The following is a 72,089-nucleotide window of genomic DNA, read 5'->3' on the forward strand; positions in this document are numbered from 1 at the left end:
TAGTTGCAATTTTATATATTTTTACAATATTTTAATTAATCAAGAACTAGTATGAAATAAACAAAAACTGACAAATGACATAACAATTTTATCAGTAAAAAAAACAGTACCAAAATCCTTACAATTTTTTAAAACACCATAGAAACTCTCTTACAAATATTGTCAAATTAGTCACATGCAAATTAATTTAACCAAAATAACTTATACTATTTTATAACTTCCTTATAAATCAATTTTACCTTAATAAGCTAAGTTTATTAAAGAAAATATGGTTTATGTAGAAGCTGTTAACCAACTTATTTAGTTCTCCCTTAGAATTCTACATTCTCCCAAAAAATGTTAACTTGAATTTAAAACTAAAAGTAAAAAATTTGGTCAACCTAAGTAAGTAAATTGGAACTAACAACCCAACTTATTTATTCTAACAAATATTTTTTTATATACATAAACTTATATCAAATCACTAACCACATGTTCAAGAAAACAATATATGTCACACCATATTGGTTTTGAAATCCATATTTGACCCTATCAAGAGAGACTCATCTTTCTCTGCACCTGTCTCACTTGTAAAGTTAGATTGCTTCTATTCAAATTTAAAATGTTTTACACATGTATAACCTATTATATATATATATATATATATATATATATATTAAAATTATACACTGTTCGTATAATTTGAAATACAATAAGAAAACTCAATTCATAACATAAGTATTGCTTTACAAATTTATATATTATATGTATATACAAGTATTATTCACACAACTTTTTTATAAATCTTTCTCTGAATTAAACGATGATAAATCTCTAATAATAGTGTGTTTGAATACCTCTTCTGACTCCAAAAATTATGGTGATAAATTAAAAATGTTAAAGCAAATATTTATTAATTGGGCCTCAACATAGTTTTGGAATCAATTTTAATAAAATTTAAAACTAATCTAAAGACACACTAAATTAGTCATATTTACAACCAAATATAAAACAAGAATGTTTTTTTAGGCTGGGGTCCTCAATTAAAAGAATTATTTGTAAAAGATTTGATCGTCAATTTGAGTGATCCTCGATCAATCTTCCTAAGTAAAATCTTAAATTTAAATTTTTGAATGAAATTTTTTTTGGAAAAGATCTTGATCCCTGACTCTATTCCTCTCTGCGGTACACTTCAGAGCAAACAATATTTCTACATGTTGCATCTCATCATTAACCACTTCCCTATATCCCTGTTCACACACCCTCAAAAAAAGAAATCCTTGTTCACACTTTCTATTTCTTACTCTCTCTTTTTTTTTTTCTTTTTCTATTTAACATATTAGAGATGTTGCTTAACGCGTAACATATATAAGAGTATGCACTTATTTTTTTATTCCACTCTATTCACACAGAAGAATCTCATTTTCTTTTTTTATGAGAAGAGAACTTATTTCATTTCAGACGTAATTGTAGCAAAAATACAAGAATACAATTAAATATTTGATTGCTAGCAAAAACTCGTAACGCCCTCACTCGATTGTGAGCGACATGATTAGTTCATTTTAACTTAAAGAGTTATTAATATTTCTTTTAATAGTAAACAGCTTTAGTTAGTTGTAATTTTTTATATAAATAATTTATATAAGAATTTATTTATTTCAATACATTTTTAAATTGCTTGATTTTAAAAATCATGCTACAGAAGAATATAAAATAGTAGTAATAGTCAAGAGTGAAGGTCGTGCATGAACCTGAAAAATGAAGGGCGTTACATAGTCAAAGGCTAACGGAAATGCCCTCTTTGTAAGAAGAAGATTGCGAAAATTAAGGGCATGATCACATTCACATACACATTCATGTTTTCTTCTTCATTTTCATCATCTCTTTCTCTCCCTTCCTAACCACAAACCCTCCCATTTTGTCGCCCATCTTTTCTTTCACTCAAATAACAACATTCTATTTTCCACTTCTGTTCACAGTTGGCATAAACACTTAATCACAGACAAACACACAAAAAAAAAAAAAAGACACTCTTGTCGTCAATTCTCATCAATGGCTCCCTCCGACCAATCTCATCATTCTCTTGTCCCTGGATTCCTGTACTCATCAAAAACACTGTCCCATTTGAATAATAACACCAATCATGGGTTGCCACCATCATCCTCCATTGCATCATCATCATTGCCACAAGGTCGGACAAAGAGTCCTATGATCCTTTCACCCAAAGAGGGAATCCGCATGTTTTCTCCTGCTTACTATGCTGCATGCAGTGCCGGTGGCATCTTCAGCTGTGGCCTTACCCACATGGCTGTCACTCCTCTCGATCTTGTCAAGTGCAACATGCAGGTTCTTTGAATAATATATATGTACAATAAGTTGTCCTCAAAACTTAAGTGTAGTAAGAAAAGTTTATACATAATATGAGTATTGCCACCATAAATTTATATAAAAAGTATTGTTCCACAACTTTAAAAAAAAAATGAATCCGTCAGGTAGCCAACTTCATCTGGTGGGATAAGGCTTTGTTGGTATAATGTCACTTATTTGAGTCTTAGGAATTATAATAATAAAAGAAATAGACTAGAAGAGTTTTACCTTCCTTGAAATGAGTTCTTCTAGCTCGATAGTGTCAATAAGGGTTAAGTCTAACTGAAATGATTAGTCTCTCTACAAAGGTTGAATCATGTGGAGAATACAAGTGAAACCAAAACCAAAATGCTCTGATTTCTAAACTGTTCTCTCAACATTATGTTATCCCAATTCTCCACTATTTACACCTTTAAAGATCTGCAATATGTTGCTTGAATTTTATTCAAAAGATTTTGCCCTTTCAAAGTAATGCAAAAGAAAATATAAATTCCAATAATCCAGTGTCATACCTTATCAATTAATACATTATACATGATCAATGTGATTGTGTTGTGCCAACTTTTACTAGTTACGAAGTTCTTAACTGCAATCACAATATTCAATTTGGTTATTAATTTTTTCAAATCATACCATATGCTTAAGCACGAGTTGAATACAAAATAATGTTTAATGCTATTTCAGATTGATCCTGTAAAGTACAAGAACATCACATCAGGATTTGGAGTGTTACTGAAGGAGCAGGGCGCTAAAGGTTTCTTCAAGGGATGGGTTCCTACTCTGCTAGGCTACAGTGCTCAAGGAGCATGCAAGTTTGGGTTTTATGAGTTCTTCAAGAAGTACTACTCAGACCTTGCAGGACCCGAGAATGCAATCAAGTACAAAACGATCATATATCTAGCTGGTTCTGCTTCGGCAGAAGTTATTGCTGATGTTGCCCTTTGCCCCATGGAGGCTGTCAAAGTTCGTGTACAAACTCAGCCTGGCTTTGCTCGAGGTTTGTCAGATGGATTACCCAAGTTTATCAAGGCTGATGGTGTTTCTGGGTATGCTTTTTGGTCTTTAATAATTGTCTCTATTGTTTTGTTTCTGCTGATATGCTGTGAAGCACTAATACTTTTATTTGATTCACATATCCATATCATATGTGAGACATATTTGATTCTGATATTCTTGGATACTTGCAAATTATCTAGGCCTTTTAAAAAGTTATGAAAATCTAATACCGTTACACGTGAGACATAGAAGCATGTATAATATAGAAATATAGAAGCAGTGTCTCTTGTTTAACCAAAAATGAAAATCTTCCTCTTTATAGATAATCTCAAGAGAAGAATGGGATTGATATTATTCATATTTGTAGACAATAAGTAGTAATTTGAATGACAATGGTTTATAATTTTTATTTTGTTTTTAGTATTATCTAAGCTCTTGTCTTGCACATATCATATGTTAAATATTTTTTGAATAACCGAATCGTTATATTGAATACTTATTGTGTCTGATAGATGTATAGAATGTGTCCATCATAGCTGATTTGTATAAGTAGTTTTAGATTTTGGAATCTCCAAATTTGACATGAGTTTGATTTGATATCCAGGTTGTATAAAGGGCTTGTCCCTCTTTGGGGCCGTCAAATTCCATGTAAGTTTGAACAACTCCATATTTATGTCCAATTCTCTGATTGGAGTTAGATATCACATGATCAGTCTATAATCTTAGTGTTAATTTGGTTTTTTCATTGAACTCCTTTGCTTGATTGTTAGAGTAATAAATAACTATTAATTAATATTGATCTTGATCATGCTTGTATTTTTTGTGTCTTGTCTACATACACATTACACTTATGTGGGGTGCAAAATTCCATGTTTGCATTGTGCAATTTTAAGGTGCATTCTGCTTCTGTTATTTTATTTTATTCTCCTTTACACTTTTGTGTGGAGTCAGACACGATGATGAAATTTGCTTCCTTTGAGACTATTGTGGAGAAGATTTACAAATATGCGATCCCAACCCCCAAGGAGCAGTGCAGCAAAACTAAGCAGCTTGGAGTGAGTTTTGCAGCTGGATACATAGCAGGCGTACTGTGTGCAATTGTCTCACACCCTGCTGACAACCTCGTTTCTTTTCTCAACAATGCAAAGGGAGCCACTGTTGGTGATGTGAGTAATAGTCATAGCACACACATAGATAGTAACATAGATAGCACACATTCTGTGTTGTTAATGCTTAATTTTCTTTTTAACTCTTTTTGGATTTTACAGGCTGTGAAGAAGATTGGAGTAGTAGGTCTTTTTACTCGTGGCCTTCCACTTCGTATAGTTATGATTGGAACACTAACAGGAGCCCAATGGGGACTCTATGATTCATTTAAAGTATTTGTAGGGCTGTAAGTAACTCCTATTATCTCATGGTTTCATTACACAGTTGCTCCATGCTGCATGTACTATGTCATATCATGTCTTTGGTTTCTATCAAATTTTTTCTCTTTCATGTTAAATATCATTTTGTTTTTTGATCTTTCAGGCCTACTACTGGAGGAAGTGCTCCTGCTCCTGTTAGGTAGAAACCACACACGCATGCTTGGATATGCAGAACAGAGATTTTTTTTTTTTTACACAAATAATGTTAGCTTGGTAATGACTGTTTTACCAGAGTGCCACCATACTTAGTTATTAATATGGATGTTCAGATTTTGTCCTTCAATGAACTTTCTTCGATTTGTATTTGATTATGTTAGCTCGGTTATCAAAAGGCAAGACACAGTTTTCCTTTTGAGTTTTGATTTTCTTATAGCATGTTTGGATATCCTTTAAAATCATGGTAGCTCTGGTTACCTCAAAACCATGGCATCACCATGATTTCTCCATTCACCGTGATTTCATAATTGATTTTGTCTCACCTCATCATCACCTCAAACATGTTATTAGTCATTTCCCACTATTTTCAAAACAAGCAATACTATATATACAATCTTGTACCCACTGACGGAACAAAATAGTGCTTTGTGGAATGTAACAATTTTTTATCCTAATTTGAATTGTTATCTTAGTCCAATACAAAAGCTCTACTCAAATATCTCAACAAATGAAAGAAACATTTGAGTTTCCATTTTATAAAAGGAAAAAAAAAAACTGGTCTTAATGTATTCTAGAGGCTATGATCCTGTTGGTTTCTATAGGACAATGCTGTTTACACCCCTTCTCATCGCACCTTCCTTTTTATAAGAAAAAAAATTAGAAATACAAAATATTATCCCCAGTTCACCCTCACTCACCTCCCTTCATTAAATTACAAAAACTAATTTCAGTAATGTATTTTTTTACACATTACAAAAATTAGTTTCCGTAATGTAAATTCTTATATTACAAAACCTAACTTTCATAATATAAAACTTACATTTCAGAAACTAATTTTCATGATATTTTTTTAATACATTACAAAAATTAGTTTCCATATGTATTAGAACATAACTATATTATGAAAATGACTTGAAAAAGACTATATTAACAAGACTAGTCTCTGCAAATATCTTACACGTAGTAGTTTAAGAATTATCATCTTAATCCAATATGTACCAAAAAAATCCAATATGTCTAAAACTTCCATAATAAATCACGGCAAAAAGCAGTAAACCCCATTTTTCTTGGTCTTGGCATGCATTGTTTAGCAAAAACGGATGACAGCAATTCTTTTTCATGAAAAGATACGGATGACAATTTAATGAATAGATTGTTTTTCATTTGTGAATAAATTTAACATTTCTGAATTTTTGGCAATTTAATGATTTGGCTCCTAAAACTGCCATGTAAATAATGACACCATGAGAACAATAAGTAAGATTGATTGATAAATTAAAAGAATTATTAAAGTAAAAAATAAAAAACACTGATAACAAAAAGAAAATGGCAAAAATATTTTTTGCGGGTGGAAACAGTTTATCCCTTTTTTATCCGCTGCCTATTTAGCCTGTCACGGGCTGATGACAAAGTTAATGATAATTCCTGCAAGTACCCCTCAAATGTCAAATGCTGGCACCAGACCTTCACCACACATTATTCCAATTTTCAACGACTATTACCCTTGATAGAATGCCTACTCCAGCATCAATTTTCTCACAACTTCTAATAAAACTTCAAACTAGCCTCTTGAAAATCCAGTGCTCTTTTTTAACTGATCTTTGCCTGGGTGTAGTGGATATACGGTATCAAATACAATCCTTGCAAACACGTGCCGTACTTCTAGCAAGTCTCCACGAGCTAAGGACTCATAATCAATTTGTCTACCTTGCTTTGACAAAAAATTCTTACTAGCACTTACTCTCACACAGTCAAAAAAGTTGAGAGCTCTTAGGTACATTGGTATTGGGATGAGCACCTGTCAAATTGTGAATAAACAGTACAGACTAATGATGTTAGTCAGGATCCATTAACCAAAATATCAATAGAGAAAGCCCTAGATTCCTGAACAATAATCAAATATCATACTTCAAATATCTGGTTAATGTGTTTAAATTGACTTGTGTACCATAATCAATCGCCAAACAAGGAATTACAAACAAAATAGTTTAATTTTCCAGGTATATAGTTCAATTTCTCACTAATTAATTTAACAGCTACATTGATGTCAATTATACTACTAGGATTACACTCTCTATCCTTTGTTCATATGCATGTGTGTGTGCTATTTGTGGGAAAACAATGTAAGTTTCTTTTTTATGGGATGGTGAATGATTGGGTTCTATACTGGTCCAGTCCATCGGCTGGGTAGCATTGTCCAGAAGCATGTATAAAATTTATATTAAAAAAAATATGCTTACAAGATCTGAATGAGGAGCTTGAGGATAGTCAGCCATAGCCCCAGATACGAAATGCCTATCTTTCATCTGCAATAATGACCCTTTAACAGACTCTGCAAGATCCAGAATCTCAGCTTCCAAATCCTCTTCATCCAGACCTGAAGGATCTAATAATTCAGGAAATCTGGCATCATGTGTTTTGTTGATCCTCCTAGCTATGCTTATTGCTTCTGACAAATTTCCACCATTATGGAGTGCAAGGCTAAATGCAGCAACCACCGAGGAATCCCTAGGTTTATCGCTCAATGCTTTATGTAATGCAAGGATAACAACCCTGAAAGCATAGATTCCTTATGAGCCTTGCTTTGATGACCGAAGTAGTTATCAGCCTGTAAAAGATTAATATATAGAGGATTCTGCGGCAACCATGGGAACTGGAAATGTTTAACACAGCAATGGCAACAGGATAGTTACATAACTTGAACTGCTTCAAAAAAACAAGAAAACTGAAGCAGATTAAGGGATTGACTTCAGTAAAAGATTCAGGAAATTAACATTCTTTCTGAGACATTTCCCCTGAAATAGGAAGGGAGAAAGGACTTTTAAATTTGATACTCATGTCTTCAAGCCTATGCCATCCTAGGACAAGATCTTAAAAGAAAACTCATTTACAGGTTTTATGCTGTCATTCTCTTGTCTTTCCAGCATTAAAAATTAGGTTTGTTACATATGGTAACAAAGTAAAGCAAGAAACAGCCCTTGCTGTTGCACAGATCTTACCATAAGCTGCTATGACATGGACGATTCGGTGCCAAAAGTTTATCCACATTGGAGAAGAAAGACTGCAGACGAAATTCCAAAAGATCGAATAAAAAATATGCAAATGCAGTGCTAAGATTCTATTCATTCAAATAAAAACTCTAGTAACACATGGAACTATCATGAGATAATCTAATAAGCTATATTCAAATTGAAAAAAGAAAAAAAAGAAATCCCACCCCTTCCATTAGCTTTTCAGAACTTGAAGGTCTTTTGTCTCTTTAATGGGAGGGATGTCTTTAATGGTTCATAACCTAAAAATATTCAAATAAGAATGAGCACATAGTTATGAGAATAACTACTCTAGCCATTCCACATGAGTTTGACACAAATAAACATTTTTCAGGAAGTGGAACCAAGGAACTCAACAATCAGCATGTTGCAGTTCGGGTTTAATAGTTATTTATATTACTTTCCAAACATATACATGTTTTAATGCACAATTTGATAAATATGATAACCAACAAGTTGTGAGTTAGTGTAGGAAAGATGTCTTCTGTATGCTATTCCCACTAGCCTAATGCCAGTAAAACAGAGTATAAATTGCTGCAAGTTTTAAAGTCTAAACTTCATAAAGAAGGATGGGGTTACCAAAAGCAAATTGGTTCTTTTGTCCCGTCTTCGAAATCCACCACGAACAAAATAAGCAGCCTGTAATGTCAAATCTGAATTAAGCTAGCATTCCAGGACTGTGTTTTCAAAAATAAAAAATGGAGAATCATCATGTACCTGAAATGGGAGAAGTATATCTAGAAGTCCAAATCTCCATAGTAGCCTCAGAGAAGCTTCACCAGATCCATAAGCTAGCATATAATTTATTTCCATCAGAAGCCTACTCTGAAACATAAAAAGGGCAACTAAGCCAGGATATACTCATGTGTGTATATAATGAAGCAGAGATGAAGATCACTTTAAATACCCTATCTAGTCTTAACACTGAATATGAAAGATTTTTAACAGATTGAGCTGTTTCCCTTGAAATACTAAACCCCAAGCGAGCAGCAATTCTAATTGCACGTAGAATCCGAGCTGAAAGAAAAAAAAAAAGGAATCATACAGTCATGCATATGAAAAATGGGAGTGCAGTAGTATTCTTTTAACATCATTAATCCCTCAACAAAAACTGACCACAATCCTCACGAAAAGAAGTGGCCGCAGGAACCACCGTTCGCACCTATTCACAGAAAATTAAGTTACATAAATTCAAATTTTGGATTAGAAATAGCAATATAAGAAACAATAGCTTCAAAGAGACACATGCACACTTTAGCTTTTACGATATCTTCCATTCCTCCCATGTAATCATACACAATTCTTGCATATGGATCAAACATCAACCTGGAACAGCAAGGATTTGGTTAACAGCATAAATAGCTGCATTGTATATAAAGTGGAGATGTCATGTCATAGAAAACACATCTACATCCAGATGAAGAGGAAAAAAAAAGGAATAGAATTCTATTTTGAAAGTGACAAGAACTGGTGCAAAACCCATTAATTGTAAAGTCTCGTCTCAAACAATTCCTCCAACGAAGATAGTCCTCTTTATCACAGTCATGAGGTGCCTCAATATCATCATAAATGAAGTGCATACTTGACTTGCATCTAGCAGTATTAAAACTTGAAACCTAATTAAAAGGGAGAATAAAATTATCATGAAAAGTGGAGATAAAAGGAAGACAGCCCTTAATAAGGGGAAATTATAGCAATCACCCCACTGGAGATAGTTCTAATGAAATGTAAAACGTTTCAAGCAAAACAGAAATATACTAACCTCAACAATGGTACCATCCATATGAACATGACATATTGGGAACCTTTTACCAACTATCTCACACAATGAAAATGTTTTCCTCACCTATAAATTGAGTCAAGGTTCACCATGCAAGGTTAAGGTCTGAAGACACCAAACCCAAAATAGAAATTTAAATTTTCAAAATGACTGAAATGAGATTGTATAAATTAGTTTTTATGGATAATCCACATGTTAAGAACACCAAATGCCAATATAAAAACACATGTTTCCCTTTTAACTACTAATAACTTATCTTTCGATCCAAAAATTTGTCCAGTAAACTGCCATATACACACACCAACAATTTGAAAATCAAAATAGAAATAAAATAGGAAATAAAGGTAACCTCTTTAAGATCTGCAGAAGTTATAATATCAAAGTCTTTTGGTGTTTGCTTTAGTATAAGATCCCGAACACAACCTCCTACAAGGTATACATCATGCCCTACAAGAGTCAAATGGGGTCATCAGTCATACACTTTCCTCCCTAACTTTGCAGATACAAACATAGAAACTATGGAATCTTATTCTTAAATGATACACACAAAAACACCAAGAACATACCACAATGTAAAGATTAATATTTCCAGACCCATAATTAGTTACTTAAAAAACAATGGATAGTTGGAAAAGAAAAGAAAAAAAATCAAGCAAACATGGTTGACAAAAAAATGCCCAGTTCTTGTTAAAAAAAGTTGGCTTTTATTTGAAAAATTTAAGCAAAATAGTCTTTGCATAGTCACAATTAAGTGGCTTCTAGTTATATCACATATTACGCACAGTGTCAGGGTAGATGTTCAGGAAGAACAAATTATAGCCTGGTTCTTTTTCTCACTTTGAATCATTCGATATCACGAGTCATGACCGAAAAATTAAGAACTCTTTCAAATACAAGTGAAAGGCAAGATGTTCAGAGAGTAAATAATACATCCAACAAACAGCTCAGCCCAAATTCCAAAATGCAGTGCACCAAACACGCATAAATCAGTTACATTTTCCTCCCTCCTTGAAGAATCAAGTCAAGGAAATGATCTTTCTGATTTCCACACAAAACCCAGGTTGAGGAAAATATAAAAGGAGTGAGATTAGCACGTACCCTTTTTCTTTAGCACGTTCAGAACCTTTTTGGTTGGAATTGCTATCATGGAATTTCGAAGTCCAATCTCTTTGGAATTCAGTTTCTTCCACGCCCGGACCTTGCTATTATTATTTTCTTCACCAATTCAACACACACAAGAAAGAAGATATTCAGAATCACCAATAAAAAAAATCTAATTAACCATTTTCAAAAACAAGAGGAAAAAGAAAAACCTGATATGAGTTCTTCGCTAGTCCCCTTGTCTTGTTCACGATGAGAGCCCCTACGTTCCTCTACCTCAACCCTAGGGAGAGATTTAGGCACAACCTAGTAATATAAAAAATAAAAAAATAAAAAGACAAAATAGAAAGAGGGAAAGAAGCTAATGGTGTGTGAGGTTAGAATTTGAAGATACCTTGCGGAGGCATTGGAAGGGAGCGGGGCGAAGAAGGAGATTGGGTTTGCAAGCAAATTTTAAGGTAGCGATGGCCATGGAATGGAAATTGGGTGAAGTGAAGCAGGTTAAGGTTTGGTCAATTACGGTCCATCGTTGTCGATAGGGCTTAGTTTAGGGGTTTAAGGAAGGATAGGGTGTAACCAACAAACAGGTCGTTACTTTTCAGATTTTTTTTTCATGAACCATAGGCGGCTCCTATCAAAATAACATGCTGGTAAGTGGTAACCAGTAAGTTACTTTGGGTTTGGGGTGGTTTTTAGTCAGTATCTTTAATCTTTAATTTTTTTCAAAAATTACAAACATCTTTCAGTTTTAAAAAATCAGTTTTAGTTTTTTTTATTATTAAGTTCAAATTAAATATACTTTTTGAAAGTTGTATATCATGGTAGAATTACTTTAAGAATATATTGATAACACTAATATTTGATGACGCGATGATGACAAAATAATTTGATAATAATTCGACAAGAGATGATTAGATAGTAATTTGGTAATAACTGACAAGTGATAATTAGATAAACCAATAACAACTAGGATAATTCAAGTATTAATTATATATATATATATAGAGAGAGAGATAGATAGAGGATCATGTAAAAACTTGTAAAAAGTGAGGGACATTACTACTTACACCCCCTCACATTTTTGGAAATGAGTTTTTTTGTTATAAAAATATGATTTGGATACCTTGTAATACAACAAAAATATGTTTCGCTATTTATGATAACAAGATAGACAATAAAACCTTGTTTTCATTGTGTATCTAGTCAACATATATAGCGGAAACTTGTTTTCATTTTGAATCTAGTCAACACACAATGAAAACTTATTTTTGTTAGGTATATGATCGAAATACATTACGAAAATAAGATTTTGTTGTGTTATGGGAGATATAATAATTATGTGATTTACTATTTATTTTATCTCTAAAAGTACTTAATTAAAATAACTTCTTAAACTCCTTTAAGAAATATTTTGATAAATATAAATGGAGGCAAGAATATAGATGAAATCAAACTATGATAATCATAGATACAGAACATGAGGTTTAATAACAAAATACAACAAGGAAATGCAAAATGTCAAAGAGAAAATATATAAGAGAATACAAAACATAAATCATCAACCAATCTCTTCCTTCTTCAATACCACTCTACATGGTCTAAAGATCCAATAAGTCTTAATGCAAGGGTTACTTTTCAAAAATCCAATATGATTTCAAGATTACAAACAATGCTCTCAAACATCGTCTATGAAAAATAATGTAAGTAAGTACAATGAAGAGGAAGGGGTACAAGGTGCTTGCACTGGGGTGGGGGTGTTTAATTGAGAGGAAGGGTAAGGGGTGGAGAATGCATATTGTATTGGACTATTGATACGATACAATGATTAATTATAAGTTATTATAATTAAAATTCAAGTTATAGATAGGTTTAAATTAAAGTTGTAGATGTATTTAAATTCAAGTCATAGATAATTTAGAGTTTGTCATTTCTTTGTTCTCTATATATATCTCTCCTATACACTCATAATAATATTAAATAAAAACTCTACTTATCTTTCTTTAATATGCTTCCAATCTATCCATTGAATTTAGACTCCATCAATTATCAAATGAATCATCTCATTGAAGTCAGAACTTGTTGATTATGTAACGAGAATCACATCATGTCACTCATCCAAAATCAATTATAATGGCTAAGTTCTCTTGCTTTTGTCTTTTTAGGTGGTCAAGTTATTTTGTTTTTGCCTTTTAGGTGGTTAAGTCATTTTTTGCTTCTACATTTTAGGTGGTTAAGTAGTTTTTTGTTTCTGTCTTTTTAGGTGGTTGAGTCGTTTTTTGCTTCTATCTTTTATGCGGTTAAACTATTTTTTGCTTGTCTTTTTTAGGTGGTTAAGTCATTTTGTTTTTGTCTTTTTAGGTTATTAAATCCTTTTATTTCTATCTTTTTAGGTGGTTAAGCGTGTTTTCTTTTGTTAAGAGGTGAAGCTTTGTACTATGATTTCTACTTGATGGTTAAGCTTGTGTTTGTTGGCTTTAATCAACGTTCATACCTTCTCATCGAAACTCTTACATTTCCATGCCACAATTTTTTTATCAACAAGATTGGTGTTGTCTCCGCCACCATCATCTTGTGGGGACATATTGGATTATTGATATGATAGAACAATTAGTTGCAAGTTATTATAATTTAAATTAAAGTTGTAGCTATATTTAAATTTAAGTTGTAGATAATTTATTGTGTTGGGGATCAAATAGTAATAAGCAGGGTGCTAATAGTTGGCCCTTGGTACATCTTTGGATTTACTAGGCCGACTACATGGGTTGGTCGTCGAGTACACTTTCCGACTTTCGTGACTAAAAAAATGTTCACGCTTCTAATATTTTTTCACAAAATAACATGAATCATATTCCATTCTATTTTATCTATCTTCTTCAATCCGCCCATTGGATGCTAAAAATAGTGTGGTAATATTGTATAGTATCCATGACAGAGTTTGAAATGGAAAACGTCTTATTTTTCTGTCGATGATCTACACAATGGGCATTTCCAAAAAAAATAAAAAGAGAGATATTTCCCACGAAACATGACTTATTTTAACACGGCTCCTTCCAGCGTGACAATTTTTTTTATATATATAAAAACATGCCTATAAAGTGTTAAACCAAAAAGAGTTTATTACAGGATTTTTTCTTTCAATTGATTTGATTTATAGTTATTTGAGAAGTTAGAAAATGGCGTGACAATATTAAAAAACATGCCTGTAAAATGTTCGCTTGCTGACTCAAATCTCATAATGCGTGTTAAACCAAAGAGAGTTTATATCAAAAGATGTGTCTTTTGATTGATTAGATTCATAATTATTTGAGAAGTTACAAAACAGGAATCGGTTTAATTTTAAAGTCCTTTTAATTGAAGTCATATATACAAATCATTGTTATTTTTTGAATGGTATCATGTATATACAAATTCAAAAGCATTTTAATAATTTTTTTCTTCTCATTTACATTTTTTAATTGATAAATTTATTTTTGTCAATTTAATCATTTTACATATTTGAGTTGGAATTAACAAGTTTAAATAATTCATATAATCGCATTATATGCATTAAAAGAACTTTAAATATTTACTGTATCTTAAAAAATAATTCAAATATTTTTTAATGTATTAATTGGAATTTACATATGTGAATTAACTCTTAAATAAAATTTACATTTCGGTAATTTAATCGAAAAGCTTTACTGATCCATTAAAATGGGAAATAGATATTTTTTGGCGAAAAGAAAAAAGTTGACATAATCAAATGTTATAATCTTTCCAATTATTCTTAATTAAACCACCACTTTATAGAAGAAATATACCATATCAATAAAATTTATCATAAGATTAAGATTTCATATGCTGATAAAGCCAATATAGTTATAAAGAAAATCCAATCCATTAAAATGGATCCACAAACTTTTGACCAAAAATATAAAACCAAATGAGCTAGCCAACTAATTTCACCAAATTGACGATCTTGTCTCTAAGAAGGCGTTGATCATATGTTACATGCTGCACATCTCTTCAAGTGATAGAATGGTTTTATTTAGTAGTGTGTCATGCTGTTCGTCTTTGACCATCAGCCAGCTGATCTCCTCTAGGTGATATGGAATAGTTTTATTTCATTTTCAAGTAGTGTAGCATATTTTATAGAAGCATTTTAAGAATTTGGAAAAAAAAAGTATATCTATTGAATGAAGGAATCTTCTGATAAAGTCAATTTATTTTAATGTGATAAAAAATACATTTAATATTCACTTCTTAATAAATAAAAAATTGAATATAACTAAGTCCAAAATAAAAAATTAGTCTTATAATTAAACCCAAAAACAAAAAATTGTGAAAAAAACTCAAAATTTAATTGAAGAGTCTAGTGTCTTAATTATGATGATTAAAAAAATCTTATAAATGAACTAACTTTAACTTCGCCAAAAGTTTTATTTTTTAAATTTAATGTATATATGTAACAAAAATGCATAAACACATGGATTCAGAATGACTTGATGTGTATATTGTCATTCCATGCTTTTTTTAATTATCATATATTATTAATGTGAAATATTTATTGATTTTATCAATAATTAATATTTATCAGAAAAGTTAGTTAGTTAATATTTTTAGTATAATTTTCTTTGTAAATCACATCTTTTATCTATTAAATTCAAACTTGAGATCTAATTAAAAATATTTAAATCTAATTTCACTTGAACTTTACGACGTTGTTAATTTCAAACCATAAAATATGATTGTTCTTTTAATGTGGTTACAAAATTATCTTTGCCTATATAGAACATTGAGCCAACATTATTTTAGTCGCTCCGTCAAAACATAATTAAATAATAGCCCCTAGACCTTAATTATAAGACTCCGTAAGAAAATGTTTGGAGTTGCATGTTGGGGATCCACGTACATTTGTAGAAATTTGGATAAGAGCAACCTTCATCAGATATAAAAAAATCTAATTCAACCATACCAAAAAGCTTACAGATCCCAGTTTATCTTGATTCGCTCTATAGCTTTTCATGGACATATATGGCTCTGGTAGCAGTTGCCAATTTTGGGAGTCATGCTTGCTCCCATGCATCGAATTTATAAATAAAAATGATTGATAGACCATTTCTCATCTATACGATATTGAGAGAAAGAGAATAGAAAGAAAAGATAGAGATAAATATGTATATGATTGGTGATTAGTGACATGACAGTAAAGAATGTGATTCATATACCATTAGTTTTAATATAGGGTTCGACAAATCAAAGTAGCTTCGTAGTTAGGCAAGCAAGTGAATGACAAAAATTAAGTACTACTACTGTTTTGAAAGTATTTTGCTACTATTTTTCGATGACAATATAACATGTGTAACATTTATTATACATGTTACATTTTCATTGGTAATCTATTGCGAATGTATATAAATTTTTTTTAGGGAGTGAATGCATTTATATCAGTACCAATGTCTTGTCTATCACCATAGCTTCATCATATCTTTCATCTAGCTAGCTTAGCTTACAGCTAGCTATTCTACGAAAAAAAAACTTACAACTAACTGTGAATCAAATTTGAACTAATTACGGTAGTAGTATTTGATTAATCATATTAAAGTATATTTGAGATGAAAGTTTGAAAAATTGATGTGGTTATTTTAATTCAAATATTTTTTTTAATTTTATCTCAATTTATTTTTACACTCTTTTCATTTCTTAAATTAAACGGACCCATCAACTTGATTTTGAACGATCAATTCATAATCATAAGTCATAACCTCACTATAATACAAGTCAAATGACTCAACACCCCCTGACACTGATCATCAATGCATTCGTTCGTACGTGTATATGCGGTTGCGTTTAGCTGGCATGGCTAGCATGCGTTACTTAAAGTCTTAAACACTAACCAATCAAATTGTACGAATTAATTATGAAAGATACAGAAAGGAAAAATAATTGTATAATTTTTTTTATATAGAAGGTAGACTAATTAATTAAGTAATAATATATATATCTACTGTCTACAATTGCTGTCATCAATTCCAGAAAAAAGTTATATAGATAGTTAGATACTAGTATTTTTCAGACATTAGTGTTGCGATGTGATCAGCATCGATCGTACACACGCATGCAGTATTTCAACGTGCATGGTGGTGATTTGCAGTGCGTGACGTGAAAATGGCTTTACATAAGAAGGGGCATAGGACATTTGATCTTAGCCAAAAGGTAGAGAAAGATACAGAAGGTGCCACGCAGGACATGCATCAAACATGAATATATTATTCTCCCCACGAGGGAATATAGAATCCCAAACTCATTCTATATTTACTTTTGCTCTCTAATTTGTGATTCTTGTGTTATTGAGTTTAAGGGACGTTTGAGACTTATTAACGTAAACACAAACACATCATTCAAAGTTTAAAAGTTAGCTGATCTTTTTTTAAAAATAATTAAACTTGTACTAATTTATTAAATTAAAATTATTTTATTAAATTAGTTATAAAAGTTTTAAAAAATTACTTTTTAATTAAAATTGAAACCTCATTATTAACTATACAAATTTTTAATAAAATTAATAATTGAATTAACTGATACATATAAAATAACATAAAAGATATATTTATGATTTTTTAAATAAATATTTTAGGTAGTTGTACTTTATGAATTTTTTAATAATTTAAAACTTAAACATTTAAGGTAGTTAAAATTTAAATTCAAGGATGTATGAGAGAATGAAGAGAGTAAATTTAAATTATACAACTACGCAATATTAGATAGTACTTAAAATTGAAATTTATTTAATAATCCCTCAACAAATTAAAAAGTGAAATAATTTTATATCTTTTAATTTCAACAGTTAATAATTTAATTCAAGAAGCATGATTTACTAGCTATTTTCACTTCGTAATAAAAGTCTTTTCACTCTGTATTTGTGTGTGTTACAAGCTATATATTAGACTACAAGCCAGTCAATGTTACATCTAGTGTATATGTTACATGAAGTCCACCTTGCAAGCCATTCTATTAATTGGCTGAGTCACCGACGGTATATATATATATATATATATATATATAGTCTAATGAGAATTAAATGTGTGCAAACTATAACTCAACAAACGACATGATCACTGAAGTACACGCGTGGTCGTTTGGTCTGATTCGCCAAGATAAATCCATGCATGCCCACACTCTTCTATGCACATTGCATATTACCACTTCCATTCTATTAGCTTAGCTAGCCACTTTAGGTTATATAGGAGATATAAAATTTGATTAAATGATTAAAAAAATGAAAATAAAAAAAAGATTATAGGTACGTTTAATCTCTCTAACTAACAAAAACTAATAGATTAATAATTAATATTTATTAATAAAAAAATTAGGTTATATATATGGCATATGCACCACACCAGCCACTGCCACTTAGCACCTGATTCATATTCAATTCAAACGGATCGAGATACAGGAACTTTTGTCTTGTGACAACTATATATAAGAGCACGTTTTTCACTTCAAGGAAAAAATATATATTCTTCGCTGTATTTCATAAATTAAAAGGTAAATTAGGCACGTACTGCTTGTGATATTTACATTGCTTTGACCTTTCTGATTCATTTATATAAATATATAAGAAATTAAGGGATCTATATCTATGTTATTAGAAAACAAAAAAGATATTCTAATTAAACCCACTAGAATCAATCTAGTAATAATAAAGGGTGTGAGTAGTTTATTATACAAAAAATAGTCTATACTATTGTTATACAAATTGAGGAAATTATGTATATATAAGATAAAAATGAAAAGAATATTAAAGTTAAACTTTGTTAAATCTCAAGAGATTTAACTATGTGTGATTTTTCTTAATTGAAATAATTTGTTTTAAAATCATTTTCTTACATTTACGTGGGTTTTCAAGCAGACTAATTAACCTATAGTGCTATACCATATCAAGAGCTCCAGCATCCTCAACTTTTCCAACCCAAAATCCAGCACTTTGATACATTGGAGGTATACAAACACGTATTTAATTTGCATGGGTTATGATTTACGCATAGATTTGGAGAACATGCAAATACTCTATTAACATTGTAAAGTAACTTATACTACACAATTGATTTACTGTCACCAAGCTTTGCTACATTACAAGAACAAAAATATACACTGGTGTTGTTCTCATTAATGAGTTAACTTGTATTTTGTTCATGTCAGAAATATTGACACCACATTACCTTGGTTGAATGCTAACGTATAATTCATATTAGTAGATAAAAATTTCGCATGAAGAATTGGTAGATACTATTCATATCATATATAGTATCATATATACTGTAGTTTGTAGATCCGCAATATTAATATACTGCTATTATAATTTTCATCACGCAGAGATTATATGAACAAAAATAATTTTAACACTTAATTTTTTGTATTAATAGATGATCAGTCAATGTTCAACGGCTATAACTTAAAATATATAAAGACAGCAATTGCGCCTTAACTTTGCAAGGTACATTGGCCATAGTCAAATTTGTCAATATTGAAACTTCAACTAAACGCCGGTGTAGAATACACGACCAATTATAATAAAAGGGAGCATTTAAAATGTGATAAGCAGAACACACCATTTTATCGTGTATCTCTTACTCTTGCTTGATGGATAGAGATATTTTATGCCCTCCGATCCCTGAAAAGAATATAATTGATATTGATGTTACTATAGATTGATATTAATATTTTTTAAAAAGAAATTGATTTTTTGTACAAAACTCATTTAGTTGACGATTTCATCCCTTTATTATTTCTAGGCTTAAATATATTTTTTGTCTTTTAGTATTTTTTTTGTTTTCGTTCCTAAAAAAAATATTTTAGTTCTTATAAAAATATATTTGTTTTATTTTTTGTCTTTAAAGCATTTTAAATAACACTTTAAATAGTAAAATAATTTTTTAAATAATGAAAAAACTATTTAAAATGTTTTAAGCATGAACAATAAAAAAATATTTTATAAAAACTAAAATGAAAAATAATTACAAAGACAAAACAAAAAATACTAAATTACGGGAAAAAAATATATTTAGACCGTATATGTATTTTGGGAATTGATTCTATCGACCACATGAGATTTTTGGCTATGTGTCCATGAAAATATACTACTTTTTGTTACGATACATTCCCACATAGGTACATGCATAGATATATAAATAAGTATCATACATTAATTGATGTATTGATGCGTACGATACAGTATTCCCATGGGTACATACATAGATAAAATAAAAATAATTAAATAGATATATATTAACCAAGTATTTATTCACTAAAATATAGGCACGTCTCTTTGATGTTGTTTTCATTCTATCAAAATTTTATTGCACTAAACACCAACACTCGCTATTAAAATCTAATCATGTAGTTAGGTTCAATTCTATAATTAGCAAAACAACTACACTATCTAAAAAATAAGCAGATTGTATCAAGTATATATATATATATATATATAGCGACTTTCTACACCCACTTATATATCCTCACTATTTACTTAATGTCCTGTTTGGTAGAAAAATGAAAATAAAGATAATGAATAAAAATCTGTAAAAAATAAAATAAATAAAAAATACATGTAAATCCCAAAAAAAAATATTTTCACTTTATCTTTGTTCCACCAAACAACCCCAGATATTTTCATCTACTCCCCCCCTTCTAATTTATCATGTACCTAATATATGCTAATTAAAGTTTCCTCTAGTTTAACAAACTTGAAACTCCACCATCAAACATCTCCAAGAGAAATCCTAGCTCCTTCAATTAAAACTCCACAACCATCATCATTTTCCCAATTTTCCTCTTCGAAAATGACACAGTCGTTACTTACAACTATTTGAAAGTGCATATGAAATAATATATCTTTAACAGGTATTATATGTCACTGTAAGAAAAGCGTGAAATAGACTCAAAACGGTAATTTTGACTCGGCCGACGCAAATTAGAAGCAATTATTTGAATCATATATATTTTTTTAAATTTTGTAATATTTTATGGTGAGGAAGTAAATTTTTTTGTATGATACACAAAAAATAACTTTTATATTGATCTCATTCTATAGTATGGGTACACCTTTCACGTCTTATTATTACCTATCTTCTTTACCCTTCTTTTTTTCTTCCCTTCATCTCTCTACTGCAAACCGCCACGATTCTTGGCAGTCTTCTTCTCTCCGGCTACCAATAATTCCCAACCGCAACCACACCATCCTTCTTCCTCCTCTGTCCAAAAAAAGGATAACACGAAGCATTGTAACATCCCTAAAGGTCGAACGGCGATTTCGTGGTGGTGCCTCGGGTTTGGGTTTTGTGGTAGTGTGTAGCGTTGGTTGGCGTGGACCATGGTGGATTCGCTGCTTCTGTGATGGGTTCTGACACGAAGCAATCTCGCCCAAGCACACTAGCTTCGCCATCACGCTCTTCCTTGTCGATTCAAGCCTAGATCTACAAATCAACAAACATCGCCGCCATCAAAACATCATCAATTCTTCACCACCGTCATAGCCACCCTTCCTTCGTTGTTATATTTCCTATTTCATCCAAGAGCGTGAGCGCGGAGGTGCCAGCGAGATGGGTGACGATGAAGCCATCACATCACGGCTTGTGTTCTTAGAGGCAGTGAAGAAGCGAAGATATGTGGCAATGATGGGGTGGGATGGTTGGAGACTTGGAAGGGAGAAGAGAGATGGTGATAAGGTGCGGAGGGTGCACCATAATATCATGAAATAAGATAAATCTTAAGCCAATTACTTTTTTTTACCATACACAACGAAATTTATAAGGTGTCAGATCCTATTTGGAGGGCATTGTCTCTAGATTGAGAACCATATGATGGTAGCAAGAGTTGCATGAAGGCTTTAAGTCTTGATTAACTAATAGATTATGTAAGAGTATATGTTATTTTTGCAAAACTTGGATCTCAACATGATTATTACATTTTTTTTTATCAATATATTGTTTGCTTGATAATTTTATAAAATCATAAAATTAAAGCTCACCCTTAATGCAATTCCTTAATTCACATTTTTTAAATAAACTACCATTTTGATGCCTAAAAGTGTGTTACATTAGTTTATAAAATTAAAAAAAAAATTCTAAATAAGTCTATGAAAGTTCTACTTGTTTCATCTAAGTCCCTAAATTTAACCCTGAGTGTCATTAATTTAGTTCCTAAACATATATTAATATTATCATTAAATTAAGTCACATTTTTAAAATTTTGAATTAATATAAATAATAGATTCTATTTTCAGAGACTTATTTAGAACTAAGTTTTAAGAACAAATATGATGATGCTATGCACTTTGAAGGATTAAAATGATGGTTTACTTTATTTTCAAAGAAGTCCATTAAGTTGTAAATCTTTTAAGAAAAACTACTTTTACATGCATTTTTTAGTCAACATTTTTAAGTTGGCTCCTTAATTAAGTTTTTTTTTCTTTTTAATTATCATAACAAAATATAATATTTTTTAAATAAGTTGAACTAAAATGCATTTAAATTTTGACTGAAGTTAAGCCTTAACAAATATTGCTATATTAATTTAATTAATTAAAACTAATTGATAGTATAAAGATACTTTATATTATCATCTAATTATTAATTGTTATATAACTAAAACTTATTAATTTTTATATTATAATAATATGAAGCTCGTGTGTCGTTTTTAAGACCTTATAAGGTATCTCTTTTGTATCTCTCCTTCACTTATAAAAAATGAAAAATAACATTTATATTATAAATTAATTAAAAGTTATCTTAAATATAAAATTTAAATTTATTATTATACAACATATTAAAATTAAATAAAATATTTACATTAATAATATGTCAAATTTAAACTTAATTTTTTTTATATATATCAAAGAAATATATAAGTTATATACGCGTACATATAACTAATGCTATATATGTTTTTAACTAATGTATCGAAAAATAAATCATTCACCTGTTACATTAAATATGCCTATTTAAAGTTTATGTCCAATTTATTTAGTTAATTATTCTAAGTTTTTCTGCTTAATTATATACGATTTTCTAATATATTAATTCGTTTGGACTTTGACAAATTAATTAATTTTCCCAAAGTTTTTTTTTGTATACAAATTTCTAATTAGTTTTCCTTGTTAATTACATTTTTGTTTAATGTGTCATTAATTATATTATAGGAGTATTTTTTTTATAATGTTTTTTTTGGCACTTAAAAACAAAAGGAAAAAAAGCCATATAATTTTTCATTATAAAATCTGATTTGCTGACCCTGTTGTTTTCAAGCAATTGAGTGCGACCCTTCTATATACTGTACGTACGTTTTTATTAAATTTTTTTATGAATCGCTTTTAATTACGACCCCACACTTTCCTGTTTATTTTCACGAGTATATTATCGAAAATAGAGAATTTAATCAACACCCAAGAAATCTTACAAAACGCTAGGAACAATTAATTTAATAATTTTCTTCAATTAAATCACCTTTTTCTTTATTTTCAATTTTTCTTAAGATGAAGAGAAATAAGACAATTTGTTGATTTGGTGTATTAGGATCATAACCATATCTTAGTTTTAACCTATTAAGATTCCAAGTTAAACTGTTTTCTACTCATCAAACTTATATCTATTTTTTGTTAACAGTCTAATTAAATCATTGAATTATATCATTCATCTAAATGTAAATAATTAATATAAATATTATAATATAATATCCAATCCATATTAATTAATTAATAATTATAAAATTCCTAACATATATATCCTCCTTTTCCATAACAATCCAAACACATCTCAAAACCATAGACACTACATTAGAAACTAGCAAGTGTGAATTTTTGGCTCTATTTTCAAACACTTTGACAACATCTACAATGCCGAATTACGTACTTAAATGAGTTTTTGTGAATCCTACACACCACATAATGCGTAAGAACTTTTACTCTTTTTTTTTTAACATGAATTGCTTCAATTGGTCAAATCAAAATTATTCATTAAAACAATATTTTTTATTATTAAGAAACTGCTAAGCAACATTAATTGCTTAAATAAGTAACTCTGTTAAAATGAACAACATCAAGTTGTTGTTGTTATTTTATACAGCTAAAAAGAATTGGTAATGTTATCATTTTTATAAAGATTATATTTTAAAGAAAACTTATTATATAAAAAAATTATAATAAATTGTTGTGATTTTTTTGGATTTATCATTTTAAGACGTGAAATGGTGAGTATTCACAAATCACAAAAAGTTCAAGCTTTTTATCTTCCTTCCGATAAAAGAATTTTTATATATATAGACTTCGCTAATTAATTTATTTTTCTTTTTTATTTATTTATTCTTTCTTTCACCTTTTTTACGTGAACCAGGCATACCATAAACAAACTCAACATATCATAAACAAATGATGCACAGGTTTTTTTTATATTTGTATTTTTTCATTAACTTTTTTGTGTGAACTTTATTTGGAATAAAACAAAATCCTTAATTAAGTGAGTGTTTGATTTTGCATTTCTCTAACCACGTCGTCTCAGAATTCTGGTTTAATTCTAGATTTATGTGGAAGGAAGTTGAGCAGCTTCAAGGATGAAGCATGTCCAATGTGATGGACACGCATGCAAACAAACATTAACTCACATAGCCTATGTTTGGTTAATTTTGTGCTGAAATGCGCAAAGGGACGTGCGGTTAAAATATTTATAATTTATTTGTCCATTAATTATATTATTATATACATGAGGCTTGGCAGACAAATTTAAATTTTCTAATGTGACTGGACTCTATGTATGACCCAAACCAAAATAAACTCTGGGAAGTATATATCTCATCTAGCTAGGTACACCTTTATTTCGTACTATTCTACTAGGCGAATTTTCCTTTAAATAAACCCCCTGATTTTATGGGCAAGGACAATTTACAAGTATGTGTACAGCACAATCTATGTTCAATATAAATTTTAATTTTTTCTGGCACAACTTTCTGTGCACTTTACGGCAAAAATTAGTGTAACTACTGTCTCTAATAGTATTAGTAAGTCAAACAAAAGTCATACATCGAGCAACTAAAAAAATTATTTTATGGTTTGACAAATGTTAACAACTACGTACTTTATAACATTCGTTAAAGAAATGAAAATAATTTTTATTAAAATTATTCATTATATCAAACATTAAAATTATTTAATATTTATTGTTTAAAATAAATAGTTTATACTTCTTTTTAATATACTCTATACACATTTTTATATTATTTTCTTAATATATATTAAAAAATTATTATTTATAAAAAATATAAAAGTTAAAATATAGGTAAATATGATAATATATGAAAAGGATGCGAATCATGTTAGCCAGAGATGAAATAAAAAAAATTATAAGAAAATGATATGAAAATAGAGTAATGTTTAACTTATAAAAGTTAAAGGATAAATTGATCCAAAGTGAAAATTAAATATAAATTTTCCCTTATTATACGTACAGGATTTATCTAGAACAAGACAATTTTAAACTTTAAATCTATTAATAAATTATTATTATTATTATTATTATTTTTAAAAGTAGAATAGACAAAAAAAAACCCAATAAATAACTTTCTTATTTGAAGTATAAAAAGTCTTTATTAAATTTTATTTTAGGTCTCATTTATTGACAATCACGTTAGAGAAAAAGTTTGAGTTGATGACAGTTATAGAAAATAAAATTAAGTTGATGAGATTAGACCGGTCAAATGTACTGTCTCTGCATGGGAATGAGTTACTGCATAAAGATTTTCAGCAATTGATGAGGCAAAGATCTTTATATATAGACCTGACCTCTGAAAGTTTTGCAGAGAGCAACTTTTGCTGAGTCCAAAACTACTGAAACATCTGCATACCTTTGAGTATCATCACTTTCCTCACAATCTTTGATTTTTTCAAACCCCAAGTTTTCTCTCTCATCATCAAATGGCAGCTTTTTCATCCCAATACTACCATTCCTTTGTGGTTGACTCCGCATGCTTCTCAATTACTCCTCCCATTATAAACACTTCTAGTAACTTTCTTCCTTCTCCTCATTATCTTCACAATAATAATATTCAGGAAACGTCTTATAGTGTCACTGATAATAAGGAAACAAGCTGTTTTGAACAAAGCTCCAAGGTTACCATCAGTGACATTGAACTTTCTGTGGTAAAAAACCATAGTCCTGAGACTTCCATGGTAGTGGACAAGCTTGAAAAAGGTGAACAGGTCACTCAGAAGGTGGTGACCCGCATGGAGAAGAAGAGAAGAGCAAGAAATGGATCTTCCTCGAGTGACCCTTTATCAAAGGTAAACTTTTTAAACCAGTCCTTTTTTTTTTCCTTCTTTCATACACTACAATGTTAAACACAATACTACTTCCGTTATTTATTATAAGAAATAAGTTATAATATATTTTAAAATATCACGAGAGAGAGAGGAGGTGATTAGTAATTTAGAAATATCAGCAACACATTCTTTTTAAACTATTTTCCATAGTTTAGCTTAACGAAATATGATTCTATAATTTTTATAAACTTTAGCTAATAATATAAAGTTTATTAGAAGGAGTGTTACGTTGGTAGATTGTTAGCACTCATTTTATTAATAATGTAAAAAGTTGGTGCCTAATTACTTTATAAATTATTACAGGAGTCAACAGAAGGGGGAAAGAAGAAACAAAAGAAGCCAAAAGAAGTGACGAAGGACAAGAAAATAGGTGCTGAAGATCCTCCAACTGGGTATATCCACGTTAGAGCAAGAAGGGGTCAAGCAACCGATAGCCACAGCCTTGCTGAAAGGGTACAATAACAACAACTAGAAATTATCTCTCATATGTGAATTGAATATATATGTGTATGAATGTTAGGTGACTAGTTGGATATATACCAGAAGTCCCTTAATGCCCCAAAACAATCATGTCTCATTGTGAATGTTGCAAATAAAAAAAAATGGTTTGTTTCAGGTGAGAAGAGAGAAAATAAGTAAAAGGATGACGACGTTGCAGCGACTTGTGCCAGGCTGTGATAAGGTGAAGTTTCACTTCTTTATTCTTTTATGTTTGAATTATATATATATATATATATATATATATATATATATATATATATATATATATATATATATATATATCTTCCTTGAGACAGTTATTTGTTTCTATCACCCCTTCTTGACAGCTACATTTGATTTGCTTCATAAATATTTTTAGGTAACCGGAAAGGCCCTTGTGTTGGACGAAATAATCAATTATGTTCAGTCCTTACAGAATCAAGTGGAGGTAGCTAGTGGCACCACAATATGTAGTTTTTTTTTTGTTTTTAAGTTATTCCACATTGTTCATTACCTACAATGCCTAAACCAACGATTCTCTGCAGTTCTTGTCAATGAAACTTGCATCCGTGAATCCCATGTTCTTTGACTCGGCCATGGACTTAGACACCCTCATGGTTAGACCCGATCAGGTGAGAAAATAGAACACAAAATTTTTCGTGTGCTATTGATACATAAACATATATATATATAGTTTTCTCAAATAAGCCTAATGATGAAACTTTTTCCCACTGAATTTCAGAAATTGAGTAATATAGCATCACCATCACCACTACCATGTGTAGCACAATTCAGACCCCACCAGGCCATTGCTTTTGCTGACACAATTACCACCCCGACCACCACTACCAATAGCTTCCCCACAGCTAATAATGATGGCTATCTTTTGGATTATTCATCCTCACTTTTTCTTCAAGGCCATAGACCAAATATCTTTGAGGTATGTTAAATTAATGAAACCACTTCTTTATTGGTTTAAATTTTGGTTTTATTAAAAAAAATTACTTGTGTTTAAGGGTAATATTCTAAAAGCAAATCTACAATCTTTCTGTCAAAAAAAAAAAAGAAGCAAATCTACAACAAATAATCTTAATTTATGTAAATGGTAAACTAAAATTATTTTTAATGTAAATATAGACACGTTTTTTAAATTTTATTGGTCATAGAATCAATTCTTATTTATCATAATATCTAAAAGTTTTAAATTTTTTAAAGTAAATTATATTTATTGTAGAATCGATTCCGAAAATGTAAAATATTTGTATTGGAAGTTTTATAAATGTCAAATTTCAATTCAAGATAAATACATAATTAAGGTGCTTTTCAGCTAACAACTTAAATTTTTAGTAGATGGAAAGAAAATGAGGGAAGGAGAACCAAAACGGAAATTTAAATTGGAGTAAAAATAAATAGAAAGAAAAAATTAAATTTTATTTTTAAAAATCAAGTTTATTTTTCTTCAACCAAATAAAATAAATATATTATTATTTGTGTTTATTTTTTTCTTATCCAAACATACTAGTATTAGATAATTAAAAGATTATGAAAAATGACCAAAGAATAAATGAGAAAGAGAGAGAGAGAGGCTTTTCTCTTTTCTTCTTTTCCTATATTCTGACACAAACATAATTTTCAGGATAACGGTGGTCAGTTTTGGGACGTAGAAGACCAACGACAAAAGTTTCTTCATCCATATAGATTCGGCAATAATTCGGGTTCTTTCAATTGATTAATATCATATTCAAATAGCCTTTCAAGTCTACAAACATAGTATGCTGTAAGCTCCGAACTCATGCCTTGTAATTAATCCATTTTTTTAAAGGCTAATTAGTCCATCTATACTCATGATTTGTTTCTTAAGTAGTCCTGACCCTTTTATTTTAATATATCCTTTTTAAGGAACTATTGTTTTTAGTTAGGTTGGGAAATTCCAAACAAGTACCAGTATCTCAGTTGGAAAAAAAATCTTACATGCATGAGCACCAAATACCAAAGCTACGATTGGTATCACAGTATCATCATTTTGAGGGAAATTCGTGGTTTGGTTTGGTTCCCTGTCCCCCAAATTGAAGAGGCCTTTGAACACGATGAATAAAGTGCAGTAAAATTGATGGATGAAGAACACAACACAAAGTGCCGACCAAATAAGACCATATCTTTTGCTAGATCCGTTGTTCCGTTCCTGTCCAAGTCATACATATAGATGATGCACAAATTCCAAGAGACTGTGTCAATCCTACAGACTTGAAAATTATGTCATGTAATTATTAATTAAATTATAAAATTATATGTTAAAGAAAAATGATTCTTGTGGTGGCAGTTATTCTGTTGATACAGTTAATTTCACCGTTATTGAGAAATGAAAGGCTGATGCTACTCATCAGCTATTGACAAGACAAGCCATTTTTTTGGTGTAGTTCACTTCATCTATATTTGCAGAATCTTTTGAGTTTTGGCATTATTATGGTCTTTTCCAATTTAGTAATTTGGGACGTTTGATTTCCGACACTAGACAGATCCTAGGTACTACAACCTATGGTCTAGTCACAAAGCCACGCTAACACGTAGTTAGAAAAAAAAAACATAAATATATTAACTAATCAAATCATACAATTGGTAATTCGTGATCACATGGGAGTTTTCTCCTTTGTTGAAGCAACTCATGGGTAAATATATAAGAATACATAATTGTTTACTTTAATTAGAAAGCCTCTCATACATCAACGATATATATATTTCTCTTATTAAAGGGATTAATGTAAAACACTACTCTGATAATTATTAATTACTTCACTATTAATTTTTTCTCACGATAATAATTACATGGCTTGAGTTATGTCCAAGAGTTTCTTATAATGTAACCTTGTTTTTTTAGCTCAAAATGATTGTTATTATTTTTGTTGTAACTTACTATTTATAAGAATTATACAATTGAAATAGAAGAAAAATAAATGGAGAAAAACAATTCATTTGAGAAGTTTCTTAAATAAATGTTACTTTATTTTGGGACAGGTGAAGGCAAGTTCTTTGTGGTGTCTTTATCAGTAAAGATGTCACTGTTTGTTAAGAAGAAAAAAATCGAAAGTTGTTGTGTTGTCCCTATAAGCAAACACATCCCTACTTTAATTTTACTGCTCAATCAGTTTATTGTCACATATTTTGTTTTCGATATTGTAAAACTTAATGGTCCTTCTTTAGATTTTTCGAACTAAAATCTTACATGAAATTTTTTTTCAATCTAATTTATATATTTACAATGTATTTTGTCCAATTTCATCTAAATTATCTGTTATTATAAAATCGTGAGTAGTCTTTATATGATAATTAATCATTTTAAATTTAATTTGATTCTTATAGAACCCAGGGATTGAATTTAATATGATGATGTGTATGCCAGTTAATTTTTTTTTTATTAATAAATGTTATTTATGTTAGTAGAAGGGATTGAACTCACAATCTTTTCCATCTTCCACTCTCCTTTACCATCCAATTCATCTTATATATTTCAAATTATTTTTTTTATATATTAATCAATAATTTGTAAATGAGTACCAAATGTTATTGAACCAATTCAAGTATTTTTTTTTTGTTTTCATTTCTGTCACTTTAACCACTTAATTCAAGTATTTGCCACACACATACATAACATTTCATAGGATATCAATATGATATAGTTAATAATGGTCCTTTTTTTTGTAATGGTCCTTTTTTTGTTTTCGATATTTTTTTTATAGTTAATTTGTCATTGCCACTTTGTCAAGAGAATGGTTAACCATACCATTTCATAGGATATCAATATGATATATGATATGATAGTTCAGTTGATTGAATAAAGTGTATGAATTTGTCATGGATCTATAACTTTTAAGAATTAAAAAAATTATTTCCTTAAGTATTTGGTCAAATGTTTGATATTGAATTTGTGCGTATACAAAAATATTTATTAGGAGAAGGTAACTTTTTAATCAAATATTAGTATCTCAAGATATATTGGTCATTAAATTTAGGTTGATAAACCTAAATTAAAAAAAAATCATACAATATTGAAGAACCCCCAACCTATTATTTTTAATCAGTGAAATAAACTTTTATAATAAAGGCACCAATGGTAGCAAAACATAAGGATACAAACTTAAAAATCCCAACCATGGCATGTAGCTATCTAGTGCAAAAGCCTAATTAAAAAGCAATAGTTTGCAGTTTTTAAATACAGAGTTGCCTATCTCCCCCAACCTAATTGTTACCCATTGCTTATAACAAATTATTAAAATAATTTTACGTAGTTAAGATAACACGTCAACACAATATTCGTGAAATATTTGCTAGTTTTCGATATATATATATATACCCACACACACACAATTTAAAACTAAAAATAGTTAAACACCTATATATATTTTTATCACAAACAAAAATCTTCTATTAATTGCATTATTTTTTCCTGACCACTATTAATTATTATTTACTTATATTTATTCAGAATACCTACCTACTAATTATTATGTAATAATGCAATGGACAGTGATCCTATCTTCTTCCCGACTTCCTTTATAACACTGTTTGCTCTGTTTGCTTTCGAAAATGGTAAAGCATGAGGGATATGAGACAATAATAGTTGCCCCTAATTGTGTCTTTCTTTACAAAAGTGCTATTCTCCAGTTATGTGACAAACGCTAGCGGTGGGCCAGGCAAACAACTTACGCAACGAAAAAAAAAGACATTTATGCATGGCCAAGACGTTTCCTCGTATAAATAAATACAAAGTGAAACCCTAAAAGTTAGGGTTAGATTTCATTTCTCAAGCAACGTGAATATTTGTAGTATAAAAGGATGAAATTATTTCATCTCTACTAGCGACTAAATGATTTTTTTTCCTTTAAGTTATCATGACCGACTTAATGATAAAACAACGAAAGTTTAAATTTTATGTCCAAAAAAAAAATATTTGTGATTATTTTCTATTAAACAAAAGTTCTTATATTTTGATAGAAAGACAAATGTTAATAAAAAAAGTCAAATATAACTCACATTTAAAATATTTTTAAAAAAATTACTTTAGATTTCCCTCACGGTTCGACTAACCCTACTTTGAGCTATCCCCGAGGATATGTATAGATATTCTATGTGGAGTTTGTGTTTTGTATTTGTCCACTCACATTTTGCTTTCTCCTCACCGATCATATGCATCATTCCATCTATACCAATATTTTGGATTTGAACTTTCATTAAATGAGCAACAATATTTTTTTTTGGTGCTATGAGCAACAATATTAATACATATAAGCTAACATTTCTTGAGTAGACTTGTTAATTAGTTTATGGTGTAAAAATTAATAGAGGGAAAAGAAAAGGAACCTCTCTTCAAAAGGAATCTTTTTATCAATTTGTGATGTGACAGAAACAAATGTAGTTTTGCTGTGAAACAAACACTAGAAATGTCTCCCGACCCGATCAAACCAATGTCACAGCGGATGGAGTTAAAATAAAATTGACACATCTATTAATTGTGTGCGCGTACAACCTATGACAAGTCAGCATCCAAACCCTACCTGACTTTTTTGCAACTATATATACATAATAAAGCAACCTTTAATTTTCACGCGTGTCAAACTTTCTCCCGCACATGGTGAAACCAGTTAAAGGCTGGTGAAACAGTACTATCTCTGATTTTGTTTTTAGAAGAAAGACATATAGATTCCCAGTTTCACTTCATCATCATCACATACACGAGGCTTTCAATATCGATCTACAAGACTATAACCTTGCACCACATATATAGCCTACCAATTGTATGTGACTTTCCTCCAATTTGAAGGTGGCCACGTACATATTCCTAGAGTCTTCCCTTCCATTTCATATGACACCCTTTTGTGAGACGTCACATCTTAAAGGCTGAATCATCATTACTACTTTATAATTAAGTTTATGCCTTAATCATCCTTGCATGTTATTGTTTGGTACTTGGTAGCTCTCCTAGCTTTTTCTTTGGTGGGAAAAAGATGCAGGCTTCATATATACTATAGCTTCAGTGATTTCCAAAGTCGTTTTTAGTCAATGTGTGCTTCTTTGACTTGGAAATATAGAATCTACATGCATGCCTTAAAACACACTAGCATCTATGGCAGTGGGTTGGGGGTTATATATAGCTAATTAAATAATTGAAAAGTAGGTTAATTTGGTATTTAGGGTCGTAGGGACTAGGAAGCAATAATATTTACCATTAAAAGCAATAAAGCACATACTCCATCCGGATTGAAATATAAAAAAATCTGAATCATACCCATAAAAAAAATTAATTACCCTATTCAGAATATATGATGTTTAAAGTTTTTGTACATGTATTAAGCAATACAATTAATTTATTAAATTTTAAAGAAAATATTAGATAACTTTTTAATATATCTTTTATATATCTCTCTAATTAATGATTCATTTACTCTTCTTATGTATTATTCCCACTAAATATTTATTAAGAATAGTCTAGGGAAAAAGTAATGAATGTAACATTAATTTTGCAAAATAATATATTTTGGAATAATTTTTCTAAAAAACATCATATATTTTGGAACAGAGAATAGTTAACTTCATTTAATTTTGTTTGTCTCAATAAAAAAGTTAATTCGCTTCCTAAAATACCCTCTACATTAATTACATAGGATAAAATAAGAAAAAAATGTTCAAAATAAAACACCAATTAAATTTAAAATATTTTAGAAATACATCATTAAATAGGTGATAGTTAATAAAAAATTACTTATATTTTAACTGAACACATTAATTTTTTTTGCATAATTCAATTCGGAGGAAATATCTACTATAATGGAACTATTAGATCCAGGTGTTGTTTAATAAAAACACTTAAATGACATGATGAGACTTATATATCATAAGCTTAATCAGCTTGTTTGTCCTTATTACTATGCCGACATATGTCACATATCCATGTATGGATACACCGATATCTTGGGTTCGGTCCAGCCCTCCTAGCTAAACAGCATGAATGCATGATTAATTTCCAAAATTGAATGAAGTCTGAAATGAAATCTTTTCATGGGTCCTCAAAAAGCTAGAGTATGATTTTGACGTAATTAGCGTGAATTGAGATTTTTAATAAAAAAACTCATCACCGATAGATCAATCTTATTTGATGCTAATTATAAGTATAAAGCCATATTACTATAATAATTTGTAACATCATGCATAAGTGTCATGCTTTAATTTGTAGTCTGTGAAGTGATAGTGTAATTTGGTAAAGATTGATCCGGCATTAAGGATCTAATTGGCGGAATACATGGTTTGTCGGGTGTTCTTTGCATCCAATTGCGTCTATTAATTTGCTCGAGATGGAAGTAGGTGTGTGACAATGATGCAACAACTTTGCTCAGCAGAAAGTAGCAGTAATTATTATTGGTTTGTTAATATTTCATTTTAATTAGGGCATGCGTGTTCGAGGTTTTTCTTCTTCTTTAAATAGTATTTTTCATTATTTCTATTTTGTGGAATTTAGTTTTTTTTTACAAATTTGATCATTTGCTATTTGAATGGTGCAATTTTAATTGGTTTATTTGTAAACTTGATATTTAATACTTATATAAATATTACTGCAATGGAGTAATTATTTTTTCCTTAACCTTTAAATTTATAAAAAAATCTTGACTAATTCAAAATTTAATTAAAAGATAAGTGAAACCTAATTAAAAATTATTTTTGCCAAAAAATAAATTCAAATAATAATATTTATGTTCAATCTTGATTATATACAATAGAGTAATAACTCAACATTTCTGTGTTAAAGATAACTAGATTTAAATAATTTGCAGAGTTATAGATTTAAACATTGTTGTTGTCATTTAAAAAAGATTCCAATAAATATTTGATGTTAAATTATCGAATAGACCAAAATTATATAATTGAAATAATGGAAAATCAAATTCGGAAAAAGAATGACCATAATAAAGAAAATACAATTATTTTGTTTTTCAGAACCTCTTTAAATAGAAGACTATTTGGCGGGTATGTAGGGGGTTCGTTATGAATTATGATACGAAAATAACGTGACAGATTGCAAGAAATATGGCTAAAAAAAGAAGAAAGAAAAACTCTGGGATGTGTCTCCGGCTGCTTGAACTATATGATTGTGCTAAAAAAAACATGGTCGGCACAGTTGCAGTTTGATTCTGACAAATTTTGTAAATATATCTGTATCAAGAGGGGAAAAGAACAAATGAGTACTTGCATGTAATAACATTTGCATTATTTTTGGTGCAGCTTTTTGTTTGATTGTTTCACACCAGCTTTTATTACACGGATTGAATAATATCGAAATAAATATAAATGTAAAACAATTCTTCGCAAGTCAATTTTATAAAATTGAATTAAGTCCAATCTGACTTTCTAACCTATAATGTGTGTTTTCACATCAAACTACATATTATTTTTATTTGCAGTTCAAATGAATTTTTAGTTAAAAACTAATTCAAACTGAATCGTGAACATTCTTAATTCCTATTCCTCTTGATAAAACGAGTCCCAAAGTTCTACGCATAGGAAGGAACCCATGCCCTGTGTGATACGGAGCCCACTTAGGTATGATCCCTTACCATATAATTGCCCTGTCCCTTTTATCTTTGACGAAGAAGAAATATTGAAATAGAAATTGCCGTTGATTTGTAACACTTTGGACATGGGCTGTCCCAACAGTGCACTTACCACTTGCTTTTCTCCTCTTCAGTTCCTTGATCCTCTTGAACTCCTCTTGTCCTTGTTATATCTTTCTTAATTTCATTTCATATATATGCTACCTATGAAAAATCTTACTTTGCATATTAAATATTAAATAGCCACCTGCTATGTCTTCCGGTTAGGAAGCGAGAAAGAATATTTTAAAGATCGAATAAAGTGATTTATAATCATTAATAAAAAAAACTAATAATTAAAATTATGATAAAAATCTAGTACATACATAAACTCCGAAGTCGGTTATAATATTAATAGTTGATTTTATTAGTACAGCATTTCCCTCAATTTAAAGGTGTCAAATTTACCAAGAACACCCCTAAAAAGGAGAAAATTACTATATTTCAAAACATATTATCAAAAAGAAATATCATACATATTTCAAATACAATATGAGAAGAACGACGACAGCAATTTCTTAATTTTCAACGACAAAAATTGAGCATAAAAATAATTATATGGTATACAACTTGAATAAAATAATTATTTTGTTGCTTGATGCATGGACATTTTCTTTTTAATGCTTCCATAATTCTTTTCCTTTTTGTCATGAAACAAAAGAGTAGAATGCAAACAAAAGCCAAAATGCCCAGTACCCGGCAAGTATTTCTTAGTTGGGTTTTCAATGGGCCAGGCCATGTTTCATAAATTTTGTTGGGATATAAGGCCTATTAATCAGGTTGGGCTGTAGACAGTAGGCTCATTGAATCGAATTAACCTTGTAAATTGAATCCTTTCTATCATTATATAAATTGACAACAAATTGTCGTTTTTAAGTCAAGTTAAAACTCAAATAGCTTACATAAAAAAGAGTTAAAACTATAGAACATTATGCATTAACAAGGTAAGGTTTCTTTTTTAGTAACTTTGACTTTTTTTTTTTTTTAGAAATTACAAGTATTCTTCACTTAAGACAATCATATTCAAACCAAGTATCCTATAAAAAATAAAACTCATTTTTTAAGTATTTAACGCAAGTGTGTACTCATGATTTAAACCTGATACTTCTAGTTAGATTGAAATAATTTCACACCAGTTGATCCATGTGATTGCTGGTTGAGTAACTTTGACTACTAAGAATTTATTTAAACAATTAAAATTTTAAAATAATTAAATAATTAAAAGAATGTTATTATATACTTTCGAAAAAAAATAATGCTATTATATACAAATCATAGTATAATTTTACTTAATTATGGTGGCAAAATATATGGTGCAAAATCGAACAGGTGAAATTTGAAGATTAGCTAATAAAAAAAACTAAAATGATTCGTGTCAAGAACTAGTCTAGAAAACGAAAAATATGTTATATTACACTATATGATTAGAAAGATTAATAATAAGAATAAATTATTTAGAATGATATAGAAAACTCGGGAAGTTACTCTAAGGAAGATTGAGAACTTAAAGGGCCAGGGCTCAGTAGTATAGTTCATAGGATATGCCTTTGAGCTAGAAAGAACAATACTTGTTGTGGGAAGGAAGTAGTCTAGAGGACTAAAAGCAGAAGGAACCGCTCTATATTATTTGCCTGCAACAGAAACAAAATTGACTTCAATTTTCTTTTTCATTTTATCGTAATTAAAAATGTTAGAAAGTTGAATGCACGTGAAGACATAGATATACTCTCTTAACTTGACGGGGAAGCTAGATTGGAATAATGCATATATTGCTAATTAGGGCTATATGCTTGCAATGGTACAGCTGAAAATTTATTTGCGTGACCACAATTTTGAAGTCAACTCGATTAAATTGATTCTCTAATTCTTTTTTGTTTTATGTAAGGAGTTTCTTTTACCTCATAATAAAGGAATAAAGGGAGTGAAGTCAACTATGAAATTGAGACGAAAAATCTTGTGTTTTGTTTTTTTCTACCCGAATTGTAAAGCTATAAACCAATTTGATCACTTGACTGATTACTTCCCAGTTGTTTTGGTAATCCACCAATCCTTTTGTCTTTAATATGGATGTATATGGATTTCCAGAACATTGTAGTATAGTTAAAAAAAATTAGAATACTAAGAGCTCATAAAGCTGAAGGAAAATAAAGCTCAAGATCCCAATCACCGTTTGACTGTGAACTTATTAAAGGATATTAAAATTTTCTTGCAAATGACAGGGTATGAATTAAAGTGAACATATATGGCACACACTTTATCATCATTTCTCAATTAAACTGAAATTTATAGTTATCTATAAATAAAAAGTTTGTTGGAGCTTGTTCCTTTATATAATTTTGGTAGATTCCATTTAATTATATTACAGATAAAGAATGACGCCTTTCTACTTTGCTGAAAAAAAATGCCAAAGGTGAATATTTGTTATTACGATGAGTAGAAGCATTAGATTTTTTTTCTATCCACAAATGACAGTTGTTAATTATTAATTTTTTAAAACTTAGGATCTTTTTCGTATCTTTTTACCATCAAATCAATTTTATAATTGCGGTGAGAACTTAGAAATGAAATGGAATGTCAGAACGCAAAGAATATCAATGCAAGTTGGTTTATCAACATCCAAACTGTGGTAGTACCTGCAGACAATTCTGCCTTTTCCACCCCTGCCACGATATGTATGAGCAGCTTGGTCCCTCCTAGCTAGTTTTTGACTTTTTGGAACATATTCTTCTATCTCTATCTCTGGCTTTCGCCATAGTTCATTGGATAAAAGTTTGATGTGCAAGGAGAAGTCATGGATGAGACTAAGTAATAACACATTTAATTGATAACAAGGAATATATGTAGCATTATGCCACCGAGTTAATGTACATATATATGTTTGTGTCACATTATGACTACCATTTGAAGTGTGAGGTGTCGGGTATAAATAGGAGGTTTGTCATTGGGTGTTAACATAACATAGATAAATCAGAAGTCATCAAATTGAGAGAAAGGGTCTTGCATGTAGACAAGAGTCATGTCTGGTAGCCAAGGATGGACTTGCCTAACTATTCCATTCTACGGGACTTTATTTAATTAATTTGTCTCATATGAAGACCCTTGTTTGGTAAATTGGCAAGCTTCCTCGGCTATTTGCATGCCTCTTGTCTTACTTGTTAGACCTTCTTCACTCTTACAATACGCAGGTTAAATTGTTTATCATTTAAGGAAAATTTAAACCACTGCTAGCTGGTGAATGTACTGTGTTTGCTATCACATACATATATACACTCTATGATATGTGGCAACTCCAGGTAGTGTCTTTTGAGTTTTGAGTGGTATTCTTTGAGTAAATCATTCTTAACATTTTGCTTTTAGGATCCAGAAAAAAGTCATTTATTTATACATTGACAATCATGTATGTATTCTTTATTTATCTGTATCTTTCTTTTTGTATATAAATAGTATTATATTTTACATTTCTCTCTCTTTATCCCTTTCTCTCTAAGTGTTAAATAGTATGGAATGTCCATACATAATTTTTCTTATCAATATTACTAATCAAGATCCATCATCTCTTTTTTAGAAGTATTAACAACACCTTTCATTTTTCTATAATACTTTTTTTAAATATTTTTTTATATTATTGATTGAAATTCATGAAGGTCTCACCATATCGAAGATAGACTACCAAATAGGAAACTAACCCCACATTTTTTTAAGGCAAGCCCCACATATTGTAAGTTGTATGGTTCTTGTTTTTTTTTCCCTTTAAATCTATTTTTGCGGTGTTCGAGCTTCTTAAATGAAGACAATTTGTGTCAATTGCAAAGTAACATAAAAATGTAAAAAGTGACATTTGGTATATGAAAAATATAAATTAATTTTTTTTATTAATCAATGTTAGTTTGTTAATTTTTATTAGTAAAACTCTCTTCCCTTCTCTTCTCCTTTCACCTCCAAGCCAATGAAAATATAAGCTAATGAAATGATGTGTGGAGAAAAATAAAGACTAGTATTATGGCTTGGTGACATTATATATTCGAATGGCATTATGTCCTGGCCATCTTGAGGGAAATTTAATATCACCACCAGCTGCATAACAAATTTTATCTGCCATTAAAAGTTGACGTAATCAACTTTTTATTTTTTATTTTTATGGAAACAAGGCTGAATTATAACTTATTATTTAAACGTCACAATGATGGTACTGGTGATCTGGTATTTTTTTTTCTTATCTATTTTTCTGGCATTAAGTTCATCTTCAACCACATGCTTGTTCATTGGATGACATGAAGTGGAACCATTTATTCTTTATGTACGGTAAAAAAGGTGAATAATAAATCTTTTTTTATTTGGTAAAGGTGAATAATAAATCTGAATGAGTGTATAAATATTCATAGCATACGAGAATGAATAATTTTACTTGTATCAATATGAATTCATCCACGGATTTTTTATTGATAATTATGAAATTTGAACTAAATTAATAGTCATTTTTTAAATAATGATAATAATTTCTTCACTTTATTATTATTTTTAATAGAATAACAAAAAAATTAACATCTGTGTAATTTTTTATTAGTAAAAGTCAAAAGAAAAAGAATTAAAGTATTTTAGAGGAAAATTGATGAAAAATGAGGAAGAAAAAACATTGAAGAAGAGTTGAAAGGATTAGACAGCTCGCTCAGCATACAATTCAGGCTCAGCGCGAAGTCTCGTTCAATGCGTAACTCTCGTTTAACGCGAAGTCTCACTCAGGGCATAAGTCAGGAGGCTTAGCGCGAGAAGGCCCACAATGAAAGCCCAAAGCACACTTAGCGCGAAGTCAACATAAAATGTAAGCTACCTCGTGCTTATAAAAGTAACAGGAAGCAGAAGAAAATAACACCTTCTCTCTTAGGGGAAACCCTCTCTCCTTACTCATTTCCTTTTTTCTTATTATTAGTCATCCAGCTCCTTCTTCCATCCCTATTAACTCTTGAAATGTAAAGTCTCTCATGACTATGAGAGACTAAACCCCATTGTTGGGAGTCTGAAGGTCAAACTCTTGTAATGTAATTCTCTGTCTATTATCTAATTAATATTATTTTGTTCTATTATTCTTCTCTTTACTTACCTGTTATTATTGTTATTATGGTCTGATTATCCATATAATGTTTAGAGGGTAATGCATTGAAAAATGATTATTTTCTAAAAAACTAGGAAATGATATCTGAATAAATTCATTGCTAGAAATAGATTAATTTTTATTTTGCCTAAGAATTTTTGCATCTCTTATCTTAATGCAATTTGGTATTTTATCTCTGCAAAAAAAATTGAGAAAAAATAATAAATAAACTAGGTCTTTCGTGCGAGAAACAGAAATAGAATAATTCAGTAGATGCAAATGAAAACAAGAATTTTATAAATTAGAGAAAATCTCCTACATTACATTATAAGTAATTTTGGTATATTAAACCCTAACATTATAATATTTCAATTTCATCTATTGCATTAAATTGTTCTTTATTTTTTTCTATTATTTTTCTCTTTGCCTTACTCTAAATTTTAGACTTCTAATTCTTTATGTCTTTCTTCTCATCTTAATAATTCGACACTTGAACTTTCATTTTAATCTTTATTACCTGTGATAAAATTGATTCAGTTGTCAATAAATTAACACTTACCCATTACTATTCCATTCCCACTACAAATTAAGGCCATACTGATGATAATTGGTTATATATGTACTGCTATAGTAGCTAGCCTTTATTATAATCAAGCAATATTTCACACAAGATGGATGACCGGATAACAAATCTGTTTGAATCTTGTTTAGAATTTGGAATGGAATGGTCAAGTGAATTGAATTGCACTCCTCCACTTGGACTGTACTTCTGATCCTTGTCTCCAAGCTGGTTACAATAGTTGTAATCTAGTGATTAGAAAACTTGTTTCATTTGATGGCTTGAACCACTGATCTGAACAACAGCAAGAACATATCATGACAATAGTGATTTCAACAGTGACGGCAGCATACACACAACCAAACATGCGGTCCGTACGTACCTCTGCTAGCTAAAAGGTGTACATAAATTAATAATTCACGGTGAAAATTGATAGTGGCAATTTGATACATGACTCATACTACTACTAAGTAACTCACAATCACTATCATATAATTTCCATCTCTTTATAAGACGTTTGCTCTCCATGGATGCAATGCAATCATCAAACACAATCTTCGATTCCTTACCTCTATTAATCAGTTAATCTCCTAGCAAGAACAACAGTCAAAATACTTTGGTCCCATCAGTAGGAGTCCCACACATCTTCGCAGAAGTGTCATACGGTATGTTTTGTCAAGGCCTTTTATTCTTAAATATAATCAAGTACAAGACATGTTATTCTTTTGGCAAATATTCATTCTCTCAATGGAGCTTCCTTCTACTTTCATTCATCTTTTATCAAATTGATCCACCTTGTTAAAATAATTGATTTCAAATATGTTAATCCAAAGATAGATATAGCAGAAAACGCAGTAGAAATGCACTCAAATTTCAAGGAGCATCAACCAATAGTAAGATACACTCACTCATGCTCCACTAAGAACAACTAAATTTGCCACTTTTAGATGGTGCCTCCATCACTAGATAATACAAGACAAATAATTCTATGGCAGCATTACATGCTTTATATTGTTTCTGCCAAACAGCAATACTGACCACCATCAAAGTCACACTCCAGCTATGTAAAAAAGTAACTGCAAGTGTGTTCTCATAAACCATAGCACATCCACCCAAGAAAAGAGAAGCTTTAGAGGCAACAACAAAACACAGTAACTAAACACTAGCTCAGCCAATTCCAACAATCCTGATTAAAATATAAAACATTGTTGAACAGTCAGACACCAAATTCCAAACACGGACAGAATTTACATCATAATTTACATCATATCGCAAACTTGAATCCATCCTGCTGCTAGGTGTTGAACGCGGCTAGAGAAACAGATGTTTCCAAAAGAATTAATAGCAAGCAACAATGAAATTCAGAATAAATCAACATCATAAAATACCATGATAATCAGATAAAACCAAACCAGTTGGCGATCATATCTACAAAATAGATGTGCTAAAAATTGTAATAATTAATTTACCTCAATAATAGCACATTGGCACCCAAATGAAATATGCTAAATTTTGGAGGAAAATATCAGTTCTCTGGGCATTGTAACACATCAAAAAACACTACATCCTAGTACCCACATAACTAAGACATTTCCATAGACAACATTTACAAAAGCTGTGTAATGTAGACTAAACCAATTAACAATTGTTACTTTATGACCATATCACTAAATGTAAAAAAGCAACACAACACAAGTATTGACGCAAACAAAATGCTGCTTGTTTTAGCCTACACAACTTTGGTAAACAAGGTCTAAACAAGAACTTTGCAAGAAGACCAGAAAAAATTATAGTTATCATCCCAATAGACAGAATGAGGAAATTAAACAGCATGTCCCTTTTCTTTTGAGGAAAAAACTTTCCAAACAAGCTATACCATACCATGTCTATTTTTCCTTGGCATCGCCCATCCAAGTCATCAGAGAAATACAACAACTAGAATTGCTTCAGGAAAAATAAACAATTCAATGAATAGCTCCAACAAAATTCGCTGAGTTATATTTACTTGCACTGGATTTCAAGAAGGATATTTGTTTCTTAAATAATAACATGTGAGGTCCTAACGTTTCCAACCCTAAACAAAAAAAGAGTCATGAAAGAACATACTAAAACTCAGTTCAGTTCAGTTGAGCTCAAACACACGCATCTGAATAATTCGCTAAAGCTGAGAATCTACATCCGGCCTCTGGCAGCATCACCAAAAACAAGCTCAGCTCAGGAGAAGCCCTTTCCAAGCTTCTGAATGGCAGTGTACATTTTTCTCCTTGACCCAACAGCACTAATCCCCATATCCTTGAGATCCTCTAGAGTCAACATGGGCAAAACCTCATCATCCACCTCATGCACTTCAAACACAGGCGCATAGCGACCTAACCCCAATCCATTAAGCCAAACCCTAACCCCATCTTCAACACCCCTAACCCTCCCACCACCATTCTCATTGTTCCTATCCCCACACTTCCAATCCCTCACATCAGTATCAGACGGTGCAGATAGCTCAACCCCATCATGATGCTGTTCCCTTTCCCTACCCTTAAAAACCCTCCTATGCCCATCAACCCCCAAATTCTCCATACTATGAATAGGGCTTTGCTCCTTCAAAGGGCTCTCCGAATTCTCTACCTCAAATTCCCGATACCCATCATCGTCATCCCCATCTTCTTCCCCGTTATTATACTTCTCTCCCTCTCCCTCGTCGCCACCGTTGTCGCCACCGCCATCGTCGATTCGCAAAACCCAATTCGATCTGACCCTCTTGGTGGCGACGGAGCCTCTCTTCTTGGACTCCTTGACCTTCCAGCTGCCAATTGCGACGGTGTCGATGTTCCCCGGTTCTCGGTCGTTGCAAGGTTCTAGGGTTTCGTTAAACTCGCTCAGGTTCGTTAAAGGACGAGTCTTGGAGGGTTTACCTGGGTCCTTGTCCTTGCTGCGGTGGTGGTGGTGGTGGTGGTGGTGACTGTCGAAGGCGAGTTTCCACGGCTTCGGGTTGCGGCGGGCGTGGGGATCGTAGGGCTGGTCGCCGCCGATGTCGCCCAATCGGACGCTCGGCCGCCGCTGCCGCTTCGATCCGATGGAAGGCTCCGAGGAGTGAAGAATTAGGGTTCCCACGGCACCGTTTATTTGGCCCTCCGGCGGCTGAATCTCTGCCATTGCGGGTAATTAAGTGTCTGCAAAATGCAGAATTAGGGACGAATTGGGAAATTAGGGATAGAGGAAATAGAAGAATGTAGAGTGAGTGATTGTGCGTCTTGAAGATGTAGTGTGTACTAATTGTAACCCTTTTTTGGATATAAGGATATGTTCATGTCTAGTGTAACTCTTAACTAATAGAAGCTCATGATGCACACCACATTGTCGACAGAACCACCACGTTTTCGACCGAACCTGTTAGTGGTACTTCCATTTATTCTTTATTTAAATTAGGAAACAAATTGTGGGGAAAAAAAAGAGATCATGGATAAACATAGTAACATACTCTTTTTTTTTTTTTCTTATAAAAAATGAGTGTCAATTAATTTAAGTACCATGAATAGTTTTTCAAAAATTAAAGACATGTTTAGGGTTTGATTAACAAGGACATATGTTAGGGTGATTGTATGTTTTCAATTTTGTTAAAATAAAATTTGATTATTTGTGCTTTGTTGAGTAAGGAATTCTGAGTTGTGTAACTCCATGTATGGTTTGAAGTTATTCATTAATCTCAAATTAGAAGTTGTTAAATTAAGAAAAAGATAGTTGCTAAATAATGATGGATTTTTTATGTTTACATATATTTACTATTGAGGGTAAATCGATATATCTATGTTTAAGACTAATTTTATTGTTTTGTAGAGCACACAAGTCTTTTTAAAGTTTGTCTAATAATTTATCATCGAGCTCTAGAACATAAATTAAAGAAGAATGAACTCATAAATAAAATAATTGCAAATTTTAAAAATAATAAATAAGTTATAATTTTACATTAATTACTTAAAATTTTCTGTATTTTGTTAGTTATTTTATTAACACAAATTCTATTATTGTTGTTGCTTTATAGTAGATTGAAAATTGGTTTGTTCTTGAAATAGTTTAGAGATTATTAACAAATTATGAGTGATAAAATAAATTGAACCAGTAAATCGTTGACCCATATATAAATCAAAGACACAAAATAAAAATAGTTCATTTTATACCGGGTCATTGTGATCCATTTTTTCCTTTTATATGTATTTTACATGTAAAAAAAATTTAAAAAATACTACGACAAATAGGCTTGGTAGGTTTTTAGTGAACCAAAACTATCATAAACAATATGAGAATTTGTATTTTGTAATACCCATCAAAACTACAACAAATTCATCCATTGCAATACATTCTCAAGCCACATAGCATGCTTGTGGATTCTATCCATCTTACATTAAAGTACTGACAACGAAAAAATTGACAATCCTTAACTTCCTCTCTCGATCTATCAATGGAAAATACTGTAAAAGAAAAAAAATTCTACAGCTACATATTACATACTGTCTCTCCGCCACTTTTTCTTCCCTTTTCTTTTTTTCTCTCTCTTGCTTGACATTCTCTTTGATTAGGCATGACATGTTTTAATTTTCTAGAAGGAAGCAATTGGAAGGAGGATGGACATTGAGCAACTAGAGGGGGAGATGAAATGAGGAAAAATAGATTTTGGACTTTTTTTTTTCTATCTTGCAGACCTTGCAAATAAAAAATAAAAAATAAATGCCATGTGACACAATGTTGTAGGTAGCTATGCTTAATAACATTCTGTTAGTAAGTGGCTAATGAAAAAAAGCTTTATAAATCAAAGAAATAATTTTTTTATTAGGGTAAAAAAATATACACCCCCAAAATTAAGGATAAGAAACATAGTTTATTTATTTTTTAATCACCATCCTTACATAAGCAAGTTATCTTAACAAAAAGAAAAAGGAAATTATTAATTAGTGATGAAAAAGAAACATGAGACGGAGTGGTAAAAGGTGAAGAAGAAGAGTGAAACGCAACGCAACGCAACGCTAGCAGAGCAGTGTCAAACGAACGACGGTTTCGTTGAACCTTGCAGGTATCTTCTTATTCTCCTTCACATTTCTCTCTCTTCTTTCCCTTCGATTCCATTCTAGCTCTAAGTTTTCTCTCTCATTCCACATTTTACTCTCTCTCTCCCTCCTCCTTCTCCCTCCGTACCAATTACCTTTTTCAATTTCTGAAGCTTTCTAGGTAAGGCAATGTCCCTAACCTTTTACTGCAACTTTTCACTCTTTTCAGTGCTACTTTTTTGGTATTCTCAAATTCACTATGGGATTCGTTGCACACTGCAATTCCGTAATTCTCACTTAATTTCGCCGCACCCCCCTTTGGATTTTCTTTTCGTCTTTGCATTGCATGTTTGCTTTTAGCTTCTGTGTAGAAATTCCTGAATTGGGAGATTGAAAAAAGAAGCTTTTTGTTTTAATTTTTTGTCATGTGTTCGTGGATTGAGTGTTGTGAACAGTACTGGTCAAATGGGAGAAGGTTTTAGAGATTGACTTCAGGTTTTAGCACAATGATGTGATCACAAGTGTGTTTGGTCACATTCGTGTGAAAAGGAAACAAAAAAAGGTTACATAGTGTGCTTTTCTTATTTACCTTTGGGGAAAGTTTAGAGTGGTGAATGCCATTCATTTGTTTCTGTTTTTTAGTATTTAAATGTAAAACATGCTGTCTGTGATCTGAGCAATGAGTTATAAATTATATCTGTCGTTTTGGACCTTTGGTTCTTTCTTTAACTGGGAGTGTTGCATTTTCACTTAGCCGTAGTAATATGGAATTATGGATCGAATATTGTGTTTGGTGGTTTCTTCTGCTTTTAGACTTTATTGGTCGTTTCTTTGTCTCTCTCTCTCTCCCTCCCTTTTTGGGAACTGTTCAAGGCTCTCTTGCTCTTGAATTGAAGTTTTTTTTTTTTTATAAAAACTTATTCTTTGCCATATTACTATCTCGGGATCGGCCAGTAGTTGATAGTCCAGATCTATGTAGTATTTGCTCTCTGTAACTATCCATAATTATGATAAATTAAAATAGTCAATTAGCTAAGGTTCAATTTTTTTTGTCACTGTCTGCTTCCTTTCAATACAGTATGATTCATGTTAAGGAAATATTATTGGGAGGGATTTGGCAGTGACATTGAAACATCTTTTGCTTGGTAAGTTTTGAGGGATTTATGTTTAATGATGTTCTTGTTCTCTGTTAAATATTTTTGTCATGATATTTATCCATAGACAGTTGGAGATCATATCTTTTTGTTTGAAGATTAAAATAATAGTCATGTTTTTGGTATAATTATAGCCCATGTAACATGTTTTTGAGATGCCTATGATATCAGTTATTAACTTGTATATTCTGTGAGAAATAGGGGACATGTAGTGAGAAATTAAGAACTATGTGCTTTGGATATGATTACTTAAGTTTGGTGGACAAGAGCATTCATTAGCTTTATTACCATTGCATCTTGATGTACGGATTGCCATTTTATAGCCTGTTTGTTTCTGGCATTTGCAGTGAGAAAATGGCCATTTTCCCATTGCTTGTGAAACAATTAGGTCTTTGCTTATTAGCTTTCGCCTTTCTTTCCCATGTGCAACTTATAAGTTGCCTCTGTTCTTGATTGTACTGTATATTATAGAGGAAATTTACTTCACTCCGGGTAGCTATACTGAGAGCAGTAATACCTGCTTGGTGGTTATAAGTCTTTCTTTCCTCATTGTGCAACTTGAGGTTATGTGTGAAGTTTTAAAAATGGTATTGTAATGGATGTTATTGTAATTGTTATCAGTAACTTTCTCATTGGTAGTTTTTGTTTATACTAAAATGTTTTTAAGTGCATAACACACACAAATCTGTTGGAGTTTTAGAGTCTGACAGTTTTAGATTTTTGGGCATGGCCTGTTTCCTAATGTTCAGGAGGATAGTGTTCAGGAGGTATGGATTTGACAAAATTATTTCTTTTCAAGCTGAACTGGTCCTTTTTTAAGTATCAAACATTCAATTAAAGAGTTTTAGATTTGTGATATCTGATCAGTGATAAAGTCAAATTGTTATGCTAGAATGTATATAGCTTATATGAATTTTACCTATTAGCAACAGAAATAAAGTCTTTCACAGTCTATCTTCTTAAATTTCACCATATAAATGCTATAGCTGATAAAGTGGAATTAGGAAAGATTGAACATAGTTCATTGTTGGAGCCGATAAATGCTATAACACTTAAGTTTTTGTCCAATAAATTGTGTCCTCGTGTCTGCTTCTGTATGTAGTGCATAAGATAAAATAAAGAACTACCAACAGAGTCATAAAAAAATTCCTAGATTCCTTATAAATTGTATTAGAATGATGTTTTGGAGCATTACATGCTGGATGTTTCTACACGAGTTTAGTTGTAAATTTCTCGCTCTTTTTTTTTTTTGCTTATTGACCTAATGCCAAACTTCTGCTTTTCTTGTTTGTTAACAGAATTTGCCTTTCATCTAGAGATTGTTGATTAATTAAACCCCAAGACTTCTTCACTCCAACTACCACATCTGTTTCAAAATCCTCTGGATGAAAAATGGATGATGGCCGCCAACACGAAAATGGCAGGCATAAGATGGAATACTATAGAGGAGCACATTCCCTGGTAAATAGAATGCACAGATTTAGTGGGCTTTCTGTTTGTTTAGATTTGTACTACTGGTCACTTGATTCATTAATTGGATTGGATTTTGCATGTGCAGTGGAATACTGATTCCCAGCATCAAGTAAAAGAGCCGAATGCACTAGTTATGAATAAGAAGATTAGGTCCATTATGGCTGAAAGGCAGGCTGCCATTCTAGAAATTGAACTAGAGGCTGCTATATCTGAAAAGAATGAAGCCTTGGCTGCTCGAGATGCAGCCATTCGGCAGAGGGATGAAGCACTTGCTCAGAGGGATAATGCCCTTTTGGAACGAGATAATGCCCTCGCTGCCCTTCAGAGTCGGAATAATTCTGTCAACTTCCCATTTGGCGGTGGAATTCAATGTGGATCGAAACGGATGCACCATTCTTCTAACCATCTATCTAACATGACTGAAGCTGCATACAACACAAAGGATATGATAATAAGAGATGCCTCCCCAGTGACTGTTATACCTTCTGAAGCTGTCAATTCTCATCAATCAAAGAGATCAAAGGAGAACAAGGTAATTAATTCTAAGGCATCAAAGCCACCCTGCAAAGTAAAGAAAATGGGAGAGGATTTAAATAGGCAGGCTTCTTCTGAAGGGACAAAGATCAGATCTGAATGGGATAGGCAGGATGTTGGCGTGAATCTGGTTGCATTTGATGAAACTATCATGCTGGTCCCAGTTTGCACATGTACTGGTGTACCACGACAGTGCTACAAATGGGGGAATGGCGGATGGCAGTCATCTTGTTGTACCACAACATTGTCTATGTATCCGCTACCACAGCTTCCAAACAAGCGCCATGCCCGGATTGGAGGACGAAAGATGAGCGGAAGTGTCTTTACAAGACTTCTCAGTAGGTTGGTGTCTGAAGGCCATGATTTATCTATACCATTGGATCTCAAGGAATACTGGGCAAGACATGGAACAAACCGCTACATCACTATCAAGTAACCTGCTGACATTCATATGTATTGAGTCGTGTTCAGTTTTGAACCTCTTGCAAAGACTGGCCTTTAGTTGAAATCATGCCTTGATAAGCATGGTATGCTTGAATTTTGTGAACATTGATATGGCTGGACCCTACTTTTATCCTTATAAATGGGATAGCTGTAAAGTATCATTTATGTACATGTGACTTTCTACATGACTAGAAGTAGATCCCCTTGGGTCCCTGCATATTTTCAGCTTTGTCTGTCCACTATGAATACGCTGTGTAGGAAATTTTCTCCATCTTTTCTTGTTCTGTGATCCTTTAATCAATCATCATTTATAAATTTCGGTGGGGAAATTTTCCAGTTTCTTTTGGGATCAAAAGTCGCCAGAGAAATTGTGTCATAAGACACGTGTTTAGTTGTTCAGGTTGGCTTCAATTTATTATTTCTTTAAGCTTTAAGAAATAATTACAACAATCCCTCATGAAACACGATCACACAAACACAACGTCTTGTGTTTGTATTTGTACTAAGGGTATCCTTAAAGAGTAATCTCTTTCTAGGAGGCACGTATGGGCCTGTTTGAATATAAGGTAGAAGTACTCTTGAAAGTTTCTCTATTGGTCTCCGAACAGTCTTCTCTATGCACACAACTCCATATTGAACTGATTAGCACACTTGAAGATATATTATTTATTAAGTGTGCTGAACTTTGTTGGCTGGGGATTTATTTATTCAATCTCTTTGATACCATCCTGTGATTTGGACAGGTTAGACAGACTTATGGTTTAGCTTTCTTTCTAATTGTGAGTTGATTCCGTGTCATCTAAAATAACAAATAGGATGGGAAACATCCAAAATAACAAATGGGATGGGAAACACATTTATGTTTTAATATGCTTATTGCAAATCTGCACTGATCAAACCAAAACGCCTACCAGTCTCACTCTGATAGAAATTGAATCAGAATTTTATAAAGAAAAAAATTGTCTAACTTGCATATTTTCTAGGGCAGAGACTATGGTGGTCAAATGTGATAATTTGTGTATGGTGAGCAAACTTTTTTAGTCCTTAAATTAATCTTTGATATATTATTTCTCCCCTATTATGATAAACCCTCTCCATCAAATTACTCCCAATCTTATTTTTCCTCCTCCCCTCTCTGCACCTCTGGCAAATCACCCCTCAACCACCTTGCCTACAATTCCCTTCTTTTCCTCTTCCCTCCAAACTCTACGCACCTCTCCCACTCCAACTTCCTCTTCCGACGTTGCCTCTTCAACTCTCCCGCCCTCATAACCTGCCTCAAACACATCTTTGCCACCTCTCCCTCGACGACGACGCCAAAGTTGGCCTCGTTGTCAAGGGCCTCCTCTCCTCCTCTCTATCACCCCCTCACCAGCCTCGTTGTCCTCCACATCAACAAGTTGTCATCGTGCTCTACGTCGTCTTCTCCTTCCCCAACAATTGTCGTAAAGCAAGGGAGTGCAGAGCTTGAGAGGAGTGTTGAGGTCATTAGGGTTTTGGCGAAGTGCAAGGAGGGGAGGGAGAAGATGGAACTATTTCGTGGTTGTGTGCAGATTCTGGCATGCGTGTTGAGGAATGAAAGCTCCAAGGGAGTTTAGTATGCTCTTATGGTTCTCTATTCTCTTTGTTGTCACACTAAAGAAGCTACTGTCGAGGCTTTAAGAAATGGGGTTTTGGAAGTTTTTTAAGGCTTGGTTGAGGATGTTAATGTTACAATGAAGAGGATTTCATCGTGTTTAGTTCAGTTTCTTTGTGGGAACACTCATCGGTTAAGTTGAGTTTTGATATAAGTTGAACTTTCAACACTGATCCAAGACTCATCTTTCTTCTACTTTATGTATTGAAAAGAGTAAAACTTTCATTCAATGTGTGAATCAAATGGGTTTTCAAACAACTTTAATGGGGATTGGAATTGAAATAGCGAAGGGTCAATTTTAATGTCTCTTTGAAGGTGAGTCTTTTTTTAAAAATAAATCTATATTGATGGGTAGTTACTTCCTGTACAAAATGAAAGATCAATTTTTTGTTGTTATATCAGAGTTCTTTTGTATGTTGTACATTGGAAATAAAATACAATAAAAATTGATGGGCTGGTTTTCTCTTGTCATCCTTTGGAATTTGGACTGAAATGCTTCCTTCTTGTTTGAAAATTTCTCTTAGAATCCAAGCAACTATGTAATACTAGGTTAAGATTTCAATTGGGATATGAGATTTGTAGAAGTGATCATTGGAGACTGTGGAGGATTGTCGGACGGAGGGAAACTGCCGGTGAAGGCATCATGGGAGGTGGTTAAGGGGTGGGTTGCTGGAGGTGTGGAGAGGGAAGAAGGAAGAATAAAATAGAGAGTGATTTGATGTAGATGCTGTATCATAACAGGGGAGGGACTTGTGAAAGCAATAATAGGGTGTGGTAACTGGGAAGCAAAATAATATACAAAAGATTAATCCAAGGACTAAAAAAATTTGTGCATCATACACAAATTATCATACTTAATCACCTCAAGGGTATGTATCTCTCAATGTGGAAAGGCCCTAATTCTCTTACAAATGATAAGATGATATCTTTCTTTCCTCCTCTCTTATTTATAGGCAACATGTTTTATTTTTTCAACCAACTAATCTAATTAACTAACAAACTAACTCTAATTTCTTACAAATTGACAACTAACAACTATTTAATAATATTGCCCTTCTAAAGTTTCACCTTGTACTATAGGTGAAAGACTTGTGACTGTTGAAATGAAGCCCAATGTACCAATTAATTGAAGCATGGTGACCAATCCAATCTCACTCTACCACTCAAAATAGCTCACTCATCTTGGGTCAAATACAAACATGTAAATGCACCATGCTTCTAAGAAACCCACCATTTGAGAGCTTCTCGCTCCAATACCAACTTAACCCACAGTAGTTTCATGAACTTAGTTTGGCTGAAAATACTGCTCACTTGATTAGCCACCAATAGGGCTCTCTTCCTTCAAATATTGGAATTAATCCGAGACATTTTCGCGACAATTCCACCAAGAACCCCAAGATCAGAGGCTTAAGAGCTCTGATACTAGTTGATAAAAATTGAATCACAATTACAAAAAATAAAAACTACATAGCTTGCTGAACTTTGAGATCTGCACCTCTCAATGTTCAAATGCCCCAATTCTCTCACAAATGACAAAACGATCTCTTTTTCCCACTTATTTATAGGCAACATGCCTTGTTTCTTCAGCCAACTAACATAACTAACAAACAAATTCTCTAATTACTAGATTGACAACTTACAGTTGTGAGAACGCGTATATCTTGGAATGGGGATTGTCTGCAGAAACTTCAATCTGAACGCTCAATTTTATTTTTTAATCTTTACGTAATTAATAGTAAAATTATAAGAATAAAAAAATTACCGCCATTGGATGAAGACTACATAACAAAATATAGTAGTATACTAGTACTAATAGAGGAACGTGTATTGGTAATTTTCTTGCCAACACTATCAAGTTTCCTAGGCAAAATTTTCAACTTCCGAAGCAGCTTTGGTTTCATGCAAAATAAATTTTTGATTCCTGCCTTTCAAATGGCGTTTATTAAAACTTCTTAAATTCAAGGGTAGTCCGAGGTTGTTAATACATCATGTTTTGGTAGTTACAGCCGTAAGGTTTAAGGTTTCGCCTTTCGTTATAAGTTATAAATAACCGCATGCCACAGGTTTAAGGCATAGTAGTTGTCTAGCAACCTACCTACCTCATTAGTTCCTAGCCCAATTGACAACAATGTCCAATTGCAGCGAGCAAATTTCAGTGAAGCCAACTAGACATTGAGCTTCTTTCTATGCCATTAATACAAAACCCCTTATCAAGTCATTAAATAAGGATAAGACATTACTGAGGAAGCATAGCACTTGAATTGTTATTGACAAACATAGTAAGTTCTACCAACTACTACTATAAGTGGGTTTTTTTTTACCAACTACTACCATTCTTGAATTGCGATTAAGACTAATGCATCAGGTGCGTGACTCAGGTTGACATGTACCATGTACTTTCCTTATCAAGTCGCTGTACATTTATTGGCCCTTTCCTTTCACATGCTGCTCACTGAAACCTTGATATGATAAGCATATTTTATAGCTTCTACTATAGTAATTTTCAATGGGTGGGGGGTTCTGGAACTGTTTGTTTGAACTTTGTGGTTAATTTGACAAAATTGCGATTCTTTCATTATACATTTATTTGACCATTACCTTCAAGTTGAGACCAGCACACACCCTCGGTAACAGAGACAAGAGTACAGTTACCTGCAGACGATACTTCATATTTTGGCCAGGAACAAACTTTAGTTATTGTTTTGCCGAATAAAATTTGTAGAACAAAGAGACACTTGTAATACTATTGGATGGGGCACTAATGGCATGTTGGGCTGTCAGCAAAGCCTCACTTAAAGGGTTAATGTACAGGATCGAAGCACAAGCAATTATACTTAGTTGTAGTTACTTAACTAACCTGAAAGTGTTAGGAGATTTTCCTGAAAAGGATTACTTACCAAGTGGAAAAAGTAACGTTCTAGTTATGTCAAGTGGAAATTGAACATTCACTACGAGTACATAACAATGGGATTAAGCGGAAAAAGATAAAATAAAATTCACAATGCAGGGGCAAAAATGATTTATCAAGGCATCAGTCATTCCTTTCCTCATTCTAGGATGCCAAAATCCAAAGGAACAGATTATTTGCTTGAATTGCTTCTAAATAATAAATCAAATGAATGGCCAATTGCTGATAGCTTGAATGAACGCATAAATTTCCAAGATGATGCCATCTGGGAATCTGCTTTACTAGTTTTCCTCCCTTTGTCTCTTGCAGCATCATGACTTGTAACCGATCCCCAAGATTTTGAATCAAATATGGTAGAGGCAGAGGAAGTTTCAGTGGCTCCAAATGAAACAGCTCTTTTGTTTGAATCATCCAGCGGATATCCAACAGCTCCATCCTGATGAGGAGGTGGAAATTTCTCACTCTTACTTTTTGCATTTGCATGGGTCACAACTCTCCACCTCTGAAAATTAGTGAGAAGACACATGTAATGTTGCTCAAGAAAACAAATAAGACAATGCTGAAGTGGAAAGCTTGGATAACCATGACATGGACCATTAGATCAAACAAAACTCATCACAAAGTTCTATAAAATGAAGTGACAATACAACACCTAAAATATTTTTTAAAAGCCAAGCTAGCCTAAGATCAGAGAATCCTAAGCAAAAGATGATGCTAAAGAATCTAGGTCTCAAGTTCCAGAGAGTTTTATAATTGATAGAATTCTTTTATCATGCAACTGCCAAGATATCATGAATATTGGTGCAAGTACATAGAGTAAATTGGACTTAGGATATACATAAAAATTGTGTGCATGAACTTGGGTGTGCAGAAGGAACAGACTGTTAAACTCAACAACAGCATAATTAAAGTGAGTTCCAAGTAAATATGGAGACAAGACAAATATAATGGAAACTTCTGGCATACATCTACGTTATTTTGGATCTCTACATTGGCTTCAGGGCCTGGAATGGCCAAACCTCGCTCGCGTACTCTAACCCTTCTGGCACCATCAACGGCATTAGTTTTTCCACTTAGAGCTTTCTGCCTGAGAATGGTAAAAAAAAAAAAAGTTTTAATGGGCACCATGACAAAAAATCAGTCTAGAACTTGTCAAGGGCAATAACTGAATAATTGAACCTTCTTGCTTCTTCATCTCTCAGTTTTATATCCAATTCTTTGGTGGGAGGATACTTTGGTAAATTAGATGGTTCACAAGCATAGGGCTCAGTGGTAAAGAACTGCAGAAAGAAAATACGTGAGTTAATACATAAGAACTCAAATACTATACTAATCCACAGTGATCACTCACTTCACTATTTAGAGCAGCCGAGGTAGTGCCACGATCATCAGGATCTATTGCAAGAAGAGTTTCAATCAGAGGTAATGAAGAAGATGGAAAATCCTTGAATGTTTCTAAAATGTTTCTTTTATATGGTTGCTGAGGCTTATAGAGTGTAGCATTTGGCAATCTATATTTCTTCCAGTATTCATCAGATGGAGAGCCACATAACTTAAATATTTTGTGCAGCTGCTCAACCTAGGTCCAAGATTTTAAAAAATCAGTCATATGTGTCTTCCAGAAAATAGGCATTGCAAGATATAGGAAACAGAATCGAAACATAAATTTGATACTATAGTAACTTCCTAAAGCTTACTAGAGGTTAAGTGTATTCAGAATTTCAAAGTTTACAGTGTGTTTTCTGGTGATTAACAGATAATAAGTCATTGAAGTTAGTAGCCTATAAAATAAAATTAGATACAAAGCCACTCATGTAACAATTCAGAGCAATACCTCTGTTCGGCCAGGCATGGTTGGCTTTCCAGCAAGTAGTTCTGCCAAAATGCAGCCAGCACTCCAAAGGTCAACGCCAACACCATAGGAGGTAGACCCCAGAAGAAGCTCAGGGGGACGGTACCAAAGGGTCACGACTCTACTAGTCATGGGATGCTTTTTCTTAGGATCAAAGAAAGTTGCCAGTCCAAAATCTGCAATTTTAAGTATTCCTTCATTGTCAATAAGCAGATTGGAACCCTTAATATCACGGTGCAAAACACCTCTGCTGTGGCAATGCTCAAGGCCAGATAGCAATTGCTTCATATAGCATTTGACCTGTCATAAAGAACATACTGAGAAACAATCAGCCTTTTAGTACATTTTATCCTTTCATTTTTAAATATGAAAGACTCCTCCTCCCTTCTATTCTTACTGATACTTGAAAAGGCAATACTTCACAATATCTCTATGAAACCAAGGGAGGGCGAGCCCTGGTGCAGCGGTAAAGTTGTGCCTTGGTAACTTGTTGGTCATGGGTTCGAATCCGGAAACAGCCTCTTTGCATATGCAAGGGTAAGGCTGCGTACAATATCCCTCTCCCATACCTTCGCATAACGAAGAGCCTCTGGGTAATGGGGTACGAAGTTTTTTTATCTCTATGAAACCAAGGAATAAAATTTGTATCATTTAACATTCTGCTTGCAACAGTACACAATGTAAGATCGCCACCCTCCCGATGGAGAAATTATTACATGGTCCCAGACACCATCACGTGACCGTGATCCCCATGAATCTTTATGCAAAATGTAGCTAAGTTTTTCAGTTTAAGAAAAAGAGTTAATAAAACTCAATTATGTGTCATGTGAAATTAATTGGAACTATGGTGGTTCAAGACCATATAATAATTTCTCTCTCCCTATGTGATATGCAAACTATATATTCCATTTAAACTAGGGATAAATTGCAATTTTAAAAATATTTATACCAGCATAACAACCAAAGAATCCATTGGGGGATTAGATGGAATTTTGAAACATAAAAGTGGACGTATTCCCCCTTATTTTACTTATAAAAAAAATCCTCAACAAAATTCCCATCATTTAAAAAACAAAGCATTTCAATGCATGATATTTTTCAAATTAAACTCCACTCTCAAAATTCCCCAGCCAAATTCTTTACTTCGGTGTATTTGCATCCTAGCGGGGATAAAGTAAAACTTCCGAATCAAGTGCTAACTTCATTTTATGGAGTGATGTGACATGTGAAATTTCAGAGCAAGAATCATACAAAATCAAAAGTAAAAAACACGCTCAAAACAGCGCATGTATGGGACCCAAGATGATGGGCTTGGTTTGGAGGCTCTAGGAGCAAATAAAAAAAATCTCCACTAATGAAAAGAGCTAATAGTTCTTCAAATTGTATGATAATAAGGCAACAAAATGATGAGGTGACACCACTGGAAAAATATCAGAGCATAGAATAGTGGTACCTGTGGCTCAGAGAATTTGACACCAACAGCAGCTGAAAGACCAGCAAGATCATGCTCCATGTACTCAAATACCAAGTAAAGACTCGATGATATTCTGGAAGTAACCAACCCCTCAAGCTTCACAACATTAGGGTGATCAAGCCTCCTCAAAACAAGAATCTCTCTAGCCATGAACTTCACACTCTCTGCCTCCACATTATCAAATCTAACCTTCTTCAAAGCCACTATCTTCCCACTCACAAGGTCTTTTGCTTTGTACACATTGCTATAAGTCCCTTGCCCAATCTGAACAACATACAAAAAGCAATCAAAACTTCATTCGGGTCAGTTAAAAACTCAAACTTTTGAAAGAAAAAAAAAATTAAAAAAGGAAACAACACGAACACTCTTTTAAGAAAAAAAAAAATCTTTTTTTTTTTTAGTTTTTGGGAAATGGAGTTGAGCTTCCAAGTTCAAACTTGAAAGAACCTTCTTTAGTTTACCTTAGCAAGTTTCTCGAACGTGTTGGCACGACGAGGAGTCCAATCTCGGATGGCGTCGCCGGCGACGGCCATTAGCCACGGAGGCCACCCTTGGTGGCTCGCAGTGAATGAGTCAAGTCGAGGTCTCCGGCGCTCTGGTGCCGGTATAACGCCGGAAAGTTCGCCGGCGTGTAGAGGCTTCTGCTTCTCCCGAACCTTAGCGGGATTATGGCCGCCGCTGGTAGTCGCAGTGCTATGCCGGCGACGGTCACCGGCGTCCGCCGGCTTTCCGAGCGCGCAACCCATCTATCAGAGGAATTTCTGTCAATTGTTTCTTAAAAGAGACCATGTGCTATATATATATTGATGATTAGCACACTTTCAAAGAATCACTGATTGATATTTTAATCCTAATCATTATATTAATATGATACTGATAATTCTAATAATCTATAATAACAATAGATTAATTATAATACTTCTAAAACATTAGATAGCATTAAATACATTGATAAATTTTTATATTAATAAGTAATTAATTTTTCTATCATGAAATTAAGGCTCATTAATGATCCATTTTCAACAAATTTCATTAACTAGTACTACTATTTAATTATGTTTCTTTGAATAAAGCAAGCAATCTGTCTCTTATTTATTTTATGAACTTACTTAATGTAATGTAATTTAAATGCTAACAAGTATGGGTTCCTAGTTAAGGAATCAAGAGAAGAAATTTTTTATATGGAGATGCAAAATTGTGTTTTCCGTGATTTTATTGTCTTTTTTTATTATTTACACATTAAAAATTATCTTATTTTAATTCTTTAATCAATATTTATAGAGCAAGTTAACGATACCCTTCATGTAATATTATCTCTTTTTCCATTACTAGTAATTTCTTATTTTTCTTGTATTAATCATCGTGTAAAGAAAAAAACTTATTTTAAAATAATTATCATTTTATTTTTAATTAATATTAATATTTTTTACTTATATCTTTTATAATAATAATAATGTTATATCCCACCAAAACATTACTACCTTAGTTAATGGCATTATTAAGAGTTTAATGAAAGAAAATTTAGATTAACCAATACTATAAGATATCATATTGGAATTTGAAATACATTTGTTTTTTTTTTAAAAATTGGAATTTGCAATGATATTTTTTTATATAATGTTATAAATCAAATTAATTAATATTCATCATTTAAAGAATTAATTTAGTGTAGTGGCACATGCAGTTGGAATAAACCAGACATGGGTTTGGGTAGAATAACGGGAATGCCACTCTGAGTTTGAAACAGAGAGATTGTGAGTTGGTGTTGTCAGTGAAATGGTGGCTGTTTAAGAAGGAGGGGAAAAGTCCAAAACGACACAGCATGATGAGGACATAGATTTTGGGACGTAAAAAGTCAAGGTTGCCATAAAGGCTAAGTGCTTTTCTTCGGAGGAAAAGGTTCTCAGCTCAACACATCCACTGCTTAAGGTTGGGACCCAACCAATTATTGTCATTAATTTTTAGAATTTTTCATCACAATTCTTTCCCAGAATTGGTTAATGTTTGCATGTAGTCACGGATAAGCACCAAACTATAACCCAAGTTAATAATTAATTCAATTATATTCTTAAAGAAATTTTTGTGTGGATCCCACACTTCTATTATATTACTTCAATTTATTTTTTTCTCCTCCACACAATCAAACTCACCTAAGTGTGTCTTTTCACACATCTATGAAAAATAAATTAGTTTAGTAATTAATTATATATACACTTGATTTTGTTATACTTGATTATAATTATAGTCAAATTTTTTTTTGTTAGAAAAATTTGTTGAAAAACAATTTTAATAAAATTTTGTTTGGATACAATAAGATAATCAATTTTATATAGTAATTTTTTTAATAAAAAAAAACGCATGTGTATAAAGCTGAAAGGAAAAAGTTGACAAATTTTGGAATAATTTAGGGACAACATGTTTGAGAGGAAAACAATTGCAAGCTTCAAATTTTCATATACATTCAAACTACTTATTTTGCAAGAAATGTGGAATGCTTACCAAATTCAATGACATCATTTATATAATGTAACCCTAATGTATGTCATGTTTAAGCACTGTCTAAAATGTATTTATGATGTAACTTGTATTTGTTTACGTTTAATTATGCGAAGAACCTTATATTTGTCTTTTTTTATGTGTGTGAATGAAGAACATTATGTTCTAGTACACATGTATGTTATGAAATGCCAAGTAATACAATGTCTAGCGAGCGCTTTATTCATGCAATTATGAATTATCATTATGGATTAATTTACCTTATGTTAATGTTTGAATGAGAATGAATTCATTATTGTTATCCCTAAAATTGCATCATATTTTAATGATCTTAATAAATATTATAATTTGTATTGGAATGATGACTTGATTACTTGACCCAATTGTTGCTAAATGCATTAGTTGAAGAGGATCGCCAAGGAAACAAGCATCACGGTGTTTGGATAACATCAATATGGTTGATGTACTACGGTCTACAATTGGACCAACGTTACATAGAATCATATAAAGAATATGACGAAAACGTTGAAAATTCACTTAGGTATAATTTATAACCTTTCATTAATAACTAAAATTTGAAGTTATTGATAAAGTGTGAGATAATTTCATTAAAGTAATTAATGTTTTTGTCCTTTAACTTGATTATTCTTTATATTTAAATCCTCATAGAGACGTCAAAGTTAATTCAATTGTTTAAAAAGAAACTAAAGTGAATGCATATTAATATTTAGACAAATATTAATAATAAGTATTTTTCCCTAAAAAAACAAATGTTTTAAATGTTAGTATCAAAGTTGGCTTTACACTTCTTTATTAATAAAATGCAATTAATACATCATGACCACCGTGAATTTAATATATCTTTAGTCTAATTTTTAATTATTTTTTCCAACCAATAATTTATAAGACTCTAATGTTTATTGGTACTTTATTTTTTTATTTTATAAGTGACATATTTTCTTAACGTAACGTTTGAATCAAATAAAACAAAATATAGAATAATTTTGTTTTACTTTTTTTTAAATGTAAAATGAATCTGATGTATATTACCTTTATTCCTTTTCACCTTTCTATTTACATTAGTATCATATACATTAATAAATATAATCAATATTTTATTTTTTAAATCATTCTTAAGAATGTTAATTAATGTTTAATTTGTCACCGTATTATAAGTGAAAAATATATATTCATTTTATTGATAATTAATTTTTCTTTAATTTTGACTAATTATTTTTAGTAATATTTCATCTTTCACCTATATTTTTTCACATCAATAAGATTCCAATCCAAACTCTTATTTAAGGATAGGATAAAAAAATGTATAAAACATCTTATTTTCAATAGCAGTTATTATTAAATATAGATTAATCTATTTCCGAAAATTCATAAAACTTGTATTTCCGAAATATGTAGAGGAACAAATGTTGAAGATTATTTAATTTAAAATTTTAAATTGTATACTGTTGTTTAATATGTACTGAATACTCACTCATGTTGCCTATGTTTTAGATACTATGGGCTCTGCTTAGCTTATTAGCCATGTTGCCACTTGAAGGGTATAATGTAGAACAATTTGTAACAAAATTTAAAATAAACATACTAGTACAATTTAAAATAACTTTTTTTATAGAGCCTCTAAAAAATAAATAAATTATAGTGCCTTTGAAAAGAAAGTCATAACTTATGTAAATATAAAATAGGTTGAATGGTTAAAAAAGAAAATAAATGTTACGATTCTCACTGTTAACAAAATTAACATTGATGGATAAAAAAATAAATATATAAATATAGAATTTGATTAATTGTGGGATCGTTTGAAGATTATGCAAGGGTGATGAATGGAAGCAAATTCGATTAGCAATGGTGAAAATGACTAGTCAATTGTGCATGTGGCCCGTCGAAGATAATTATTAGTTGAAACAAAGAAAATTTAATGGCGTGATTTGAAAGGAATTGGCATATATGTGAACTACTACCGAAGAAAAAGCAGAAAAACAACAAAATAGCATGGATGTGTATTCTCTTTATTTTTCACAAAAATAAACATATTTTAATATAAAATTTGTATTTAAAATCAATTTAAATACATATTTCTATTGGTTTTAAATTAACTTTCAAACAAACGAATTCATTAATATATTTTATATGTTGATTGTAGAACCACAAAAGAGAATATAAAGAATTCAGCAAAAAAAAAAAACCACAAAAGAGAGAGAAATGAGAAAACAAAAAATACGACAAGAAATATGGAAGAAAACCAAACTCATACAAAAGACATTTTCGCCTATATGATGTTTCGGACTTTACAAACCTAATAGTTTGAGCGTGTTAAATTTTGATGAACATTTGATTTTGAAAAAAAAAAATTAAAAGAAGTGATTTGCATTTATATAATCAGATGTAGAAATTTTTATCAATGGGACCAGATATAATTTTAATATGGTTAAAATAAGCTTAAATATGCTTTTAACCTCTAATAAATTAGTAAATCTTGTTTATGGTTTCTAATATTTTTTTTGTATTAAATACCTTATAAAATTAAAATTGTGTTTTTATTTATTTTTTTAGTCCTTTTAATATACATTTATTATTTTATTTTAGTCCTTATAAAATTTTATTCATTTTATATTAAATCCTTTGAAAAATATTTGATAAGGATTACTAACAAATGATTTATATATATTATAGGAACAAAAATGAAAAAAACATATATATAAAAAAGACAAACAAAATAATAATGATCAAACTATTTTTTATTTTATTTGGGACTCAATACAAAAATAATTTTATTAAGGATGAAAATAAAATTTGTTAATTAATCAAGGACCAAACACATAATTTATTAGTGTCATCAAAAATCATGAAACCAAACAAATAAATTAAATGATCAAATTGAACTTAAAAAATAAGTTCAATAGCAAAAATATTAATTAAACCTGAAAATTAAAAGGAAAAAATAGTAAATTTAGTATCAATTTATTTTCTCTATTTTATTTTTTTATCTTTTATGCATTCATTTTTTGAAAAATTATCTTATGGGACAATACCTATTTTTTAGTGGGGGCAAATTTTTTTTTATTACATACATACAAATAAAAAGAAATCTTGTAGGGGCAATTGCGCCCACACCCTCTCACACGTGCCTCCACTTATGAATACAATGCTTTTATAAAATATTCATTTAAAAAAATATAATATAATTTTTTTTAACAAAATACAAAAGTCATAATTTATTTTTACGTAAATTTACTTCAAATAATAAATTTAATTTTAGTTCATGATAATCAAATACTTGTTTTCTGAAAAAATTACGTATTGCATGGGTTGAGTAGTAGATATTGAACTTTGTAATCTCAGGGCTATTTCTGTTTTTTTTTAACATTTTATTAATATAAAATATTTATCAATTTTGTTGATAATTAATTTATGTGGAATGATATTTAGTGGAATTTTCTTTTTTCAATTATCTTTTTTTCGTTCACATGTTGGAATCCAAGATTTTACTTAAAAAAATTAAGTGAAGTATCATTCTACCAATGCCTTGTTAGTTCCTCCTTTAGTATATAGGTTCGTGTGATTAGTCCTTCTCTTTATGATATCTTTTTTTTTTTAACCTAGGTGTTTGATATCCTAAAAGTTTTCATAAATAATAAACATAATTATCATTATTTTTTTTTACTTGGACATAAGTATCATTAATTAAACCGTAAAAAATAGTTTCATACAAAATAATTCCTGTATTTCTCGTTGTGCTTATTGTTATTCAGGTTGAATTAACGCAACTATACAAGCCTAGAGATTCATTTTTGGTTTTCTCTTTGCTCGTTAAAATTTCAATTGGGCCAACTTGGACACAAAATTCTTCCTGCACCTCCTCCGAGTTACTTCTTGCATCCTTATTGAAACATTTTTTTTAACCTTCTGGATTGCCCATTCTGAGAACCAAAATCCTGAAATGTAATTTTACATTTTGGATTGGTCATTCCAAAAACCAAAAAAGCAGTGCAGGAAGCAACTTGCAGGTACAAGAAATAGCAGCCCTTTTTTTGCAAGTCTTAAGATCAATGTGGGCTAGTACAGGCCCAATGATTTGAATTTGTTTATATTTTCCTTTCTGGTTTTGTTTCCTTTAACAAAAAAAAAATGAAAATCACAAAAAAGGAAGATAAATAAAATAGAAAATTGCAACCAGAAAGTTGAAATTAAAAAGTATCTAAACATTAAAATACAAAACAGGAAAAATGTAAAATGACTCAAAAGTTCAAGTAGTTTTCACCCTTTTTGTATTCAATTGATCATGTAGTATATACAATGATGAAATGAAATTTTGTGTTGGTTTATATCAAGTTTTATATTGTTATTTGTAATGAACAATTGTAGTTCCATTTTTTCTTAAAAGACATTGTTTAAATTAGTTGTTTTCAAAATTGGTGTAAAAGTTTGACTTTCTTCATGATTGTGAAACCAATGTAGTAGAAAGTATCAACTTTCCATATCAATTAGTCGGATTATGTGTACTACATAACCTAATAAGTTGACATATAAAGTTGTCACGTTTTTTTTTTATATAATTTATATTTAATAGCAATTAAATTGAAAATATAAATTTATAATCAATTCAAAATTCAGTATACTAAGAATTAATTTAATCAGTATGTTTCATTGATTTAAGAATTATAAAAGTTTGATGCAAAGAAGCTTTAATTTTTTTTATTATCAATACACTAACAAAATTGAATTAACATAATTAATAATTATTTTTATTATTTTTTATTAATTAGCAAAACATAACAACTCTCTTCCCCTCACTTCAACCTCAAAAAATACTTACGGGAAACTATATTTTCAGCGGTTAGCTTAACTGATCACAATCATCTTTTTTTTGTCGCATGTTTTGCATACCAACTCTTTTTATAACAAGCCTATATAATGCCTCTTTCATATAATTGAGAAGCGGAATTAAAAGGAAAAAGAGAGATTCAGACTATGGGTTGAAAGAATTCGAGAACATGGAACTTAAAATATTTGAGGTTTGAAGGGATTCAAAAAATGTAGTTTGCCAGTGTGAAATTTGAGAACAAAAACTTTGGCAGTAAAGAATCCTGAGAGAGAGCAAGAGAGACAATGAGAGAAGGACATAAATTCAGCTGTAAATAAAATTTGAAATTAACATAAATTGAGAAGACAATACAATGTTATATAATTGCATAAAAATCGAAAAAAATATTTACTCTTCATTCAATATTTGCATACTAATCAAATAAAATTTGTGCAAATCAAATGTCATTAAATAAGACTAATTAAGTTGTCAATAATGACCAATAAGAGACATTTAATTAAGTTGAAAGAGGAAGGAGAATTTGCATAAACATTTGATTAAGTTTTTGAAACATTTAATCAAAACTAAAAAAAGTTAGTAAATCATGGCTTTAATTCCATGAAAATTGTTGGCAAAAATGTTTAATTAAATTATGGCTAAAGAATATTAGTAAATAATGACTAATTATAACTAATTTAAGTAAAGAGTTATATTTGATGAAAAAATAATTTTGTTAATGTGGTATATTAATAATGATGGGAATGGCAAGAATTTTAGCGAAAAGATATAAATGGCAGAGGTAACAACTTTTATATAGATTATAGATTGATTTTACATTTCTAGGTGGATTGTTTATTTTGGCAACATTTGTTTCATGATTTTTTTAATGGAAATTATATTTCCATAAACATGTTTGTTTAGTATTTAATAACTTTTTAAAAAATTTAAATTATTTAATAAAAAATAAAAGTGTAAGAGATAGGTAGAAGAATGTAGTGAGAATATGTAGTTATTTTTTCATTTCCATGGAAATAATGGATACTCACCCTTGTCTCATGGGAATAGAAAATACTTACAACATCATGGCACAACTTGCCTGAAAATAAAATATACATGAAAATATATCATCATAATCTCTTAAATGAGAATATTGATTCTCATCCTCACATTTCCAAATATAAAAGATGATTAAAACAAACGTCCCCTATGTTAGTATTTAAGGTAACATAACATATTTGCTGTAAATATTTTAAAATCATGATAGTGTTTTTTTACCATAATTATTATAAAATATATTCCTTAAAACTTGATTTAAAAACTGATTACAGTATTACTATATAAAATAAAAATTATTCAAAATTTGATAATTTAATTGATTAATTTAATTATTAATTATTATATAATCTGTTGTAATGACCATAATTACTACATTAATACAATTATGTATATATATAAATTAAAAATAAAAATAAAATTTTTTTAAGGGTAGAAAATCAATACGTTGTTGTCACCAAAGTGTTTTACGAGCTATTATTATGTCTTCTTTTTATATAATATAATTAATAATTGATTAAAATAACTAACTTGAATGAGAGTGTCTGTAAGATTTTTTTAAAATCTCTTATCCCTTTCAATTTATCTTTTTTATTTTTATTTTTAAAATAAATTTTAATATTTTAATTTTTTTTATCAATAATTTAGAATAATCATCTATAACAAATCACAATATAATTTATTTATCATAAATCTAAACTACAATTCACATTTTCAAAATTTTTTTTATTATGAATTTTAATTATAAAAAATTATATATTTCAAAGTGTTTATATATATTAAAAATTAGTTATATATAAATTAGAATAGTACTCTACCAAAAAAATACTCTGCAAATAAAAGAATAATTTATTTTGAATGAGTGTTTTTAAGATCCTAGAAAATTTTCTTAATCTCTTATCTCCTTAATCTATTTTTTAAAATATTTTTTTATAAACTAAATTTCAACATTCTTTAAAAATATTATCAATAGTTAAAATTAATATTTAATCATACTATAAATTATTTATCATAAATTTTAAATATAACTTATATTTTTAAAATATTTATTTCTAATGAATTTAAATTTAATATAATTTATATTTATATATCCAAAAATGTATTTATCATAAATTTGAATTATACAAAATAAATTGCAGAAGTTAAAATGCTATTGCGAGCGGATATACAAATACAAATACTATTATCTTTTTGGTACATTAAAAAAAATCTTTTTGATAGTCGGAGAAAAACAAAAACAAAATCAGAAGAACAAAAGAAATACAAATACAAATCTGAGGATCTTTTTATATCCTGGTGTTAATTTTTAACTGAGAAATATCAACTCTTCAAAATATTTTATTCTGTATTAAAAAGTAATAAATCACAAAATTTGTTTTAAAAAATTACGTACCCACTTTTTTTTATGATGAAAATTAGTCGAACGTTATGCACTTTTGAACCGTAATTTGAAGCGCACAAGGGTCGCATGCAGTTACTTAAGAGTTGAAGAGCGAACGTGGATGTGTGATTAAGGTCTTCCCTTCATCCTTCACTCTTCGTCTTCGCGCAACACTCTTTCGTTTCGTTTCCTAATTTCTTGACAAGGTAGCATTAATCTATTTAATTGCCTTTTCTTTTTCTTCTCTTTCCCAGACAACGAAGACGATGAAAAATACCAGACCCTGCACTACTCTAGTCTTTAATGATCATGTTGGTCGCAACGATGACTGACGATGGTAGTCATGACAGTGATTATGATGTTATTGGTGGTGGTGACAGCGACAATAACAATGACAACAATCATGTTAGTGATGATGACGTTTGACGATCATGGTGAAAATTGCGGTAAAAATTATGATAATTGTGACGGAAATTGTCATGACAATAATGATGATAAATTTAAAATATTTTATGATTAAATAAAATTTTAATTTAAATTTAAAATATTTTAATTGACATGATTGAGATTAGACATTTTTATTCTCGTAACACTTATCTCATTCTCATGCGATACGTAGTGTCTCTCTATATATTGTCACGCTTGCTTTGTCAACTAGGTCTGATAGAATTTGTTTTATGCTGCAGGCATTGGTTTCAAGAGTGTATATCTGATCACTGCAGAGCCTTATATATTCAGCAACGGATATCAGATAAGGTTGCTCCTCATTGCGGTCTTGGGTATATAGTTCCTGAATGGGTTGAGCAGAATCCAGCCCTTGAAGACATAAAGCAAATATATCGAGCCGGTGACGACACTCTTCCAACTACAACAATTATCTTACCTCTCAAATCAGACAAGGTCAAACCAGTGAAGCAGCAACTCTCCAGCATTCATACAGAAGTTATTCCTTTCCAAAATAAAGCGCCTTTCAATCAGGGAAGACAACGAGGACCCTAAGCTTAGTACCTTAGGCTCTGTGGCTATTTCAAGTGAGATTAATTTCATGACAAGGAAAAACATCAATGCAGAGTCCTACACTCTCTGTCTATCCGAGGAGGAGAATAGGAACTCTGAAAAGGAATGTGACTACTACCTGTGGAAGGCAAAAGTTTCCTGTCAGGGCTTGAAAATAGAGTAGAAAGGAGAATGGATGTGGATGAGTTGGTTATCACCTTAGCCTTTCCAAATCAGGAGCGGCTTCAAAGGGGGAAAACCTTACCTGGGGTATATGCATTTCTTCCTACAGAGATGATATCCAACTTTCCTTTTATAATTCAAGCAGATTTTGTGTTGGCTTATCAAGGGAGACTATTATGTTGGATGATAAGTGGAACCAAGGGATACTTGACTGTGTTCCATCTGCTTTCATGGAAGCATTCAAATCACTTGTTAAAGGAATAGATAAAGCTCCCCTCTCTAGTTTGGCTAGGATGTTCCTGTTTCTACCTGTAAATAGCTCCCTCTATAAGGAATGAATGTTGTGCGGGATGAGATCAAAGCAAAACTTGTTCAAGAAAAGATTGTTCCCATTGAAACGTACAAGCAGCAGAAACACTTTTACAAGCTTTGTGAAGTTGGCAGGCTAATGTGGCTACTTTTTGGGATATTTTGACAGGCTCGCGAGCAAGGAATATTCTTTGTTAACCTATCATCCCATGGATGATATATCCTGAGTTCTTCATTTGACAAATCTATGTATGATCAGATACTCAATTTCTTGGGAGTCCTATTCGTCTACAACGAATTGTATGCAAAGTGCATCCAAAGTTCTAATCTTGTGGAGGGGGCTTCAGAAGGTGTATATTTGAAGATTCTACTGTTCATGCTAATAAATGGGACTCCAGATTTTGTGATTCTAACATGATAAACATACCACTGATTAAGTGTGTTGGTCCTGATGGGGAATCTGTCCCATTTCAGTATTAACGAGTGCAAACAGCAACAAGGTGCCAAGAGAGTTTTCCTAGCTGATAAAATCTGTCTCATCTTATGTCATGGCTGATTGGTTGGAACAAGGAATTTAGATGCGCATCCAATTGTTTTTTTATGCCTGAGAGCACACAGCAAGCGATCTGGGCATTCCCTAAGAAACAGCCTTTGTTGGAATGGCTAGGCAATGAAGTTCATGTGTCTACTTTGAATGTATACAACTTTGCCAGACTTCTTTGTACTTCACTTCTATTAAGAATCGCAGGCTTGTTATTGCATATGCTCACTTCTTATGTCAATCTTTTTCAAGAGGCTATTTGACACCCCGTGAGGTTGGTAGCCTGTGTTCTTCTATCCCTCTTGTTGACAATTATGGACATGTAGTCGAGCGTAGAACTGGGGTTCTTGTTCCTGCTAGTGTTAGCAAATGGGCAGACTTGACTGTTTCTAATCCATGGAGAGATCAAAGTTATGTTGAGTTTGGAGAAGAGTACGTATATTCTTATTGTTGTGCTGACCAAATACACGTGAGAACAAGCTCCTACACTTCTTTGTAACTCATGCTGGAGCTTCTGATTTACCTTGTATATGTGCTCTGGATGCTGGGATTTCTGGTGTAGACACGCCACTCACTAAGGAAAAAGCTTTCCTGCTCTTGGATTGGATTCGTGACTGGAAGTATATGGGAATGAGTCTACCTGAGAAGTTCTTGAAATGCATTAAGGAAGGCAGTTGGCTTAAAGTTACAGTTAATGGATATAGGCCACCTTGAGTCATTCTTAATTAGCTCTTCATTGGGAAACATTTTGCAAAAAGGGTCCGTTCTTGTTGACATTCCAGTTGGTTCTGTTTTGCATGATTCAGATTGGCAAATTGCATCCCAAATTAGTGATATCCCTTTCATTGATCAGACTTACTATGGTGGGGAAATAGATAATTTCAAAGAGGAACTTCAATTGCTAGGTGTTGTAGTTGGATTCAGCAGAAAAGTTGTTACTGAACATTTAAAATCACGGTCTTATTTGAAATCCTTGACAGCTGAGGCTGTTGTGTTGATGCTGGAATGTATACATTTTGCTGATGTCTCTCATAAACTTGTTAACGCCCTTAAAAGAACCAACTGTTTAAAGACGTATATTGGTTTCGAAATTCCCAGTGAATGTTTCTTGCTGGACCCTGTATGGGGCTGCATACTAAATGTATTCAATGATTTCCCGGTGATTGATCACAAATTCTATGGAGACAAGATACTCACTTACAAAATTGAGTTGAGGAAAACTGGAGTAGTGATTGATTTTGAGGAGGCAATCAAAGCATTCGGCCATGTTTTCGAGCAGAAGGCATCACAAGCTTCCTTTAACAAACATTATGTTGAGTCATTTCTCTCGTGTTTCAGATGGCTGAGAGAAACTGACCACTAGTTTCCTTTAGATTTCTTGAAAATCCTGCGTTCTTCAAGTGGTTGCAGACTCGGGTTGGTGATTATAGGTCTTCCAAAAAATGCATTCTATTTGGTCCAGATTGGGAATCTTTCTCTGCAATTACTCGTCTCCCTTTTATTGGTGACAGTGACAATTGTTATGGCAAGTTTGTACATGAGTACAAAGAGGAGTTAAAGAGTACGGGAGTAATCACTGAAATCAAACATGGTTTGAATTTTGTTACTACTTTTCTTAGGTTCCCTTCAGATCCATCCTCTATAACCCGTGAGAGTGTGTTTTCATTGTTGGAATGCATCCGGTAATTTCGTGAGCATTATAAATCTCATGGAGATGACTTCAAAAAAGAATTGTCCAAAACAAAAGAATTAGCCAAAAAACTGGTTGAGGACCCATGCTGGTTATAGGCCTCCAGACAAATGTTTACTTTTTGATTCTAAGTGGAGTTCGTTCCTAAAGCCAACGGATGGACCACTAATTGATGAAACTTTTTATGGACCTGAAATTGGCTTGAACAGTGAAGAACTCAATGCAATTGGAGTTATTGGTGATGTTAAGATAGGATGCTCATTAATGGCTAGTCACCTTTATTTGCATTCTGAATCTTCCACCATTGTACGAATATATAGGTGTTTGAATAAAAATGATTGGAAACCAGAAAATAAAGCTACCAAAAGGATTTGGATTCCTAAGGCAGTTGATAATGGAGAGTGGGTTAGTCCTGAACAACGTGTCAATCATGACATGGGTGATCTTTTTGGTTCAAGGTTACATGTTCTGAAAAACTACCACGACAGAGTTGCTATCCTTTTTCTCCTATGCTATGGGTGTCAGAAGCATGCCCTCACTTGATGATTATATTGAGATATGGAAGGAATGGGAGAGTTCTGGGGAACAACTGTCACACGATAAATGCTGTAACTTCTGGGCTTATGTTTTGCAACATGAAAGCAAGAGGACAGTGAAAAACATTGCTGAGAGCTTGACAAAACTACCCATTACATCAGGGTCTGATTTAATCTTATTGTTGGACAAACGTGATGTTTTTGTTGCTGACAACCTTCATTTGCAGAATCTTTTTGAGCAAGAGAGAGTATTTGTCTGGTATCCCGAGTCAAGCTTAGCATCACTGCCAAGGTCTGAATTATTAGACTTATACAAGAAAATTGGTGTAAGCATTATATCCGAGTCTGTGCTTAAGGAAGAATCATCCTTACTAGATGGTGTTGAAGTCAGGCAAGTGGATCCAAGCAATATTTTCATTGGCAAGGGGTTGGTTAAACTTGTCCTCAGCTTTCTTGCTTGTTCTAGCATCAAAATAGAAGCAGAGAAGAGACATGAAGCTGTCCAAGGTCTTATTGAGCTTACTGTCCATGAGACGATTGAACCTGTCACTGTTTGCTATAGTTTATCTCTATCATCAGGGAAGACCATTACTAAGAAAGTAAAC

The 72,089-nt window shown here is 31.4% G+C and overlaps 6 protein-coding genes and 1 pseudogene across 13 annotated transcripts; 4 read left to right on the plus strand and 3 right to left on the minus strand.

Moving 5' to 3' along the window:
• Positions 1-1,725: 1,725 nt before the first annotated feature.
• On the plus strand, positions 1,726-5,258 carry LOC114413318 (mitochondrial phosphate carrier protein 3, mitochondrial-like). Its single transcript, XM_028377648.1, has 6 exons — positions 1,726-2,325; positions 3,031-3,392; positions 3,947-3,990; positions 4,294-4,508; positions 4,611-4,735; positions 4,873-5,258. Exons 1-6 carry the CDS (start codon positions 2,032-2,034, stop codon positions 4,910-4,912), a joined length of 1,080 nt encoding a protein of 359 aa, XP_028233449.1. The 5' UTR covers positions 1,726-2,031; the 3' UTR covers positions 4,913-5,258.
• A 912-nt stretch (positions 5,259-6,170) lies between these two features.
• Positions 6,171-11,487, minus strand: LOC114413320 (poly(A) polymerase I-like). 5 transcript variants are annotated; one of them, XM_028377651.1, is made up of 14 exons: positions 11,251-11,481; positions 11,069-11,162; positions 10,854-10,970; positions 10,105-10,202; positions 9,738-9,821; positions 9,455-9,591; positions 9,229-9,301; positions 9,092-9,137; positions 8,883-8,992; positions 8,693-8,800; positions 8,555-8,614; positions 7,925-7,986; positions 7,166-7,478; positions 6,171-6,723 (listed from the first exon to the last, which is right to left on the minus strand). In XM_028377651.1, exons 1-14 carry the CDS (start codon positions 11,326-11,328, stop codon positions 6,487-6,489), a joined length of 1,617 nt encoding a protein of 538 aa, XP_028233452.1. In that variant the 5' UTR covers positions 11,329-11,481; the 3' UTR covers positions 6,171-6,486. The 5 variants fall into 5 exon arrangements, 3 of the variants coding, with proteins under 3 accessions (XP_028233452.1, XP_028233454.1, XP_028233453.1); XR_003666888.1 differs by having other exon boundaries at positions 6,533-6,723; positions 7,166-7,578; positions 11,251-11,487; XR_003666889.1 differs by having other exon boundaries at positions 6,533-6,723; positions 7,166-7,533; positions 11,251-11,486.
• Positions 11,488-25,630: 14,143 nt separating this feature from the next.
• On the plus strand, positions 25,631-29,081 carry LOC114413321 (transcription factor bHLH137-like). Of its 2 annotated transcripts, none has more exons than XM_028377655.1 (8): positions 25,631-26,163; positions 26,506-26,655; positions 26,819-26,884; positions 27,062-27,130; positions 27,228-27,314; positions 27,425-27,622; positions 28,319-28,459; positions 28,598-29,081. In XM_028377655.1, exons 1-7 carry the CDS (start codon positions 25,798-25,800, stop codon positions 28,409-28,411), a joined length of 1,029 nt encoding a protein of 342 aa, XP_028233456.1. In that variant the 5' UTR covers positions 25,631-25,797; the 3' UTR covers positions 28,412-28,459; positions 28,598-29,081. The 2 variants fall into 2 exon arrangements, with proteins under 2 accessions (XP_028233456.1, XP_028233455.1); XM_028377654.1 differs by having other exon boundaries at positions 25,637-26,163; positions 28,582-29,081.
• Positions 29,082-41,005: 11,924 nt separating this feature from the next.
• Positions 41,006-44,358, minus strand: LOC114413322. The gene is made up of 2 exons (XM_028377656.1): positions 41,536-44,358; positions 41,006-41,260 (listed from the first exon to the last, which is right to left on the minus strand). The coding sequence occupies exon 1, from the start codon at positions 44,114-44,116 to the stop codon at positions 43,181-43,183; it is 936 nt and encodes a 311-aa protein (XP_028233457.1). The 5' UTR covers positions 44,117-44,358; the 3' UTR covers positions 41,006-41,260; positions 41,536-43,180.
• A 1,562-nt stretch (positions 44,359-45,920) lies between these two features.
• On the plus strand, positions 45,921-49,948 carry LOC114413325 (protein BASIC PENTACYSTEINE4-like). 3 transcript variants are annotated; one of them, XM_028377660.1, is made up of 4 exons: positions 45,921-46,028; positions 46,232-46,288; positions 48,455-48,617; positions 48,715-49,948. In XM_028377660.1, the coding sequence occupies exons 3-4, from the start codon at positions 48,549-48,551 to the stop codon at positions 49,597-49,599; spliced, it is 954 nt and encodes a 317-aa protein (XP_028233461.1). In that variant the 5' UTR covers positions 45,921-46,028; positions 46,232-46,288; positions 48,455-48,548; the 3' UTR covers positions 49,600-49,948. The 3 variants fall into 3 exon arrangements, with proteins under 3 accessions (XP_028233461.1, XP_028233459.1, XP_028233460.1); XM_028377658.1 differs by lacking the exon at positions 46,232-46,288; XM_028377659.1 differs by lacking the exons at positions 45,921-46,028; positions 46,232-46,288 and adding an exon at positions 46,062-46,183.
• A 4,196-nt stretch (positions 49,949-54,144) lies between these two features.
• Positions 54,145-58,251, minus strand: LOC114413324 (probable serine/threonine-protein kinase At1g54610). The gene is made up of 7 exons (XM_028377657.1): positions 57,939-58,251; positions 57,457-57,741; positions 55,986-56,303; positions 55,503-55,730; positions 55,331-55,431; positions 55,118-55,238; positions 54,145-54,653 (listed from the first exon to the last, which is right to left on the minus strand). The coding sequence occupies exons 1-7, from the start codon at positions 58,221-58,223 to the stop codon at positions 54,324-54,326; spliced, it is 1,668 nt and encodes a 555-aa protein (XP_028233458.1). The 5' UTR covers positions 58,224-58,251; the 3' UTR covers positions 54,145-54,323.
• A 9,302-nt stretch (positions 58,252-67,553) lies between these two features.
• The window catches only part of LOC114411396, a 4,823-nt pseudogene continuing 287 nt past the window's right edge, over positions 67,554-72,089 (plus strand).

The sequence above is a fragment of the Glycine soja genome, chromosome 5, assembly GCF_004193775.1.
Source record: "Glycine soja cultivar W05 chromosome 5, ASM419377v2, whole genome shotgun sequence".
In the NCBI taxonomy this organism is placed as follows: Eukaryota; Viridiplantae; Streptophyta; class Magnoliopsida; order Fabales; family Fabaceae; genus Glycine; species Glycine soja.

Bases quoted from the DNA above. Each gene is read 5' to 3' on its own strand.
- LOC114413321 (XM_028377655.1), top strand. From the start codon at position 25,798: ATGGCAGCTTTTTCATCCCAATACTACCATTCCTTTGTGGTTGACTCC. The intron at 26,164-26,505 runs GTAAACTTTTTA...AAATTATTACAG, and splicing joins CGAGTGACCCTTTATCAAAG to GAGTCAACAGAAGGGGGAAA. The intron at 27,131-27,227 runs GTAGCTAGTGGC...GATTCTCTGCAG, and splicing joins CCTTACAGAATCAAGTGGAG to TTCTTGTCAATGAAACTTGC.
- LOC114413325 (XM_028377660.1), top strand. From the start codon at position 48,549: ATGGATGATGGCCGCCAACACGAAAATGGCAGGCATAAGATGGAATAC. The intron at 48,618-48,714 runs GTAAATAGAATG...TTGCATGTGCAG, and splicing joins ATAGAGGAGCACATTCCCTG to TGGAATACTGATTCCCAGCA.
- LOC114413322 (XM_028377656.1), bottom strand. From the start codon at position 44,116: ATGGCAGAGATTCAGCCGCCGGAGGGCCAAATAAACGGTGCCGTGGGA.
- LOC114413324 (XM_028377657.1), bottom strand. From the start codon at position 58,223: ATGGGTTGCGCGCTCGGAAAGCCGGCGGACGCCGGTGACCGTCGCCGG. The intron at 57,742-57,938 runs GTAAACTAAAGA...TATGTTGTTCAG, and splicing joins CGTTCGAGAAACTTGCTAAG to ATTGGGCAAGGGACTTATAG. The intron at 55,432-55,502 runs GTGAGTGATCAC...TTCTTTCTGCAG, and splicing joins CGGCTGCTCTAAATAGTGAA to TTCTTTACCACTGAGCCCTA.
- LOC114413318 (XM_028377648.1), top strand. From the start codon at position 2,032: ATGGCTCCCTCCGACCAATCTCATCATTCTCTTGTCCCTGGATTCCTG. The intron at 3,393-3,946 runs GTATGCTTTTTG...TTTGATATCCAG, and splicing joins AAGGCTGATGGTGTTTCTGG to GTTGTATAAAGGGCTTGTCC. The intron at 4,736-4,872 runs GTAAGTAACTCC...TTGATCTTTCAG, and splicing joins TTTAAAGTATTTGTAGGGCT to GCCTACTACTGGAGGAAGTG.
- LOC114413320 (XM_028377651.1), bottom strand. From the start codon at position 11,328: ATGGCCATCGCTACCTTAAAATTTGCTTGCAAACCCAATCTCCTTCTT. The intron at 8,993-9,091 runs GTCAGTTTTTGT...TTTTTCTTTCAG, and splicing joins TTCTTTTCGTGAGGATTGTG to CTCGGATTCTACGTGCAATT. The intron at 6,724-7,165 runs GTAAGCATATTT...ACAATTTGACAG, and splicing joins AAGCTCCTCATTCAGATCTT to GTGCTCATCCCAATACCAAT.